The sequence below is a fragment of the Furipterus horrens genome, unplaced genomic scaffold (genome assembly GCF_987537825.1).
Source record: "Furipterus horrens unplaced genomic scaffold, mFurHor1.1.pri manual_scaffold_11, whole genome shotgun sequence".
Taxonomy (NCBI): Eukaryota; Metazoa; Chordata; class Mammalia; order Chiroptera; family Furipteridae; genus Furipterus; species Furipterus horrens.
In genome coordinates this window covers 67,149,670-67,203,684 of record NW_028327181.1, presented here as the reverse complement: position 1 = coordinate 67,203,684, position 54,015 = coordinate 67,149,670, and the positions used below count along the sequence as shown (strand labels likewise).

General features: G+C 48.9%; 2 protein-coding genes across 2 annotated transcripts; one reads left to right on the top strand and one right to left on the bottom strand.

Annotated features, from left to right (window-relative positions):
* The first annotated feature begins 27,809 nt into the window (after window positions 1–27,809).
* Window positions 27,810–32,019, top strand: LOC149998113 (sperm acrosome membrane-associated protein 3-like). The gene is made up of 4 exons (XM_090291927.1): window positions 27,810–28,195; window positions 29,013–29,171; window positions 29,610–29,688; window positions 31,853–32,019. Exons 1-4 carry the CDS (start codon window positions 28,009–28,011, stop codon window positions 31,917–31,919), a joined length of 492 nt encoding a protein of 163 aa, XP_090148053.1. The 5' UTR covers window positions 27,810–28,008; the 3' UTR covers window positions 31,920–32,019.
* Window positions 32,020–38,085: 6,066 nt separating this feature from the next.
* Window positions 38,086–52,174, bottom strand: LOC149998112 (acid-sensing ion channel 2). Its single transcript, XM_090291710.1, has 7 exons — window positions 52,029–52,174; window positions 49,818–49,874; window positions 48,297–48,450; window positions 45,810–45,901; window positions 42,427–42,506; window positions 40,807–40,875; window positions 38,086–39,001 (listed from the first exon to the last, which is right to left on the bottom strand). The coding sequence occupies exons 1-7, from the start codon at window positions 52,132–52,134 to the stop codon at window positions 38,900–38,902; spliced, it is 660 nt and encodes a 219-aa protein (XP_090147836.1). The 5' UTR covers window positions 52,135–52,174; the 3' UTR covers window positions 38,086–38,899.
* Between the last annotated feature and the right edge of the window lie 1,841 nt (window positions 52,175–54,015).

Here is a 54,015-nt window from a genome sequence, read left to right as displayed (position 1 = left end):
AAAGTACTCAGTGTCAGTGGGTACATTTATGGCTCCCGGAGCCTAACATCATGGGGTATGAAGTAAATGAGTCTTTCTAAATGGCAATTCTAACCTAGTCACTCCCTTGGTTAAAGCCTTTATGTAGCCTCCATTATGCTCAGGATGAAGCATCAACTCCCTAATATAACCTATAAAATCCTCCATGATCTGATGCCCTGCCAACCTGCCCAACCTTTACGTCTTACACTTCAGCCCTCCCCAGTCACCTGCAACTGGAGTAGAAGAAATCAAACCTCCCTTTATCTATCCCAACCCAGCCCAGGGTTAGGGGTGGAAATAGGGATCCAAGAGATGGATGAGGGAGACAGGAGAGGTGGGGAGAGTCTTGAAGGGCTAACAGAAGGCAGTCAGGTAGACAGGGTGGGTGGGAGTGTGCGGAGAGGAAGCTCCCTGCCCCAAGGTAACGTATGAAGGAACCTCGTATGTTTGGTTAGAATCTTAGATGAGAAGGAACAGTGATGGGTGAGGGGATGGCAAAGAATCAAGGAAAGCCAAGGACGGCACATAAATCATATTAAGAACTTTATTCTAAACCCTGGCTGGATAGCTCAGCTAGTTACAGCGTTGTTCCCACATACCAAGGTTTGCGGGCTTAATCCCAAGTCAGGGGGCACCCACCAATGAATGCAGCAATAAGTGGAACAAGAAATCGACGTGTGTCTCTCTCTCTTTCTCTCTCTCTCTCCCTTGCTTCCTAAAATCAATACACATATACACCGGACAAGCAATGCATTCCTCCAGGCCCCAGCCCCGGAGAGCCTCCCTTTCAAGAGCTCTCTGAAACGAAGCTAAGGCTACTTTGGGTCAATGACCAACACTTGGAGGGCTAATTTTTTTAGCATGCACAGCAACATCTACCTTACAATGTTAATCATGCCACTTCACATTTCTAGAACATTTTGTGCTTTTTCAGACAGTTTTCAAAATAATTATCTCAGTTGTTTATCACAGGATTTTTCATTATAAAATGCATTTGCATATTTTATTTACCTCTAATTCTTTTCCCGCTGCTAAAACAATAACACTTTGAAAAAAATGAGCATAAGGATGACAGGAATTCACTCCACTCTTATCAAGCTTGCTTTCTATTGTTTTGCCATTTTATTTTGAAATCATGGATTTTATCTTTCTGGCTATGTTTTTTTCACATGTTTCCATGATTCTCAAAATCCCAATTCTGTTCTTTCTCTTCTTTTTTTGCACTTGCCCTCTTCATCTCATCAGTACCGAGGGTCCTGGCCCCCACAGTCCGTTGTGCTGGCACATTGAGAAACTCACGTTTTTGACTCATTGTCACCTCATTTCTCTCTGAGGCAGGTGCTGTTTATTCCGCATTGAAGCTTTATATTGGCTTTAACTAGAGAGTTGTTATGCAAGACAACATCACAATCGCGCAGCCTGATCCTTCGCCCCTGGCATCTTAAAGATTCTTTTCCACTCCTTAGTCTCAAATCACTGCCCTCTCCTTCTGCATAATGCATCGCTGATTTGCCTTTCTGTATCCTTTTTTTTTTTTTTTTTTTTTTTTTTTTTTTATTTATTTTGGTTTTTCAATTACAGTTATCCCCTTTTCCCCCAATTTCTCTCCCCCACCCAGCCCACCCCCTCTCCCGCAATCATATCCCTCCCCGTTGTCTATGTCCATGAGTCTTTTATACAGGCTCTTTAATTAAACCCTTCCCTTACTTATCCCCCTTCTCTCCCTCTCCCCTCCCCCCTATTGACTTCTATTCTGCTCTTTGTTCTATTTAGTTCCTTTGTTTGTGTTGTTCTTTAGTTTCCTGTATTAGGTGATATCATATGGTATTTTTCTTTCTTTGCCTGGCTTATTTCACTAAGCATAATTCTCTCTAGTTCCATCCATATTGTTGCAAATGGTAGGAGTTCCTTCTTTCTTTCTGCTACATAGTATTCCATTGTGTAAATGTACCACAGTTTTTTGATCCACTCATCTACAGATGGGCACTTAGGTTGTTTCCAGCACTTAGCTATTGTAAACAGTGCTGCTATGAACATAGGAGTGCATAAGTTCTTTTGAATTGGTGTTTCAAGATTCTTCGGGTATAATCCTAGTAGTGGAGTCGCTGGTTCAAAAGGCAGTTCCATTTTTAATCTTTTGAGGTAATTCCATACTGTTCTCCATAGTGGCTGCACCAGTCTGCATTCCCACCAACAGTGCAGTAGGGTTCCCGTTTCTCCACATCCTCGCCAGCACTTGTTGCTTGTTGATTTGTTGATGATGGCCATTCTGACTGGTGTAAGGTGGTATCTCATTGTGGTTTTTATTTGCATCTCCCTGATGGCTAATGATGTTGAGCATTTTTTCATGTGTCTATGGACCTTCTGTATGTCCTCTTCGGAGAAGTGTTTGTTCAGGTCCCTTGCCCATTTTTTAATTGGGTTGTTTGTTTTCTTGATGTTGAGTCGTATCAGCTCTTTATATATTTTGGAAATCAGTCCCCTGTCTGTGATGTCATTGGCAAATATGTTTTCCCATATGGTTGGTTTCCTTTTCATTTTGCTGATGTTTTCTTTTGCTGAGCAGAAACTCTTCAGTTTGATGTAATCCCATTTATTTATTTTTTCCTTTATTTCTCTTGCTTTAGGAGATGTATCCGTGAAGAGATTGTTACGTGAGATATCTGATATTTTCTTGCCTATGTTTTCCTCTAGGACTTTTATGGTGTCACGGCTTACATTTAAGTCTTTGATCCATCTTGAGTTTATTCTCGTGTGTGGTGTAAGTTGGTGGTCTAGTTTCATTTTTTTGCAGGTCCCTATCCAGTTCTCCCAGCACCATTTGTTAAAGAGGCTCTTCTCACTCCATTTTATGTTCCTTCCTCCTTTATCAAAGATTAGTTGACCATAGAGGCCTGGGTTTATTTCTGGACTCTCTATTCTGTTCCACTGATCTGTATGTCTGTTCTTATGCCAGTACCATACTGTTTTGATTACAGTGGCTTTGTAGTATTGTTTGATATCTGGTGTTGTGATTCCTCCTGCTGTGTTCTTCTGTCTCAAGATTGCTTTTGCTATTCGGGGTCTTTTTTGGTTCCATATGAATTTATGGAGTATTTGTTCTAGGTCTGTGAAATATGTCATTGGTATTTTAATAGGGATTGCATTGAATTTGTAAATTGCTTTGGGTAGTATGGCCATTTTGATGATGTTGATTCTTCCCATCCAAGAACATGGTATTTGCTTCCATTTATTTGTTTCTTCCTTAATTTCTTTCTTCAATGTTATATAATTTTCAGAGTACAGGTCTTTTATCTCTTTGGTTAAGTTTACTCCTAGGTACTTTATTTTTCTTGTTGCTATAGTAAATGGTATTTTCTTTTTTGTCTCTGTCTCTGCTATTTTATTGTTGGTGTACAGAAATGCCTTGGATTTCTGTATATTTATTTTGTACCCTGCGATTTTGCCAAATTCACTTATTATATTGAGTAGTCTTTTAGTGGAGTTTATAGGATTTTCTAGGTATACTATCATATCATCTGCATATAATGAAAGTTTCACTTCCTCTTTCCCAATTTGGATTCCTTTTATTTCTTTTTCTTGTCTGATTGCTGTGGCTAGGACTTCCAACACTATGTTGAAAAGGAGTGGAGAGAGTGGACAACCTTGTCTCGTTCCTGAGTTCAGGGGGAATGCTTTCAGTTTTTGTCCATTGAGTATGATGTTGGCCTCAGGCTTCTCATATATAGCCTTAATTATGTTAAGATATGCTCCCTTTATTCCCATTTTGCTGAGTGTTTTCATCATAAATGGGTGTTGAACTTTATCAAATGCTTTTTCTGCATCTATTGATATGATTATGTGATTTTTGTCTTTCATTCTGTTTAGGTGATGTATTATATTTATTGATTTGCGAATATTAAACCATCCTTGCATCCCTGGAATGAAGCCCACTTGATCATGATGTATGATCTTTTTGATGTGTTGCTGGATCCTGTTTGCCAATATTTTATTGAGGATTTTAGCATCGATGTTCATCAGTGATATTGGCCTGTAGTTTTCTTTCTTTGTTGTGTCTTGACCTGGTTTGGGGATTAGGATAATACTGGCTTCATAGAAAGAGTTTGGGATTTTCCCTTCTTCTTGGATTTTTTGGAACAGTTTGAGGAGGATAGGAGTTAGTTCTTCCCTGAATGTTTTGTAGAATTCGCCTGTGAAGCCATCTGGTCCAGGGCTTTTGTGTGCCGGGAGATTTTGGATTACTGTTTCAATTTCCTTCTTTGTTATTGGTCTGTTGAGACTTTCCACTTCTTCTTGATTCAGTTTTGGAAGGTTGTATGTTTCTAGAAATTTGTCCATTTCTTCTAGATTGTCAAATTTCTTGTCATACAGTTGTCTGAAGTAATTTCTAACTATCATTTGTATTTCTGAGGTATCAGTCGTGATTTCTCCTCTTTCATTTCTGATTTTGTTTATTTGTGTCTTCTCTCTTTTTTTCTTGATTAGACTGGCTAGAGGCTTGTCGATTTTGTTGATTTTTTCGAAGAACCAGCTCCTAGTTTCGTTGATCTTTTGGATTGTTTGTTTAGTCTCTATGTCATTTAGTTCTGCTCTGATCTTGATGATTTCATTCCTTCTTCTTGCCCTAGGCTTTGTTTGTTGTTGTTGTTCTAGTTCTTGTAGCTTTATGGTTAGGTTTTTTATTTGAGATTCTTCTAGCCTTTTCAGATATGCCTGTATTGCTATAAACTTCCCTCTCAGGACTGCTTTTGCTGTGTCCCACAGGTTTTGGGTTGTTGTGTGCTCATTATCATTAGTTTCTAGAAATTTCTTGATTGCTTCTTTGATGTCATTGTTAACCCATTCATTATTTAATAGCATGTTATTCAATCTCCATGAGTTTGGGTGTCTTTGATTTTTTCCTCTGAGGTTGATTTCTAGTTTCAAGGCATTGTGATCTGAAAAGATGCTTGATATGATTTCAATTTTCTTGAATTTGTTGAGGCTTGTTTTGTGACCTATCATGTGGTCTATCTTTGAAAATGTCCCATGTGCACTTGAAAAGAATGTATATTTTGCTTCTTTGGGGTGAAAAGTTCTATATATATCAGTTAGATCCATGTGGTTTAGTGTGTTGTTCAATGCCTGTATATCCTTGGTGTTTCTTTGCTTTGATGATCTGTCTATTGTTGATAATGGAGTGTTGAAGTCCCCTACTATGAGTGTGTTGTTGTTGATATCCTTTTTGTGGTCTTCTAGTATTTGCTTTATGTATTTGGGTGCTCCTATGTTGGGTGCATATATGTTTATCAAAGTCATATCTTCTTGATGGATTGTTCCTTTAAGTATTATGAAATGTCCTTCTTTGTCTCTTTTTATTGTCCTTGCTTTAAAATCCATTTTGTCTGATATGAGAACTGCTACCCCGGCTTTTTTTTCCGGTCCGTTTGCTTGGAATATTTTTTTATATCCCTTTACTTTCAGTCTGTGTAAATCTTTTGTTTTGAGGTGTGTTTCTTGTAGACAGCAAATATGTGGGTCCTGTTTTCTGATCCATTCCGTTACCCTATGTCTTTTAATTGGAGCATTTAATCCATTTACATTTAAGGTTATTATTGACGTGTATTTATTCATTTCCCTTTGTACCTCTGTTCCTCTCCTCTCTTGTTTTTTCCTTCTTTTTTCTTAGAACAGTCCCTTTAGCATCTCTTGCAATGCTGGTTTGGTGGAGATGTATTCTTTCAGTCTTCCTTTGTCTGAGAAACTCCTTATTTCTCCTTCTATTTTGAATGAGAGCCTTGCTGGGTAGAGTATTCTTGGTTGTAGGCCTTTGTTTTTCATTGCTTGAAATATTTTTGACCATTCCCTTCTGGCTTGTAATGTTTCTGTTGAGAAATCAGTTGATAGCCTTATCGGAGCTCCCTTATATGTTATTTGCTGCTTTTCTCTTGCTGCTTTTAGGATTCTCTCTTTGTCTTGGAATGTTGCCATTTTAACTATGATGTGCCTTGGAGTGGGTTTTTGGGGGTTCCTCTTGATTGGAACTCTCAGTGCTTCTTGGACTTGCATAGCTTTTCCTCTCATCAGGTTCGGAAAATTTTCTGTCACTATTTCTCCTATCAGATTTTCAATTCCATGTTCCTTTTCTTCTTCCTCTCGTATTCCGATGATCCTTAAATTATTTTTCCTAATGCTATCCTGTAATTCCCTTACATCTTGTTCATATTTTTTCAATCGTTTTTCATTTTGCTGTATTGTCTGGGAGTTTTTCTCTACATTATCTTCTAACTCACTAATCCGATCTTCTGCTTCGTTTAGTCTGCTTTTGACTGATTCTACTGTGTTTTTCAGTTCAGAGATTGTATTCTTAAGTTCTTCCTGGTTCTTGTTAACGATTTCTATGTCTTTTTTTATGCTGGTGTAGTTCTCTGCAAGTTCCCTGTAATTTTCTTGGAGCTGCTGGTAACTTCCTTGAAGGTTGTCATAGTTGATTTTAAGGATGTCGAGTATATTGAGCTTCTTTACCACCATTGTTTTGAATTCCATGTCTGACATTTGGGCTATGTCTATTTCGTCTATCTCTCTTTCTGAGGATTCCTCTTTTCTTTTCATTGAGGGGTTATTTTTGCGTCTTACCATGTTGGATTCTTTTTGTTATTATTTATTTATTTATTTATTTATTTATTTATTTATTTATTTATTGGGGGGGTAGTCTGCTTTGACTTCCCTCCTTTGTGGTGTAATATTCTTTATCGAAGGTCTGGGAGTTTCAGTGGTGCAGTCTCTTTGATATCCTGAGCCTGATGGTCTTGAGTTACCCTTTATGTCGTTTGTTTATGCTGTTCGGTTATATTTCAGATGTTCTTTGATAGGATCTTCCTTCTGGCTACTTGGTTGAGAGTCACTCTATCCGCTTTGTCTTGAGTTCTTTTGTGGATATGCTGTTAAAGACATAAACACACAGCCCAGGCAGGAGACCCACACCCTCAGAAAGTATCCCCCACTCTATCCTGCTATCGTTAGCCAACTAGCCCGTATTAATATAAATGTAAAGAGATTTGAGCTTTTATACTATAAGAAGAATAGATACGAGTTGTTTTTGGGGAGGAAAAATATAATTTTTGATAGAGGGGTTGATAGATTAATAATAGTTGAGACTGTGCAAGCCAGTTAGTAATATTTACATTGTATGTTAAGAAAAATAGAAGAAAAGGATAGAAAAATACTTAGTATAGTAAGAAAGTGGGATTGTATTGTATTTGGGTTTATATAGTAATTATATTGTATTATTTAAAGTAATAGGGGGGCTAAGCTAGACACACAAACGAATAAACCACTATTAAAGAGAAAGGATGAGAAGGAGAGGTTATATGCAACACGTTAGAGATAAAGTTTGTTATTATTGGAAGAGGTGGAGGAAAAACACCCCCCCAAAAAATCCCCAAGAAAATAGAAGAAAGAGAGAAAGAGAAGAAAATAAAAAATTTACCACAACCCCCCCCAAAAAAACCCCAAAGGTAAGCAAGAAAGGAACAAAGAAAGATAGAAAAGAAAGAATACAGAAGAAAGAAAGAAAAAGAGAGAAAAAAAATTGAACCAAAAAAAAAAAAAATATATATATATATATATACCCCCCAAAACCCCCCCAAAAAAACCCCCAAAGGTAACCAAGAAAGGAACAAAGAAAGATAGAAAAGAAAGAATACAGAAGAAAGAAAGAAAAAAGAGAGAGAAAAAAAAATTGAACCAAAAAAAAAAAAAAATATATATATATATACACCCCAAAACCCCCCCAAAAAAAACCCCAGGAAAAGAATAAAGAAAGAAGGAAAGAAAAGAAATTATTAAGAAGAAAGAAAGAACAAGGGAGAAAAAATTTGGAAAGAAAAAAAAAACGATGTTTTTACTCCGTTTTAGCCTTGGTGTGTTGCCTTCTTTTTCTGGGTCCGCAGCTGGTCTAGTGTGGGAGGTCAGAGGTTCTTGTTCTTTTGCCGGACTGGTGTGCGCACCCGGTTGCCGGCACTGCGCGCTACCTTGCTGCCCGCTGTAGCCAGTTGAGGTGCCCTTGCGCGCAAGCCCCTGCGCGCTCGGACGGCCCGAGAGTTTGCCCCGCGGTTGGAGCCCACTGCTGCCGGGCCGCGGTGGTTCCCCGTTCGTGCCAAGGTGTCTCTGTCCGCGCGGGCGGCCCGAGCGCTTTCCTCGGGATTGGCTCCCGCCTTCGCTGGGCCGCGGCGGTTCCCCGTTCGCGCCGAGGTGTCCCTGCCCGCGCGGGCGGCCCGAGCGCTTTCCCCGGGATTGGCTCCCGCCTTCGCTGGGCCGCGGCGGTTCCCCGTTCGCGCCGAGGTGTCCCTGCCCGCGCGGGTGGCCCGAGCGCTTTCCCCGGGATTGGCTCCCGCCTTCGCTGGGCCCCGCGGCGGTTCCCCGTTTGCGCCGAGGTGACCCTGCCCGCACAGGCGGCCCGAGAGCTCCCACTGACCCCAGGCTGAGGTGTTTTCGCGCTCGCGCGCTGCCCCGTGCCCTCAGTCCCGCTGAGCCGAGCTCCGGGAGTTGGTCTCTCGCCTCTTAGGGCAGGGCCAGGGACACTTGCGCTCAGTGGAATCGAGCGTCCGTGGGTCGCCGCCTCTCGCTGTTCCCGTGCTGCAGCCGCCCCGTTCCCTCACCCGTCTGGGTGGGCACAAACAGAGCCTGCGCTAGTGGTCTGCTTTCCGGCCTAGGGCCCTGCGCCCACGGGAGCTGTCTAGGGGTGTCTGTGCACAGTCCTCTGTGTGTTCAGTGGGCCCTCCCTGTGCCCGTTGGGGCACTGATCTTATGTCCGTTGGGGAGTGTCCGAGGGACGCCTGGACTCACACGGCCCCGCGCGCCTGGGCCAGTGAATGAGAGCACTTCCCTATGTGCGCCCCCGCGACCCAAGGGTAGGGTTGAGGAGTGGATTAGCGCGCCCCTGCGCCTGGGCTCCTCCAGAACGGCCTACCACACCCAAACTTTCCTCCCCTCTCCACCGTCCACTAGAGAAAAATATAAAGGAGAATTATGTTCTCACTTGCCCGGCAGCACGCTGTCTCCTGTCCTTCAGCGCCAATGCCACTTGGTCGAGTCCCGTCTCTGCCAGCGGGCAGAGATCCGCTCTCCGCCTGACTCCTCTCTGGGGTAGCCTGTGGTCGCCAAAAATCCTTTGTGTGCTTCCCGCCACAGCTCGGGCAGCCGCCCCAGTCAGGAATCCCGTTTCGTCCCCTTTTTCTCCGCTATCCTCACTAAACAGGTTGTTCCCAGATGGATTTTCTCTAATCCAGCAGTGCCTTGGCTCAACTCCCGCCAATGTCCAGCTGCTCACTGAGATGTTCTGTCTGCAATTAGACCAAACTGCAGACGGGTCTCCGGAGCCTAAAACCGCAACCTCTCCTCACTCCTCCGCCATCTTACCTCCTTCTTCGCCTTTCTGTATCCTTGATCTTTGTCTTCTGCTATCTGTGTTCATCCTCTCTTTAAATACGTGTCAATCACCTACCGTGAACCAAACTTTGCTGGGCTCTGGAGATTTAAACACTCATGACCTGGTGCTTGACCTTGAAGGGCCCACAGTCTGCAGCGATGGGTCTCAAACCGGATGGCACATTTAAATCATCATCTGGGGAGTTTTAAAAATATATATGAATGCCAAAGTCCTAATACTGGAGATTCTGATTTATTTGGTCTTGAGTGGGCCCCAGGCATTGTTATTTTTTTTTTAAAGAGAGTCTAATGTTTAGCCAGGGATGAGAACCACTCACTGAAAAAGATATGTAAAAAAGTAATTTTAATACAATGCAAAGGCAGAAGTAGCACAGGGGCTGGAAGGGAGTGGAAGAGAAGCTCCATCCTGCCCTAAAGGACCTTTGCTCAGAGCCTGCCCACCCTTCCATTTCCAGTAGGATAGGAGAAATGAAAACCTGTCTATTTTAATCTCTACAGGTATTGGTGAGAGAACTTGGGGTTTTCACAAGACACGTTGAAGCCCTGAAATGACTTCTTGTGCCTTGTGGCTGTGGGCAGGCTTGCCTCTGGAAAGTGGGCTGTGGCTGGAGCATGGTTCTCAGGTGTGGGTGTTCTGGGCTCTGTCAGCCTCCCTTCTCCAGCCACAGAGGACAAACCCATGGGCAGAGTCATCCTTTGGTCCTGCACACGGGTCTCTGTGTCAGGCTCACCCCTGAGTTCTAAGCCGCTGAGCTGAAGAAGTCTGAGAAACCCCGGAAGTGTCCGTGAGAGGGACTGATGAGCTCCTCTGCTATACCTGTTGCTGCTACTGGCATGCTTTCAAACTGATGATTTGTTTCCTAAAAATGTGTTCCTCCCTTTGCTTTCCTCCATTTTTTGAATTAATTTTTTCATCATGAACTATTTCAAAGATGAGACAAGAATAGAAGAGACCATAATAAATATCTATTTACCCACCATTAAGCTTCATCCCATCTTAGCATTGTCATCTTTGCATCAGATCTCACGTGCAGAAGTAAAACGTTGCTGATGTAACTGAAGCCCCTGTGCATTCCACTCCCACTGCCTCTCTTCTCCTCTCCTCTGAGGCCACCCTTGCCACGAATCCAGTGTTTATCATTCCTATGTATGGTTTTATGCTTCTACCACATTTTTGTGTGTCCATTGATACAAAGGGCCTTATTCAGTAGGGTATGAAATTTAATATATAAATTGTAGCCTACTCCACTTATCAATGGATAGTCCACTGAATAATTCTACCACCATAAATTTCTTCATTTTCCTCTTAAGAAATAGTTAGGTTATTTCCTTTTTTCTCCCTTATTACACAGAAAGAGGTGTGAGGAACTCCTGTACTTCATTCCTGGGGCACACGCCAGGGAGTTTCTTGAGGGCAAGTATTAGCAACTACGGCCCATGGGTCAAATCTGGTCACTGCCTGCTTTTTTGTATGGGGCCATACATTAACAATGGTTTTTTAATGTTTTTAATTTAAATTTTAAACAATTGTAGCAAAATATACATAGCATAACATTTAGCATTTTAATTATTTTAAAGTGTATAGCTTAGTGGCATTGAGCACATTCACATTTTATGCACCAGCCACCACCGTACATCTCCAGAAGCAGCGGTGACGGGCCCGGAAGGCCCCTGCTGCAGGGACCCCTGGCTCTGCCCCAGCCACTTCCACCCTCCCAGGCCCTGCCCCCAGAGCTTAATCAGCAGATCCATTTCCATGTCCGATCCTGCCTATTAGATCTTTCCTACAATAATCTTGTCCTTTACAACTTGGTAGCATCTGTACTTTTGTTCTTGGAACCCAGTTAAAATGAGTGGTTTAATAAAAACTATCTTGGGAAGTCACCAGGGAGGCAGAGGCTTCCTCTCATCCCTAGAGGGCAGAATGGTGGAGGCGAGGAGTGAACTGGGTGTCTGTAGGGGGTTTGTCTTGCATTCATTTGTTCTATAAGCACTTATTAAGCACCTCTTTATACTAGCATCTGGGTTAAGCACTGAAAAGAGAGTGAGAAACAAATTGGGGCCACATAGCCACATAGCCATAGCAGTTGGTGGGGTCTTGCCCCAGGGGGCGGATTTTCCAGGTTGACTTGTGTACACCTCGCTGTGACTGGCTGCTTGGACCTGTGCCCTCACCCCAGCCAGAGCAGCTGTCCTGACATTTGCTGCTGTCACCTTGAGCTTGTTTCACTTTCAAGCTTAGCACCTTGAGCCTTTAGGGCTACCTCCTCCAGAGGCCAGCCCCAGAGCTGAGACTCTCACCCCCAAACCCTGTCTGAGCTCTGACCCTCTGACCTGCCTTGTTCTCAACCCTTTGCCTTAGACTCAGAGGAAATGGCTGCTTTTTCAGTCCGAGTGTTGAATTCTTTTTGATAATGTAACTAGATTAAAGAATTCCATTGCGTTGTATGCATTGGCTTCCTCTGATGAGGAGACTGGGTGATAACTGAAGCCACCTTCGCTTGGGGAAGAATAAGTTTCCACTTCTTATTTAGAATGCTTAAGGAACTGAAAGTCAGTAGCTACTTCTTACCTCTCTTTCTCGTGTGGGAGCCACTTCCCCTTCTGTCTCCCCTGTCTTCCCACCTGTCTGTCTCTCTGGCCAAGCCCTGACCTCGCCACACTCCCAGCAGTAGGAATACACAGGTCTGCCCGATGGTCTATCCGTGAGCTCTGTGCATGTTTGCAGGTCTCTGTCTTGAGCAGTGTGGGTTCTGAGCTCTGTTGCAGTCCTGCTTGTGAGAGGCTGGTGGTCTGGATGTGAGGTGCAGGGCGGACTGAGGCTCTGATCATTCCTCAGGAGCTGCATCTTTTTGTATTTTGAGTGATTGGTTTTAGATATTCAGCCGTAGGACTTGGCATTTCAGAATGTTAGGTCTCTGCATAGTTTAACTTATCTACATCCTAGTTGACCTTTAATCAATAAAAGATGGTCTTGGCTTCACCACTGGGTGTGTTCTGTTTTAAAAGTCTGCTTCCTACACGGAGGCTTGGGAAGGATGATGCCTGCTTTGCTTTAAACAATCAAGCGCCATCATATTAACCTCCTCCAACTTGCACGTCCTTAGGGTGTGGTGGAGGGAGTGAGAAGATATGGAGGTTACAAAAACAAAACAAAACAAAACAAAAACAAGTTTATATGCTTCATCCTTCAGATCCTCATCTTAGCCAATGTCCACCATTAGCTTTCCTGTATGTAAAATGGACTTGTGTGTGTGATTGTGAGTGTGTACATGAGTGTTTGTGTGTGTGTGTGTGTGTGTGTGTGTGAAGGTAGGAGGGCTGTGGAGGCCACCAAATATTTATCAGTGAACTGTAAGGGGGGATTGGCAATATTTGTGATCTCATGGAAATCTTAAATGAGAATACATGGTGTGCACCCTCTTCATGATAAGGCCCTGCCTTTCCATCTTCATCTCCCATCACTCTCCCAGCCCCCACTCCCTTCGCTCAGCCCCAGAACAAACCTGAGAGGCGGGCAGTTTCACCCCAGGTTCACAGGAAAAGAAACTGAAAGAAGTAACCTACCCAAGGTACAGAAACAGTGACCTGAAACCAAGTCTGACTCAAGTTCTCTGACTGCAAAGCGCAAGATTCATCCCTGCCTCCTACAAGTTTCCAAAAATGGGATTCTCTGGCTCCTCTCTCAATAAACTGATGTGGGTCTTGTCCCAAAGTGTCAGTACCCTTTTCTGTGGGAGTCACTGGACCTTCAGCTTTGGCGGAGCTTGAGGGCTTACCACCAGGAGTGCTCTCCTGGCACACAAAAATATAAATAGAAGAGACTTCCTTCCAAGAGGGAGGCATAGGTAGACATGCTTTGCCTCCCTCCCCAACCATAAGAAGGAACACATCTACCTCAAAACTAGAAACAACCAGAACTACCAGAAAATCAAACTGCATGGAAGTCCAACAAAGAAATATATAGAGAAGTAATACTCATCCAGACAGGTAGGAGAGACAGAGCCACGGTGGAGAGGCTGCGGTGTGATGACGGCGGTGGCAGTGGCAGTGGAGGTGGTGGCAGCAGCAGCAAGGCAGTGACTGTGGCAGACTGGCAGAAAGCACAGTCACACATTAAAGAAGTCAGAAGGGACACCTGGGGAGTGCTCCCAACCCCAGACCAGAACGCACAGCTCATGGTTCCAGCACCAGGGAAAATTAAGCCTCATTGCTTCTGACTGTGCAAACCCGTGGGGGGTGGGGTAGAAGAAGAAACAGCTGCTCTCTTAGTAGAGTCCGCTTGTTTAAAGGGCCCCCACAGTCTTAGAATGTCTGCAGATCCACCCACTCTGGGAACCACAAGCAGGACAACAGCTAGAGAGGCACTAGCCCCATACAGGAAGCAGAAGAAGTGCCTGGAAAAGGGGTGAGTGCTGAGCAAGCGGCATTGTTCCCTCTCAGATCCCTCCCCAACATACAGCGCCACAATGTGGTGAAATGCGTTGCCCGTACTGACAAATACCTAAGACTCTGCCCCTTACAATGTAACAAGGGCAACAGCTCTACCTAAGACACAGGCAAACACAGAAGGCTGTCAAGTTGAGGAGACAGAGAAGAGGGAGCAGATCAAGGTTCCAGTGGGAGAACTAAGCGACAAGGAGATAGCCAACCTAACAGATGAGGAGATAGCCAACCTAACAGATGTAGAGTTCAAAACACTGGTGATACGAATGCTCACAGACTTGACAGATATGCTTAAGTATGGCAAACGCATAAGGGAAGATATGAAGGCTTTGCTAAATAAGTGAAGGACAATCCACATGAAACCCATGGTGAGGATAAGGAAGCTGGGAGTCAAATCAACAATTTGGAACATAGGAAGAAATAAACAGTCAACCAGTACAGAATGAAGAAGCAAGAATTGAAAAAAAACAAGGAGAGGCTAGGAACCTCTGGAAAACTTTAAATGTGCCAACATCTGAATCATAGGGGTGTCAGAAAGAGAAGAGGAAGAGCAAGAAATTGAAAACTTATGTAAAAAAATAATGAAGGAAAACTTCCCTAATTTGGTGAAAGAAATAGACATACAAGTACAGGAAGCACAGAGAGTCCCATACAAGCTAGACCCAAAGATGACCACACCAAAACACATCATTGTTAAAATGCCAAAGATTAAAAATAAAGAGAGAAACTTAAGAGGAGCAAAAGAAAAGAAGAGCATTACCTACAAACGGGTGCCTATAAGACTATCAGCTGATTTCTCAAAAGGAACTTTTCGGGCAAGAAGGGACTGGCAAGCAGTATTCAATGTGATGAAAAGCAATGTCCTACAACCAAGAAAACTATCCAACAAAGCTATCATTTAGAATGGAAGGGCAGATAAAGATCTTCCCAGACAAGGTAAGGCTAAAGGAGTTCATCACCACCAAGCCAATACTATATGAAATGTTAAAGGGACTTATTTAAGAAAAAGAGGATCAAAACTATGAACATTAAAATGACAACAAACTCACAACTATCAACAGCAGAATCTAAAAAATAAAAACAAAAACAAACTAAGCAAACAACTAGAATAGGAACAGAATCATAGGTATGGGGACCATTTGGAGGGTTATCAGTTGGGATAGGGAAGGGGGAGAAATGAGGAAATGGTGCAGGGGTTAAAAAGCATAATTAGTAGGTATAAAATACACAGGAGGATGTTAAGAATAGTATAGGAAAGGGTGAAGCCAAAGAACTTACATGCATGAACGAACTAAGGGAGGTGGTATTTCTGGAGGGAAGGGAGGTACTGGTTGGAGGGGAGCAAAGGGAAAAAGAATTGGGACAACTATAACAGCATAATCAATAAATAATATTTAAAAATATAAATAGCATACATCAGACCTAAGAGACTATCAGGACTGTGCCCCATGATGCTCAAACTGTGTCCCATCTCATTGTACCATGTAAATGACGGTATAATTTTAGGATAAATGGTTAGAAACCTACCTTCATGTCACTGCTCCTTAAAAAGTCTATTATTAATATTATTAGTGGCTTAAGTCATTTTTATTCGCATCTTTTCTGTCAGTGAAACAGGTTATTCTGAATTTTAAGAATATATGTTTTTCTGCATTAGATTCAATAACACTATTCTTATTATAATAAACATGGCCTGTAGGCATCTTTATTTGCCCTGCTTGATTCTCAGCGTTGGGGTGTGGAGGCTGATGGGGAAGGTGGGAAGACTGCTTACCACTGGTGCATCCAACACCCTCATTTTATGAATGTGAGGATGAAGATCCCCAAAGGGAAAGAAAATTGCTCCAGGGCTTACAGCAAGTCAGAGTCAGGGACTACATCTAACTTTCTAAAACGTAACTTCATATCAATACACTCATCTTGTAATCAACAAAGCTGACCTAAGAGGAGTCCTCTGGTGTTGCTTATGGGCCCAGAGCACAAACTGACAGACTGTTATCCTGGAAACTGCGTGGGCCTCCCTGTGATGAACATTAAGAGACTCACACCAAGTTCCATGGGTGTGTTCAAGGCTCTGAATGCCTAAGTGTCCCACTGTGAAATGAGGACACTTATGGACCCCCTAGAAGGTCTGGCTTTCATGCTGTGTGCCCTCTGGCACCTTCCCCTCACCCATCTGAGGGATACCCTCTCCACGCTGTGATCAGGGACCCCAGCAAAGTTCTCCAGAAATGCTGGTGGGCTTGGAGGGAAGACTTCCTTTTCTTAGCACCCAAAAATCAATTCCCTCCCAAACTGCAAGGGAAGAGCTGAACTCCAAGTTCATGGTGCTCGATGGGCCTGTGGGTGGTTTTGTCCCCCAAAGGACATTTAGCAATGTCTGAAGACATTTCTGATGACCACAGCTGGGCACAGGAGTGCTACTGGCCATTAGTGAGTAGAAGTCAGGGGTGCTGCTAAAACTCCTACGATGCACAGGACAGGCCCCTAAGACAAATAATTATTCTGCCTAAAATCAATAGTGCTGATGTCAAAACACCCTTACATACAGCATGAACCCGTCTGTGTCTGGTTCCCTCTCTGCTCCCACTTTCTGTGGTATTGGACCAGCGATCTTACCTCAGGACTATCCTCTGTTTCCTGACCTGTGAAACGAGCCACTGTGGTTTGGCTTGATGATCTACAGGGCCGCTCCCAACACTATCATCCTCCAGCTTTGCTTCCTGCTGATTTTTCTTATGGCATTTCGAGTCCCCATCAACAAAAGAGAGAACCCTCACCTGCACTTCTGTAGCTACCATGTAATATGGGAAAAATTATTCCCACTTCACCATTCCTATGCTGGCATGAAGAGAAAAAGGGAATAGCCTTACACATAGTTGGTGCTTAATAAATGTTTGTCTGTATTTTTTAGAAACCCAGAGTAATGGATCAGCAGGGGAAAAGTTCCAGGAAACTGTGATTTACTGAGCAGTGTCCTCACTCAGCAGCTACCAGGGCAGAGGGACCTTTGAGACAAGAGAATCACATTGTTTTTGGAACTTTCCAAGGGGAACGCATGGGTCTTGGGCTTTGCAGGCAGCCTGTCTAGTGAGGTGGAAAGAACTTGGGCTTTGAAGATACACAGGCCTGTATTTGGGCCTCTGATCCATCCTAAAGAGAAATGTCTCTGTCAGGAAGATGAAACAAAAACAAAAACAAAGGCTTCTTGTGGAAGAATCATGTCAACATCCCTGTCATTACGGGGCAGGAGTTCCAGTGCTTTGATGCCAGGTCTGCCCTGGTTTCAAACCCCCTCCTCTGCCATTCCTCCTTAGTGACCTAACAGTGCAAACCGAGGAGGAGCCTTGTGAATTTCAAGTGAGAGAAAGCATCCAGTAAGTGCTTCATAAATGTTAGCTTTCATTACTCTCATGTGCTAAGAGCCACAGATGGGTCCTAGGCCATGTTGCCTGCCCCTCACACCCCAGCCCTGAGAACCAAACAGGGCCAATACAGATGTTTACAGGTCTTATTTATTTTAATAAGAGTAGCGTTACTGAGTCTTATGGAGAAAAATGTATATTCTTAAAACTCTGAATAACTTGTTTTATACTGCCAGGAATGATGTGAATAAAAATGACGTATTAAGCCACTAAAACATTAATAATATACTTTTTGAGGACCAGCAACATGGAGGCAAGTTGCTAACCATTTGTCCTAAAATTATACCGTGATCCATATGGCAAAATGAGAAGGGCCACAGTTTGAGCATCACCGGGCTTGGACCTAGTAGTCTCTCAGGTCTGATGTACGCTATTTACATATTTGTGCGCGAGGACAGCGCCCCCTGGCGGTCAGTCCTCAAGCTCCGCCAAAGCTGAAGGTCCAGTGACTCCCGCAGAAAAGGGTAGTGACACTTTGGGACAAGACCCACGTCGGTTTATTGAGAGAGTAGCCAGAGAATCCCATTTTCGGAACCTTGTAGGAGGCAGGGATGAATCTTGCGCTTTGCAGTCAGAGAACTTGAGTCAGACTTGGTTTCAAATCACTGCTTCTGTACCTTGGGTAGGTTACTTCTTTCAGTTTCTTTTCCTGTCATCGTCGGCGGCCGTCCATCTTTTCCTGTGAACCTCAGGTGAAACTGCCCGCCTCTCAGGTTTGTTCTGGGACTGAGCGAAGCGGGTGGGGGCTGGGAGAGTGATGGGAGATGAAGCTGGAAAGGCAGGGCCTGATCATGAAGAGGGTGCTCACCATGCTGAAGAGTTTGAACTCGACTCCAAGGACAAGGAAGCCAGTGAAAGCTTCTAGGCAAAAGTGACATGTAGGCATGTATTTGGGCTTCTGATTCATCTTAAGGAGAAATGTCTGTCAGGAAAACAAAACAAAAACAAAAGCTTCTCTGGAAGAATCTCTTCAACAGCTCTGTCAATATGTGGCGTTGGAAAGAGACCTGGCAGCGATGTAGACAATGCCGTGAAGGAACCAGAGATGCTGGGGGCGGTGACAGAGCTGGGAGACATGGGAAAGTGATTTTGAAAGTAGAATTAACAACACATAGTGGGTATTGGGAGGGGAGGGGAGAGTGTGCAGTCAGAAATGGCAACTTGCCTATGGATAGCAAGTTAAGGTGCCTTCCCAGAAGCCTTCCTACCTGATTCTCACAATAACTCTATGAGCTATATACCATAATTATCATTCTCATTTTATATGTAAGGAGACCGATAGGGAGGTTAAGCGAAAGGATATATAGATAGTAGGTGGCAAAAGCAGAGGGCTACACACAGGTCTTTGTTTCACGATTCTGCCTCTATTTTTTAGATCACACTGCCCATGGAGATTCAGGGTGCAGTCACTGCGCAGGGCGAGGCAGTCTGGGACCAGGAAGCCAGCATGCCGGGCCCCTAGGCCAACTGTGTGTTGCTAGGAGTTGCTGATGATTAGTCTCCAGGTTGCTAGGAGACCTGGGTTGCTAAGTATCTCAGTTGATTGAACAATAGGTCTTGGGTTGTTAGAAGCCCTAAGTTACTCAATGTTTCAATTTATTAAAGGTGTCGTGATTCTCAAAGTTATTAGAGACCTCAATTATCAAGGGCCCTGGACTCCCAGGGCCCTGAAGCATCAGGTTTTTAGCCCACCTGAGTGCTAAGGGTCTCAGGATTATAGAGGCCTTGGGAAGCTTTTGCAGCTGTCGGTTGACTGGAAGCCTCGCTTCTGATCACCTCCAGCGTGTGATCAGTGTTGCTGAGGCCGGGGACTCGGGTTTTTCTTTGGTCTCACAGCTTCCCAAAGTCGTGGTTCAGGCCCCACAATTCAGCTCCTTTCAAGCTTGTCCGATAGTGTGACTGAAGCTCTGTGTCTCTCAGCCATTTCGTCATAGGTGACCTCATGCAGCAACGCTGACCTGATGCGCGGCCCTCCGGGTTCTGGTCCCTTGCACCGCGGCTCAGAGGCCTTGGGAGCAGATGTGTGTTACGGCTCCACACCGGCCAGGTGTCGAAGCACATTTGTGTTATGTTTATGTTCTAATCACTTACCCTCTAGCCAGTCAGTTTTAAATAATCTTAAATTAAACTTTGTGAAATATTCCAGAGTTGATTGACCCTCCTTTCCAATTATTTTATTAGATTGTTCAGAACCATAAAATGAGCCTGTGCATTTTTCCTTTTTAAAAAACCCCTTATTTTCATATAATTATAGTAAAGAGGGATCCCATGTACCCTTCATCCAGTTTCCTCCCGTGGGTACATCATGCGTAATTGGAGTAGAATATCAAATCAGGACATCAACATGGTTACAATGTCATTTTATAATGTGTGTGTGTTTGTGTGTCCCCCATCCCGCAAAATCACCTCCCTCATCAGTGTGTTTTAAATGTATTCACCTAACCTTTATTCAGTGCCTTTCATGTGCCTTACCCATTAAAGGCTCAAGGAAATACAAAGATAAATACAGCATACTCCTTGTTCTGGAGGAACCCACAGGCAGGGCTACAGTCCCGTACACAATAAATTATAATATAACATGTGACAGGGATGAACTCAAGGTGCTGGGACAACAAGGAAGATTGGAGGGTTCAGGAGGTCAAGAGAGTGGAATTAACAGTTTTTGCCAAAGCTGCAGTACTGGGGTGATTCTGAAGGATGAAATGGAGTTATCTGGGGCCCACTGAGGAGAGATTTTGGGCAGATAATTTGGGCAAGAGTTGGTATTTCAGAACTGCAGGAGCCTAGGGGATGCTATCCATGGGGAAAGGTGCTGCAAGCTGAGGCTGGAGGAGTGGGGAGGGGACAGACTGTGGAGGACCTTCTGGCTGCTGAGCTGAATCGGATGAACCAGTCCTGCAGGTGACAGAGACCCAGTGGTTGCAGCCCAGATAAGATACTCGGAGAGTACCAACCACAGCGCTGGGGACAGAGGTGGGAGAACCACTCTGGACATCTGCAGGATGTCAGGGTGGAAGGAGCAGAGATGGACAAGCACTTTTTCTGAGATGAATGCTTTTATTCACCCATCCCCCCTTTTTTAAGGGCTATATTGATTTCCAAGAACAAATCCCTTGGATGTAAGTCCAAGAAAGTGAGTGTTGGCAGTATAATTTCCTGCTTGTCCAGATCTCTTGTGACTTCAGCAGGAGCTGAGACAGCACCCACGTGGATAAAAGGAGACCCCTGGCCGGTTAAAGCAAACTCATGCTTTTCCTTTGCGTTATCCTTCAGGCCCTTTTACTCAGAGCCTTGTTTGTGACGATCCAAGTGCCGTTCTTAAAAGTTTGGTTACTTGGTCTCCTCTCCCCTAAAATAAGAATAATTAAAAACTGCCTTTATCGAGTGGAGTGTCCACTCGGTGCCTGGTTCTGTGTGAGAGGCTGGGCATGTTGCTTCATAAATCCCATCAATCACCTTCAGGGGTCAGTTCTCCTCACTTTCCAAGTGATGCGATTGAGGCTCAGCAAGGCCACAGAGCAGGGAGATTGCCACCGCAGAACTCCAGTCCGGGTCTGGCTGCCCTGGACTGTCGCAGCCACAAATCACAAGAGGGGATGGAAAGATGCCAGCCAGCCGTGGCACTAGGGCAAGGAAGGGACTACATGAGCTGAGGAATCTGGTGACGGATAAAAGATTTTTTACCAAGGTCACACAGCATCAACATCAGTCAGAGTTCTCCACAAAAACAGAACTAAAAAGATATGTGTGTGTATAAATATTTACACACACACACACACACACACACACACAGGGAACTATAAAAGGTTTGGCTAGGAGAGTGGAGATTTTATATACGTATTTAAAATTTATGACAAGGCTCATGTGGTTCTGGAGGTGGCCGAATCCCACGGTCTGCAGGGTGAGTGGCTGAGCCGGAGACCCAGAGAACTAAGGTGCAGTTCTGGTCTGAAGGCTGGCAACCAGGACACCAAGGAGGAGCTGCTATTTCAGTGAGTCCACAGGCAGGAAAGGACCATATCTCAGTTTGAACATGGTCAGGCGGGAGGGATCCCCTTTTATTAGTGAGGATCAGTCTTTTTATTCTTTGCAAACCTGTAACTGATTGGTTGAAGCCCACCCACATTAAACAGGGCATCTGTTTTATTCAAGTGAGTGATTTAAATGTTAATCTCATCTAATGTACAGTATAGTGAATGTAGACAGCAATGTTGCATTATAACTGTCAAACTTGCTAAGTGACTAGAACTTAATTATTTCAACCACTAAAATGAATTATGTCACGTGATAGAGGTGCTGTTTAGCCCTGTGATAGCAGTCATATTATAATGAATAAATGTATCAGGTTAGCAGGTTTTGTGTCAAATATATTTCAATTAAAAAATGTCATTCAGAAACGCCATCATAGAAACACCCTAATAATGTTTGGCCAACACCTGGGCACCCTGTGGCCCAGTCAGGTTGACACATAAAATTAACCTTCACAAGGAGGAAGGCAGGATGAAGAAGAAGACACCAGACTGAAAGAATGAGTGTTTGTGAGACAACTGAGTGTACAGTTAGGAACCTGACAGGTTGCAGGCCTTTGGAGACCGATGTCCTGCAATCACAGCCAAGTCCTGTGACCAGTGTTGACAATAGCAGGGACACAACTTGTCCGGAGGAGCTGCATTCTGTGTTCAGTGTACGAAGTGTGGAGCAGATCAGGTGCAGGTCCCTTCTAGGCATCCAGGCTGCGTCCACTTGCAGCTGGAGAAGGACTCGTGTTCATTGTCCACAGGGAGCCTGTCACACTCTTTGGGACCAGAGTCAGTGCCCTGCCAAAGGAGTCCTCTGGCTAAGGTTCCTCTGGACCCCCTGGTGAGGTGATCTTCATGCATTTCTTTATTTCTTCACATGGGATTTTTTTATCTGGTTCTTGCCAAGGGGAAAACAGACATGAGAGACCCATCAGACGTCTCCTAGTCCGGTGGGGATAAAGAAGGGGATACGACGCAGTGTGATGGAGGCCAGGATTACCGAGGAGCGTTGGGTACTGTGCCAGGATGAGGGGCTTCCTGACTCAGCCCAAGGAGTCTGGGGATGAAGTCAAGTTTCTGTGAGGCTTTGAGGCCGCTGGAACCTGGGCAGAGGGTTGGAGCAGAAAGGGTACGTTCGACATACATGACAGCACCTGACACATGGCTGCAAATCCATGTCACCCATCAGGGACTATCAAAAATTCAGTCAGGACAGTGGTTCTCAGCCGTAGTAGCACTTTGGGATCACCTGGAAGTGTGAAAAAGCAACAACTGATGCCTACACCCACCCTCGGAGATTTTGATGTCACTGGCCAGGGGTGGGGCCCAGGCAGATGTATTTTTTTTTCCTAAAGTGCTGCCAGGACTGAGAACCAGGAGTGGAAGAGAAGCTGCTGGAGCACTTGAACCTGAAGGGCGTCAGAAAAGATCTCTGCTAAGACATGGCCCTGAATCCAAGCTGGCTTTGGGGCAGCAGGAAGGACTCCTGCAGAGCTCAGCAGAGAAATAAAGACCTGCCTTTCCCCAGCTGGGGCTTCGTCAGCCCTCTTAACTGTTCCTTCTGAGCTGCTGTTCCTCATTCCCCATTTGAAACTGAAGGTCCAGTGGGAAATAACAAAACATGCAGTAAAATAAAATAAGCTGAAAGATTACTCAATAAAAAGAAGCAATAAAATGGTAAAAGCAGGCCGATGCAGTACGAACTCCAAAACTCAACCAGACAGAATCACCGCCAAGGGCTGGACAATAAAAACAACAGTGAAATGGATTGGTCTAAGTGGCCAGCATTTTATACACTGAGACAGTGAAGGAGGATTGTTCCCATTTTACAGAGGAGCAAAACAAGGCTTGGGGAGACTAAGTACTATGGTTCCAGCGGGCAGGGCAGGGTCTCATCTCCACTTTACAGGTGAGGAAGGAAATGGAGGTTAAGTGGTCAAGACTAAATATCCAGTCAGGCCAGAGGAAGACATTGAACTCAGGTCCAGAGCTCTTTCCCCTGAATAAAGGCCCAGGCCTGGCTGCAGCCTGGAGTCAGCTGGGAGCTTTTAAGAAATACTGATGCCGAATGGACATTTTTCCAGAGAAGACATGCCAATGATCAACAGATGCATGGGGAAATGCTTAGCGTTACTAATCATCAGGGAAATGCAGCCCAAAAGCACAGTGAGATAGCCTGGTTCACAAATATCTGCGGACCCCAAAAGACAACAAGGATTGGCAAGGATGTGGGACATGGATCTCCTGCACACTGTTGGTGGGAATGCAAAATGGTGCGGCCACGGTGGCAGAGAGAGTGAGGTTCCTCAAGCCACCAAAAACAGAGCTACCAGGTGAACCAGCAGTGCCACTTCTGGGTATTTATCCAAACGAGTTGAAACCAGGATCTGGCGGAGATATTTGCACTCCCATGTTCGATGCAGCATTATTCCCAATAACCAAGAAGTGGAAACAATCTAATGTCCATGGTCAGATAAGTGGATAAAGAAGTTGTGCATTCCATACACACAATGGTTACTAGTCACCTTAAAGAAGAGGAAATGCTGCAGTATGGGACAACGTGGGTGAGCCTCGAGGACGTTGTGCTAAGGGAATACGCCATGACAGAATGGCAGATACTGCATGATCTCACTCACACGAGGTATCCACAATGGTCACATTCATAGCCTCAAGGGGTGGGGTGGTGGGGAAGTGGGGAGCTCCTAATCCATGAGCATGAAGTTCCAGTTAAGCAGGCTGAATAAACTCTAAGAGATCTCTGTACCTGTGGTCAGTGGTACCATACTGTACAACGGAACATTGTTGACAGCAGATCTTATGGCAAGTGTTTGAACTACAATGAGATTGACTAAAAAGGAGAGAAAGCAAGAAACTCTGACTTGCTGGGGCAGCCCTCAGCTCTCACCTGGTCGTTCTGGGGTGGGGTCCCGGCAGAAAGGGGGCACAGGGTGCAACTTGCACGTCTGTGGCCGCGTGGTGCTCTCGGTAGTCAGCGTGGTTACGGACTGGGCGCTCTGAGTCCTGGGCGCTCTGCCTTAGGGATTAAGCGTCTTCGGAGATGTTTCTGGAATGGTTATTCCTCCAGGAGCCCTGAGGAACCTGAGAGGTTAAGTCATGTTTCCTGGGCCCCCGGCTGGCAGGCAGCAGCATCTATGCTCCTGCCCAGGTCGGCCTGACCCCAAATCCCAGGCTCCAACTGCTGGGACACATGGCTTCCCAGCAGGGACCCCTGGGGACACAGACTGGTGGTCACTCCCTTTGCTTTTCACTTCCTGTCCTAATTTAGGGTCGACAGCACCATCTTTGTCCCAGGCTTGTCCATGCTGAACAGTCATCATCCAGATGGAGAAAGGGGGGTGGTGTGTGGACAGATTTCAAGAACTTTCTCTCCATGGAAGAGGTTTGAGGAGACACAGGCAGCCTGGGAAGGCAGTGGGCCCGGCCGGCATTGCTGGGGAGTCTCCTGAGGGATCAGTTGGGAGGAGAAGGGTCATACTTCAAGGTATTGTGTGTGTGTGTGTGTGTGTGTGTGTGTGTAGAGGTGAGCAAGGGACATTGTGCTTAGATGACACTCATATGTCCCCGAGGCTCTGAGATTGAGGGGCTCAGGGGAACTGGTCATAGCTCAGTGGGTGAGAGATGGTTCTAGAAATGAGCTCATAGAACTAGGAAGTTCCAGAAGGTTCTACATCTGGTTAGAGCCTGCTCTCCCCCATTATTCTCAGAAGGCTGGTGTTTGAGGCCCCAGCAGGATCACGGACACTGGCCTGTGGGTGGTTCTGGCCAGAAAGGGGCACAGAGAAAGAAGGGTAGCAGTTGGAGATGATGGGCGTCCTGGGCTGGGAGCGGGTGAGTTCAGAGAGAGCAGCCTTGCTGGCAGGTGTCTGGTCTCCGAACCACCACACCTCACTCCTGAGGCCGCTAGACCTGCTCTGAGATGCTCAGGATAAAATTGCATTTAGTCACTTTGCTAAAGATTCAAAATGAGTCACTGTATAGCAGTCACCTTGGTTTCTTCATCTATAAAATGGGGATCATAAGTGTATTTCCCTTGGATTGTTGAGGGTATTTGATGAGATTAACCCAGCAAACATCTAGCAGAGGCTTGGCACAGTGTCCGCCAGGTTTGAAGAACTCAGGTTAATTGTCTTCCTCCCCTCCCTTCCCTGTACTTTGATGGGAAGGGCACATACTTCTGTGGTCACAACTTCAGTATATTTCTGTTTAAGTAGCATCCATCGAACAGTTACTGCGTACCAGCAACTGCCAGACTCCTAGGATATAAAGAAAAATAAGGCAGCCATTATTCTTTGCAAGGCTACCTGGTGCTGGGAAAGACTAACATATATTACAGTCCAGTGTGGCTTTGGAGGGGCAGAAGCATAGGGTGCTTAGGGTGAAGTAGGAGGGAGAGTCAGCTGTGCAAAGGAAAGGAGAGAATTCCTGTCCTAGATGGTAGGGTCATCACGAGGTGAACAGGATGGCATTATTGGATCTTAAGGTGTAAGTGAGGGAGGGGTCTAAAGGCCTAAATCACGGGGATCCCTGTGGTCGCGCTAAGGAGCAAGATGAAGGGAGTCTTCAAAGGCTGTCACAGGCCTTTTTGTTTAAAATTTTCATTCCGGGAAATAGGTGTAGAATACTCTGGAACAAGAGTCAGGGCTGGGTGGAAGCAGACCGTCCTCATAGCATGATGTGGTCTGAACTGGGGCAAGACGGTGCTCTCGGAGGGAAAGGGGGATCCACAGCACTTAGGGGCCGACTGGCTGGAGGTGTGAAGGGTGCAGCAATGGAGGGAAAGAGTGAAGAACCGCATCCATATTTCTGGTTTGAAAAAACATCGTGGACTGCAAACCAAGAGTCTTTTACCCAAGAAAGGGAAGAGTTTAGTGGGAATGTGAGTTCCGGTTGAGATGGACTTAGGCTGAGGAGACTGGGGATCCAAGTGGAGACACGCAGGGGCAGCTGTGTGAAGGTCTGCCGCTCGAAAGTCATCCTATAAAGTCACCGGCCTGCAGACTCAGTTTCTGAAGAGTGGTGGGGTGAAGCTAAACTTTGCTGGGTTGAAAAAAACAAATGGGAGGTGAGAAATTGGTAATTTTCCCCTAGAAGTTTAGATGAGAAGAGGAGGAGAGACAGGTTAGTGTAGACAATGACAAGACTCAAGGGAAGGTGTTTTGCTAGCTGGGGCCCTAAGCCCATCTATGTGCTCAGAGGAAGGAGGAGCTGGTGAGGGGGAGGTGATGAGGTCGCTGAGAAAGGAGGTGGCCCAGGGAACAAGGCTCAGCAACGGGAACCAGTGAAACCCAGAGCGTGGAGCACATGTGGGCCTCACTGAGGGTAGAGGTGCCTCATCCTCACAGTAGAGGTTGCAGATGCAGATGCACGAGGCCACTGATGCATCTGTAAGTGCGATGGGCAAAGGTAGGAGGAAGAAAATCTCAGGTGCTTTTCTCCCTGAGGCAGGGGAGGTCTTTTGGGAGCACTGGGCTGGGGCAGTTCAGGGTGGGTGGCTCAAGGACAGCAATGGGGGTCTTGAATATCCTTTGTGGGACACGGGAGAGAGAAAGCTGACCAAAGACAAACATTGCTGCTGGTGCAATTACTTCACAACAGAAATAACAACTAACCTATTTTTAGTGCCAAGAGCCAAGTTCTCTGTGTGCCTTTCTTTTTCATTCATTTCTTCAACATTCTCATGAGGCAGATTTTATTAGTGTCCTCATTTTATGGATGAAGAATCTGGGATGCAGGAAGTGTCCAAAGTCAGAGATGTCATAAATCATAAGGGTGAGCTTCAAACTCAAGTCTTACCGCAGGGCCGCATCCATGGCCCTCTGTGCCATCCTTGATGAGTAGGAGCTCTAGTAGGTGGAGGTCATGCATTTGCAGGGACACCCATTCTTGAGGCTGTGCCCACTGTTTTTTTGTTTTTTGTTTTTTACCCCCTGAAAGTGGAGGGCGAGTGTGCTGGAGGTCACAAGAGCTGTGGAAAGGTTTGGCAGAGGAGGTGGTCAGGAAGAGAGTGGAAGGTTGACAAATCGGGGAAATGTGGGGTGATGATGGATGCAGGAGTGACAAGGCCACAGGAGTCGTGGCTGAGTCAGAGTGCAGGTGGACGTCATAACTAGATGCGATGTCCTTCGTGATATCAGGGACTGACCTCCAGAGCCAGTGAACAGACATGTGGAGGGCAAACCAAATGGGCTGAGCTTCAAGGGAGGAGAGGCTTTAGCAAGGTGATGGTATAGAAGGGGCGGTGGGCGTGATTTGGCCCCTTCCTAGTTATGAAGACTGGGTCTCAGGATGCAGTACTGCCTGGCATGTAGTATGGCGCTGGCATGTAGCATGGTGCTGGCATGTAGTATGGAGCTCCAAGTGTGTTTGTCTTCTCCCCCATGTCCCCACCGCTTCCCTCAGCGTCTGGGACAAGGTGGAATGAAGCAGTGTGGTGGAAGGGAGAGGTGCTGGCCCCAGGACCCCTTGGATGTGGCTGAGGCTCCATCAGGGGGCAGGATGGCAGGGTTGGAGCCTCCCCCCATTTTTCAGGTACACTCAGGCCTGGTGTCTCTCCTTCTCCTAAGGGGTGGACTGCATGAGGTGACGGCTGTGGCTGTTGAGCTGCCTGCCATCCCAGAGCCCAGCTCTGAGCCAGTGTGGTTGCCAGCATGGGAGCTGGGGGCCAGGCTCCCAGAAGGCAGCTGTGCCCACCCGGGATCCTGTGGTTGGCCTTGACCTCTCTGCTAAGCTGTCTGCTCACCCCAGGCCAAGCCAAGATCTACGGTCGCTGTGAGCTGTTTAGAGTGCTAAAAAATTTTGGCCTGGAGGGATACCGGGGCTACAGCCTGGCTGACTGTGAGTACCCCTCTTCCTGGCTGGCCCATTCCCACAGGCACCGTCCCCTTCCTCCTTTCCCTCCTCCCCGTCTCTCAAGGCGTGTGGCCTCAGAAGCTTTCTGATCCTGGGTTCTCAATAGTAAAACAAGGTTTATATGGGATCACAGGCAGAGAACACCCAGCACCGAGTGAAATATATAGCAGGCAGGCAACAAGCAGCCGGAAGAGAATCCCCTTTCATTTCCTAAACAGCTAAAGTTGGGATTCAAAGGAACAGAACAGTTTATACCCCAGTCCTAATCTTCGCCTGATGATCAGGCCTTCCCATTGATGTTCGGGGCAAACTGTGTAAACCATACTACCAAACTTTTCCACGGTGGCAGTTTGGGGAAGCCATGAGGTACAGCCACTCAGGGACTCTGTTTCCTCTAGTTCTAGCCCCCTCGCAGGTCCCACCTGCATACTCCTAGTCTCGCCTCCGAAGACTGAGTTCTCACTTGCTCGCTCATTCATTCCACAGTCAGCTCTTTGGCCTCGAACTGTGCAGGGCAGTGAGACAAGGGGAAGACCGCTGGCGTAGGGGCAGGAGGCCTGAGGTCCGGGCTTGAGGCTTGCCATTTGGTAGCTTCATGTAACCTTGAGAAGTCAGTTTGTCCCTCTGGGCCTCGGTGGATTAGTCTGTCAAGTAGGAGGGAGGGCACCTGCCCTGATCACCTGCCAGCAGGAGTTGGGGCTCAAAGGCACTAATGTGTGGGACCCGCACCATGAACACTCTGCTCTGGGTTGGCCTTGACTATCACGTGTGACCCACAGGTCTGTGTCTCCACCCTATGCAGGGATCTGTCTAGCTTACTTTGCAAGTGGCTTCCATACAGATGCTGTGGACCATGAACCTGATGGAAGTACTAACAATGGAATCTTCCAGATCAATAGCCGGAAGTGGTGCAAAAGTCTCACTGAAAATGCCACCAACATGTGCCGGATGTACTGCATTGGTAGGCTGGCCTGAGCCTGGGGCTGGCCGGGCCTGGCCTCTGCACCGGCCTTTGCTTCTTTCCCGTTTTGTTTGCTCCTCTTGCCTTTTTCTCTGGGTGGGGATTTCCTTACATCCTGCTGGTCCTACCAAGGAGAGAGGGAAAGGGCAATGATCAGGGTGGGCCCTCCATCAATCAGTTTGGAGTCCCAGGGGGGTGGCTATTCTGAGAGCTACAGGAATGGAGCGGGAATTGCTTCTGATAAGAGATGAAAGTGGTAAAAGCAAGACCTGTGCTTCCGGAGAGGTCAAGAGACAGAGCTGGGCTTAGGATGGAAGTGTGTGTGTGTGTGTGTGTGTGTGTGTGTGTGTGGGTGCACATCACAGAGAGAAATACACACACACATATTCTTCATGTATGACCTGCTCCCTCACGGTGTTTCTCTGCCTCACACCCTAGACTTACTGGATCCTAACCTCAAGGATTCTGTTATCTGTGCCATGAAGATAAGTCAGGGGAACCAGGGCCTGAGCAGCTGGTGAGTAACTGGGCTGGAGCCCCGCAGGGGAGGTGGCCAGGACTGATGGGCAGCAGAGGAACTCACCTTTTCTGAGAGCCCGCTGTGTCCCTGCCACCCTCCCGTGGCTTCAGTCTCATCCTCACACCTTCCGGGGGCAGAGGTGTCTACCACTGAAGAGCTTACTGACCACACACGAGTGTCAGGGAGGATAAGCCACTCACAAGGGGGCGTGGGGCCCGGCCGGGCTCTCCCAGGCTTTGATCTGTTGGGAAGCCTGCCTCCAGGTCCACGAGGTCTGGGTCCAGCAAACCTTTTGTTAGCGTTTGAACGGTGGCACCTTTGTGCACCTACCTTTTATGTAATGTCCACGGTGTGCACAGACGAAACAGTAAATCCCCTGCTGGAGCAGGGTAGGCACACCAGAGCCTCCCGCGCCAGCCCTCGCCTTCCCCTCATCTTCCCACATAATGGGAAGCCCTGCTCCCAGGCAGGGGGTTGGGGTGAGCATCGATGGGCATCAGACTGGACCTGTGGTCCACAGAGGGTCCTCTCGGCAGAGGCCCAACAGCTCCCCAGCCTCTTCTGGTGGGAGTTTCAGAGTCTCCAGCCTCCTTTACTCTCATTTCTGGATGCGAGACCAGCAGGGGGCAGCCTGTGGGGAAGGTAAGATGCTCCAGGTGGCTGGTGCCACCAGGACCATGACAGATGTGACAGGGACAGGCTGCTGGAGTGACTGGAAGGCAGGAAATGTCTAGGGAAGAAGAGAGGCAGGAGACCCGTGGAGGAGCCTTTACAGGAGCCCGGCTGAGAGCTGTGGGTCCGGACCAGGACAGTTCCCCAGGTGGCAGGCGGCAGAAGGGTTGGGAATGAGGGGCTGTGAGGAGGACCAGGGACGGGAGCTCTGTGGTCAGGGAGGGGGAGGGGGAGGTGACCAGGGCTGTGAATAGAGAGCAGGCCTGAGGTGGGCCTTGAGAGTGGCCATGGCTTTGGAGACCTGCTGGTCTGAGAGCAGATGAAGCCCCGGGAACGGGATGTGGGGTGAGGCAGCTCAGCAGGACATAGTGCACGTGTGTCAGGAAGTGTGACCCTGGCTCAGGGGGAGTCCAAGGGCTCGAGGCCTCGGGGTACCACCCTGGGATGGACGACACTGGTCCCTTTGGGTTCAATCAATGAACAGCTCTCTTTTGTACACTGGTGTGGACTCGACATGTAGACCCCCTCAGAGGCGGCCAAGGTGATAGGAGCTGGTCCCAGGACGTGGAAAGCATGCAGCTTACTCCTTCCACATGCTCACATGGAGGACAGCCCTGTGCTGGGCGCTGGGCTTCAGAGATGGCTGAGACCCCTGTCCTTGCCCTCAGGGGCCCACAGTCTAATGGGACAGACAATGACCCCCGTGGACCACCCTCGTTGATAGGGCAGTAGAGGTCCCTTACGAACGCTCAGGTCATTGGGCTCTTTGACATTGCCAGCAGGGTGGATACTAGTTATCAAATTTGGGACCCCTGGGAACAGGGACCATGCGACCCCAGGACCCCAGGATCTTGCTTGTCTTCCTCACGATGCCAGTGGGACGCTAAACGAGGCAGTGGTCTTGGGTCTGTAAACTCCGGTCACTGGCAGTTGGAAGACATGGGAGAGCTGGGTGTGGGCGCAGTTCTGTGGTTCACCAGGTGTGGCCCTTGGGCAAGTCAGTGTGTGTCGGTCTCAGTTTTCCATCAGAATGCAGGGAACATAGTATCTGCCCCACCTACCTCACGGGGCTGCTGGGGGACAGGCTGTGACCGTGCTGTGTGGAGCGTAAAGGGCCATGCGCACGTAAAGTGGCATTGTTGTCTGCAGAAGCAGCAGGCTGTAGGAAAAGAGCTTTGGACTGGACCCCAGGACTCCAGGCCTTTGCCACTGACCTCTGAGTGAACTTGAGCAAATTACTCTGTAACCCCATTGGGAAAATGAGCAGGCTATGTAGAGCACTATTGTTAAGGACCATTCTGTTCCATTTTAAGTTCTCCTAGGGGGTTCTTTGCTGGGGAACACAGTTCCTTTTTCTCTCTTTTCCTTGCTAACCCCTTTCCTCTGCTCGCTTGTGGTTTAGAGCGCCTGTCTCCTTCCTGTTCTCCTCTGAGCAGGGCCTGAAGGCTGCCGCTGATTGGGTCTCCTCTTCCCCTCTCTGCATCCTCAGGGAGGCCTGGAGGCATCACTGCCAGGGCCGGGACCTCAGCGACTGGGTGGATGGCTGTGACTTCTAGGATCCCATGTGGATGGGCCAGGCCGTGCCCTGCAGGCTGGGAGATGTGGTCTGGGTCCTGGCCCAGGAGGATGACAAGCCAATAAATAAAGAATAGTTTATGTAAGTGTGTTTCTCAGCTCTTACTGTGTTTAGCTTGTTGAGTCCAGAGCATCTCAGGGTTGCTTCCCTGTCCACCTGGGCTGGGTCTCAGGGAGGCTCCAAAATGCCTACCATGGAAGGTGGGCCTCCCTTCCTGGGGGCGGGAGGTGGGGGTTCAGTGCCTCCCTTGAGCACACCCGACAGTTTCCTAGATTCTTTACCTGAATGCAAGTTTGCCAGATTTAGCAAAAGAAGCAAACAACAGAAAACAGTGATAACAAAAACAGGATGCCCGAGTTACAGGTGAATTTTGGATACACTACACAGTTTACTATGCATGTGTCCCATACTTCCATTAAATAATGATTGGCTGTGTATCTGAAATTCACACTTAGCTAGGTGTCCTACATTTTATCTGGCACTCCTTCCTGGGTCTGGAGTTTGCACCTCTGGCTTGTTTGAGAGGGCTCTTACTCTCTGTGGCTCTGGCCCGAGAAGGTGGCCACCATGCCTTGGGCCTCAGGCTGGTGATTCTCACACACTGGTGGCTGCCAAGGGGTGGTGCGCGGTGACTGGGGAGGCCACTGGGGACGTCAGCTAGGGAGCTCCCCTGGCTGCTCCGTGTCATCCAGCAGCAGGACATTCATGTGCCACTGATAGTGACGGTGGCTGTCACATTCTGGGTAAGATCCGCCATATGTATTGTGACCCACTGCTGGGAGGGCGGCGTGTGGGGGGGAGGGCACGGGTGGCTTTCAGGCAGCCACCCGAAGTTCTCCGCCTTCCTCAGTGCGGGGGACGCTCAGAAGCAGCAGCACTGGCTCCCGTTAACCTGGGGCTCAGCGTCCTGGGCCCTAGGGGTGGACTCAGTGTGAAGAAGAAAGGTGGCAGGAGACTCAGGATCATTGTAGATTCTTCTGGAAGGGCCTCAGAGAACCCTGCAAGTATTGAACTGCTGACTGAGGCATGGCTGGTGACCCCCCAGGGAGAAGAGGGGCTCTGAGGTGGACCAATTCTCCTCGTTAACCTGCCATCTCCTCATGCCCTGGTCATACCTGAGGGGTGGCTGAGCATCCACAGCGTCCTTCCACTGCTGGTCCACTGTCAGGCCACTCCCGTCCCCACCTGTGTCCCACCCTGGCGTTTGGCTCTGCATTTAGCGGAGCTCTTGCCTGCCAGGCAGGGGGATGATAGCCCTTGAGGGCTGCTCACACAAGGGGACAGTGATGGGGGACTAGCTCCTCGCTGGAGTTGGGGATGGGTTGATCAATGACTCATTAGGTCATAGGTAGGGGGATACTCGTTTCTTTTTCATATTAAGGCAGACTTGTGTGCCTGCCGTGTGCTATGCCTTATCTAAGTTCGACCCTGAAACAATAACCTTGATGGAGGTGCGTCATTATCCCCACTTTACAGGTAATGAAACAGAGACTCAGAGGAGATAAGTGTGCGCTCAGGTCAAAATAACCCCATGTGTGCTCTTAGTCACTGGGACGTGGCTGTTTGGGCCACACACAGTCTTCTCTCTATCTCGCTTGGTGAGATCCTCAGGGCCCACCATCGCTGTATGATTTGTACCCTCTGTTTCAACTTCATGTTGGACTTCTGTTTTCTGCAACCTCCTGATCACTCCACTGGGTCCCACTGGCCCAGGAACAGGTGAAATGAGGTCTTTGGAATCACAAGGAGAGTTGTACTTGGAGGCTCTGGGCTGGCATGATTGCCTCAGGGTCCCTAAGTGGGGCTGGGCAGGGGTCAGGCCTGGACCTGAGCTGGCTGGGTGACCAGCAGCAGGTGTCAATGGGCAGCATTATCTCCATCATATATATGGGAATTAGGGGCTCTAAGCAGTAAATTAAATATTTGCTCAGACACCTGACACCATTCTCAACTTAGACTGATAGACTGTTAGAGTTGAGACGTACCCAAGAGGTTTTCTGTCCATTTCCCACTCCCTCTCCTTTTGTAGAGGAGGAACCGTAGGCCCGGAGAAATGGACTAAATTGTCCAAAGTTATATGGTCAATTTACAACTGAAATGGATTTGAAATGCAGTTTTTTGACTGTGTCCCAAGACTTTGCCCACTCATCATTCCTACAATGCCTGTGAATGCAGGTCTCACAGAACACTAGGTTGAATTGGTAAGAAACGCTCCTCTTCATCCCTGTACTCAGGCTGGTGGTTCCCACTGACCTGCTTTATGGTCCCCAGGGCCTCATGGCCCCAGACATGCTCAGCCTCCTAGCTTTTGGGAAACACAAAGGCAGGCACAGGCTGACTCCATGCAGCAGGAATCTCAAACAAGTGGGGGAAGCCATTCACCAGACGAATCAACCCTTGGCTGGGGAAGGATCTTCCTAGACACTGGGAGCTCAGAGTAAGGAACCTGCAGGACTCTAGCTGTGATACTCCCCTCAGCAGGGGGACCTGGCCCTGGCCCTTGAGCCTTCGGCACCTGCCTGTCCCTCAGAGATCATTTTGGACACTCCCTTTTGACTCCTATGTTTGGGGCCCCTGGACCTACATGCAGTCTGTGAACTGTGCCTTGTCCATGACTCCTGTCTCCCAGGCTTTGCATATGATGCTCTCTCACTCTCCTTCCAACGCAAAACTTCGATTCATTTCTCCTAGTCATCTGTTTACTTGTCAGTATTCCCTGCTCAGTTGATCAATTCCTTGAGGGCAGGTGCCTGGCACGTAATAGGCAGATGATCAATAGGAGTGGAATGAATGGCAAACCTGTATTCTTCATGTCTCTCCTCTTCCTTCCTGGCCCTGCTGCCTTCCCAACTATGCCAGGATACTGGATCTGTGCAGCTTCGAGTTTTGCCTGACTATGCCTGGATCTGGGCTGGTGACGCTCCCCTGTGGAAGCAAATCCTTGTCCTCTGGAGCCTCCCTTGCTTCTCTGTAACAGGGAAGCATGTTCACTGGTGCTTACTGGAGGCTCTTACCTCTGCTCTGAGTTCAGTGGGTGAAAAGCTCCCAGGTCTGTCCTTGGGCCTCTAGACTCAGGCAGACTGAAGTGGGCTGTACCTGAGGGAAGAGCCATCTACCAACCAAGGGCACACCTGTGGGCAGGGCCTGTCTCTGGCTTCCTTTTTCCCAGCTCACCAAGCACCTTTCCCTAGATGTCCTCTGCAGACCCTTTCTCACTAGGTGAGCTCATGGTTAAGACTCTTCCAAAAAGAGCTACAAGTTGGAAAGGGGAAGATAAAAGAACTCTGGCCTCTCTCTGCCAAAACGGCAAAGTCACAGCACATCAGCAGTCAGCTTTGTCTTGGATGGCTGCTCATAGAAATGCTTTGTCCTTTTTCTTTCCCCAAACTGCAGAGAGGTCATGTGCCATTATTTTATTGATTGATTGATTGAGCTCACCCTTGGAGGTCACTGATAATCCAAACTTGTGGTTTGGGCTTGTGATTGTTCCAGACTCCTGGCCTTTGTGTCATCATTTGGGTCAGTCTCGAAAATGTGACTTATCCGCATGTCTCCGCTCCAGGTCTTCACTAAGAAAGTGATTACACACATGGTTATTTGTTTGAAATGATGACAATGAAGAAACCCCCCCACTCCCAGGAGTTTAGGAGAGAGCTATGTCTTTGGTTAACAGCCAATCAATAGTAATCGGTAGTTGGTTATTGATTTGCTCTCTTGAATTTCCTGCCTTTTCTTCCTTTGAACACGTTAGGTTTGTAGACCTGCTCCAAGATGAACAAAGCCAGACTCCCCATATCGGAAGGAGCATGTGCATATGTGAGCCTGGAAGCAATGGACACCCGAGAGGATAGTCTGCTCCATCGCAAATGGATCTATGTTGTTTGTTTGTTTTTGAAAAGGAAGCCAGAAATCCAATGAAGCAGTTTGAATTGCAGCTTAATCTATAGATTTTAAAAAATTTATGAAACTCTTAAACTGAAACAAGGCAGAGCATCCCACCTTCCCCAACCTCATGAAATAGACATTTCATTTGGTTCCTGTCCCTGGAGGGAGCATCTGAGGACACTCCCTGCTCTTTGCAGCCCATGTTGTGAGAAGTGAGTTTGTCTCAGGAGAGGGACTTCCATGCCCTGGCAACAAAATCTGGAAAAATGATCGCTCTCAGTCCTTCTTGCTTTAAGTGGGTTTACAAGTGGGTTTGTGAGCTCGGGAGCATGGGGCTATACCTTTGACGCTGCCCCTGATTTACTGGGTGATCCTAGGCAAGTCTCTTCTCTCCCCTTTTGGGGCTGTTCATTTGGAAAACGAGGACAGTACGCTAGACGATCCAAAAGGCCTGTGGTAGGAGAATAATGGCTCCCAAAGATGTCTATGCCCTAGTCCTGGAACCTGTGAATATGTTATTTTACATGGTATAACAGACTTTGAAGATGCGATGATGTTAATGACCTTGAGATGGGGAGGTCATCCTGGATTATTGGATGGGCCCCATCTAATCACAAGGGTCCTTCACAAATGGAAGAGGGAAGCAGGAGAGGACCTGAGCTAGAGGGAGATGTGACTACAGGATGTGCTATGTGATGTGAGAAGGACTTGATCTGCCATTGCTGGTTTTGGCCAAAGAGGAAGAAGCCATGAGCCAAGGGGTGTGGGTGGCCTCTAGAACCTGGAAAAGGTGAGGAAAGGATCTTTCCTTTAGAGCTTCCAGCAGGAACTCAGCCCTCCTGACTACTCGATTTTAGCCCAGTGAGACCGGTGCCATATTTATGGCCTCCAGAACTGTAAGAGAATATATGAGTCTATGTGTTGTTTTAAGCCACTAAATTAGTCATCATTTGTTATGGAGGCAATAGAAAATGAACATTGGGCCCCTTCCTGCAACTTTACACTGTTTTTAAGAATTTAAACCCAGATTTGCCAACAGCCTTGGACAACCTCAGCTGAGAGGAGACATCACAGGGATGCTCTGTCCCAACTACCTCCCGGTGGTCCCAGGGTTGCTGGCTCCCAGCCACTGATTATGCATGAGTGTGGCTGGTTGGCTTGTCCTACCGGGCAGTGGAGGAGTGCTGTCGTAGCACTCTGAGTCTGAAGGGGCTTCTGGGGGTTATCTATGAAGACACAGAAAGATTTTGGGTTATCTTCATTCTCAAATGGAAGGAATTGAGCCCAGAAAGGTGTAGGGTCTCATCCATTGTCAGGCAGCTCCTGAGAGGAGGTATGGGTCTGGGCTCTTAACTCCTGATGTGGGGCTCTTCCCAATTGGCCACAATGGGGTTATACCTTTCTCTTGTGTTAGTGGGTTGGGCAGGAGAGAGAGGGAGAGGGAGAGGGAGAGAGATTGATTGGGTGGCAGAGCAGGGATCAGAGCTCCAGACCTCTGGTCGAGCCAGTGCTTTTGTGCATCTGTGCGTGAGTGGAGCGTGCTCTTCCCAGCTTTGGGGGAGACTTTGAGTTGGAAGTGGTGGGGGTTAGGAACTGTCTCTATGAAATTAGCATGATGCTTTGAGGACAGGGATTCTGCCTGAACAGCAAGCTCTCTTTTGCCACAGGGGGGGGCTTGAAAGAGCAGGCGTCCCGCCACCAAAGGCACCTCCTACCTTCTTTCCCATCCAGACATCCTTGCAGGTGATTTGGGGAGCAAGGCAGAATGCAAATGTGACCTCTGCAGGGACAAGCAGTTCTGTTTGGTGGGCTGAAGCGGTGAGGTGCAGAGTGGGTGCTGAAACACTGGTGTGTGGGAGGGAGGCCATGCTGGGGCCTGTGTCCAGCCCAAGTCCACTGACAGGGTCAGGAGGAGTCAGGACGGAGCTGGAAGAAGAGTAGGGGGGCATGAAGGTTTCCTTTATGGCTTCTAGGTCTGGGCAGGTTCTCTGCCTCCCCCTCTTCATGCCATGTCTGGGCAGTACCATTCAGACCATGGCTGCAACCTGTCAGTGGGTTGTGAAGTCATTTACAGGATTGCGATCAACTGTTTATAAAGACTGAGAAGAGAAAATAGCATGAGCACATTTTGTAAAGGTAAGTGTTGTTGCCTAAAACTCTATAATAATCTGCGGCTTTTGACCCAGGAGACCGGGGTCTCTCTGAAGCTCTCGGGGAGAGAGAGACGCGCAGGGCGAAGAAGGCAGAAACCACCCAGCTGCTTCCAGAGGACCAGCTTTTAATATGACTGTGAGTGGAAGCATGAATAAATAAATGCCAGGGAAGTGGAAAAACCAAACCAAACCTCAGAACATCAAACCCAAATCAGAACACAAAACAGGTCTCTGACAGACAATAAAAGCCCCCTAAGGAAACAGAGTCAGACTGTACAAGCCATGTCACAGGGAGGCAGAACGACATGGGCACCGAGGATGAGTGCCGGGGCCACACAGGCCCCTGCAGGCGCTGGGATGGGACAGGGGGTGGCCCCCAGCACCCCATCAGCCGGCTCGGGGGAGGGGATGGGGTTTGTAGGCAGGTTAAGAACCTTCACAAACTACACAAAGACCAGACGTAGTTGACAGTTCTGCAGTTTCCCCTTGGCTGTGCAGTTGTGATTCCCGCATGGTCTCCTGGTGACTTGGGGCTGGAACCTGGTCCCACTGTATGGCCGCAGAGTGGCCCCAGGAAACCGCACGGAGGACTGTCTTGTCCAGAGACAGACGTGGAGGTGACGCCGTGAGAAGTCTGGGCATGCAAGCGCTTTATACATCTGGCAGTGAGATGTGATGGCAGGTTGGTTCCTGGACAGTCCAGAGGGTGACTCTCTTCTCCTAAGAGGGATGCACGGCGGGGCCCCGAAGACGCATCACATCAGACGTGGCCACGGCGAGATTTTGACAGAACGTTTGCTATGTGTGCATAGGGGGCTCTTGCTTCTTTCTGTCATTGGGGCCATCCCGCCCGAGCCTGCCACCTCCTGTCCTGGGTCCCGGGCCTCAAGGTCCGTCTGTGGGGTGCCAGTGGTCCAGGCTGTCAGCAGGCGATCTCCTCCAGGGTCCCCAGGGCCGTCTGCAGGGGCACATTCACAGTGTGGCTGATGGTTTCAGAGTGGTTTGGCATTGTCTCACACGTGCTCTGCGGGGAAGGGGAAGGTGGTGGTTTATGTTCCAAAGTTCCTCAGGTGCCCCCAGCAGCCTTGGGGACTGTCCTCTCCTGTGGGCCCGTCCAGGGCACTGCTCAGACACCCCATGCACAGGTTTGCCATCTCAGGCACGAGGCCGAAGGGTCTCACTGCCTTCAGAATCCTCACCATTGCCTACCTCCATGCACCCTGGGGTGGGGAGAGGGCTCTCTGGTGATGGTATTTCGGAGCTGGCTTGATCTTCTCTCCTAGAGGTCCCCTGATGTGCCACCGGAAGCTACATCTGAGTGATGTCTAGCTTTGGGGCTGGATAGCCCATCCTACCCTTGACCTTGGGGTCTCCTTTGGGGCCTGCCTGGGTGAGGAGGTGCAGCCTGCAGCTAGGCCTAGGGGAGCGGGTGCCCACCGTTGAGACCAAGCTACCAGGCAGAGGCCTCTGATGGCCAGAACCAGAGCCGGTCATAGCTGCCCAAAGAACCTTGAAGGTTAGGCTGGCCACAGGGAAATGCTGTCCCAAGTCCCCGAGCAGGGAATGGCTGAGACAGCTGTGAGTCTTCAAGGAGTTTCCCAGGCTGTCCTGGGCCGCTGCAGGTGGGAGGCTGGGAGGGATGGGAGCAAAGACTGGCCAGGAGGCTGTGCCAAGAATTTGGAGAGATTTGATGAGGAGGATACTGGGGGAGGGGGAGGGATGGAGCCTCTGCCTGAGACATTCTGCAGGCAGGAGGAAAGGCAGGCAGGGGAGGGAGCCTGCACTTGCTGAGCACTCACTATAAAGCAGGCAGCCCTGATGGCTTTACAGGCCGGTCTCACTTCATCTGCATGTCATTCATCTGCATGTCACCCTCATCCCACCCTTCCCATCCCCAGGTCCCTGTGATGAGGCAGATGCTCAGGGAGATAAGTACTTGTCCCCAGGCACATAGCTAAGAAGCTGGGACCTGGGATCCAGGCACGTCAGCTTAGTCCAGAGCCCAGGCACCTTCCACTCTGCCCCTCCTCCACAGCAGCTGTCCTTGCTCAAACAGGGGCCGAGGAGCCTGGGAGCATCAATGCGAGAGGTTGGCCCGGGTGATGGGCAGGAAGTGGTGTCTGAAACAGAACTGGGAGCCAGTGGTGCCTGCACCAGATAGCTGAGCCCCGAGCCTGGGAGGGACTGAGTTTGGGAAGGAGCGTGGACAGGAACACGGGGCTGCCTCTCCAGCTCTAGGAAAGCAAAGTAGAGCAGGACAGGGCTTAGGGGAGCTTTGGGTCCAGTTCTGACATCAACAGAGGTGTGGCCTTGACCTCTGGACCCCAACTACCTCAAATACAAAATGGAGATAAAAATGGACCTTTCCCTAGGCTGACTGTATGGCTAAAATGACAGAATGCTCTTAAGGCACATAGCACACGTCTGACCATGTGCAGGCACACAGTAGTAGCCAGTGGTAATGGGTCTTCTGCTGCTCCAAGCTTCCCAGGGCCCTATACCCCATGTCCCCTTCAAGTGGAGTAGAGCACTAGGGAACAGATCTCCATAGAGCACCTCTGGTTCTCTCACAGCCATAACATGGAAGTAGCCTTCTGTCCTGGGAGAAGCTGGGTTAGACCCAGCAGGACCAATCTTTGGAAGCATCTCCTGGAATCCACTGCATCCATATCTTACTGCCAGGCTTTGGGACAAGAGAGGCCCAAGGTTTAGTCTTGGATCTGGGAGCTGACAGGGTGCGCCCCTCCTGCTCTGACCCCAGCACCTGGTTTCACGTCGCCCGTACAAACCAGAGGGGCAAACAGCAGACAGGCCACAGGCTGCTCTTACCATGTTCTCGTCGTGGCTCCCGTCATCCTCCTCTTTGCCAAGCAGGTCTAATAGTTTCTCTTTGATCAGCTGCAAGAAAGGCGGGAAGGGAGGGGTCAGGCTGAGAGGCTGGTGCAAAGGTAGAGAGGCCTCCCTCCATCCGGCCCAGCTGGGGACCCCCAGCAGCCACAGTGGCCTGGGCTGCAGCTGGCTGGACCGTGGCAGGAGCCCCGCCTGGCAGCCAGCACGAGGAGCCACTGCCTGATCTTTGGGCTGCAATGGGGTTTTGGTGCAAGAGCAGGCACTGTATCGCATTGTGGACCCCCTTCCCCTGTGGATGCAGAGTGTGGGTAAGGGGTGTGTGCTGGCATGGCTGGTCCCCATCTGCCCTCAGGAGCAGCCAGGGAGCCCCTTTCTGAGACTGGGCCTGGGGGACAAGATTCTAATGACTTCCAGGCCTGTCAATGGCACAGCTCACAAGATCAGGTCATACCTAAGGTTGTAACATTTTATTTCTAGAAGTGAAGGGTAGTTATTAAATATGCTATCTGGTGTGATTCAATTTCCATAACTTTGTGCAGCTTCTCACAAACATAATAAACAAAGCAGATAAAATCTGGCCACAAGACGTGGTTTGGGTTTGGGGAACAAGGTTATCATGTTGAAAGGAAGGGTGTAGACTCCAGAGAGCCCTGGCCACGAGGCCCTCCAGCCCCACAGCGAGCGGCCTCTGGCCATGGCCGAGCCTGCGGTGGTCCTGGGGCCTGCATGGGGCCTGGGTGTGCCCGAGGCCTTCTGCAGCCCCTGGAGCAGCTGGGTCTGTGGAGCTGACGAGCGCCGAGCACTCCCAATGCCAGAGGCTGCCGTTGCTGTCTCAGGAGCTTTCAGGTGCTTCGTCCCACCTGCCCCTCGAGGGAGACATGTGCTTAGACTGCCGGCAGCCAGAAGCCGCAGGTGTGCCCTTGCTCTTCTCAGGACTGAGCAGGCTTGCTGGGAAATGCCCCTCACCGCAATCTGCCTGAATGTGAAGGTACCACTCAGGTGACCGGCCAGCCAGAGGGCAGGAGTGTGTGCGTGTGCATGGTATATGTGTGTGCATATGGTGTGTGCGTGTCTGTGAGTAGTATGTGGTGTGTATTTGAGTAGTATAAGTGTGTGTGGTGTGGGAGGTGCATGTATGTGGTGTGTATTTGTGAGTAGCACATGTAAATGTGGTATAAGTGTGTGTTTGCGGTATTTGTTAGCATGTGTGTGATAGAAGTGTGTGTGGTGCGTGTGCATGTGGTGTGAAAGTGTGGGTACAGACACACCTATGTGTGGGTCTCCACGTCCAGCCTAGCAGGGGAGGGGCTCAGAGCTGGCTTCAGCCCAGTCTTGGCTCCTTCTCACCCCTTCTCCGTCCTCCCTGCTGGTGTAGACAGCCCCCTGCTTTTCCCTCTCTAGGACTGGGGCTTCGTCTCCCTCCCAACCATCCCTCCCCCAGGCCTAGGATGTGGTGACAGACAATACTCATGGACAGGGAGGAGAAAGCAGGCTCTCGGGGACAGAAGCTGTCCTCTCCCCAAGCTTTTGTACCGTTCAGTGGGGTAGGATAAGGGACCCGCATATGGTCACTTCCCCGTGAGTAATCCCAACACTTACCTCATAAATATAATCAAAGAGCTCTAGTATTGTGAGGATACTAGCACCAATAAACAATCCCATCTGGCCACCAATATCACCTGGAGAGAGACAGGAGAGACCAAAGGTTTGGCTTTACTCGCAGCACTTCCAGGAGGGGTGCACAGACTAAGAACTCAAAACCAGATCTTCTGAATCATTCCCCCTCTGGGGAGTCAGGGCTTGCAACTGAAGGCCAGGCCTTTGACAAGTCCCTCCCTCAGGGCACAGCTCTGAGAGCTGATGGCTTGCAGCACCCAGTGAGGATGGGAACTAACCTGAATGCTTATTGGAGGGCTCTAGAATAGACCTCATAGGCTAACAGGCTTGCCAATTATATTCAAAACCACACTGATTGGGCCTTGTTTTGCCTCTGGGCTGGGAATAGAGATAACACATGTGTGGTCCTTGCCTTGGTCAAGGGTACAGTCTATCCTGAGACACATGTGTCAGGTGTCCCAGGTAGGGAGTCTCAGGAGCAGTGTCCTAAGAGGCCACCCCCCTGCTTTCAATCATGACACCAGGGCCACCTTGGGGCACTTCTCACCCTTGGGATAAGGCCATTGGGAGCATCTTCTATCTCCCTAACACAAAGGTAAATGTTCAATTTGGTCTCTTTCTAGAGCAGAGGTTCTTACCCTGGGGTGGATGGGCCCCCTTGACCGAAGTTACTCCAGACTGGACTTTAGATCCCCCTGCATCAAAACTGCTGGGAGAGTTGTATTCAGTGTAGATGCCTGGACCTACCCTAGGCCAACAGAATCAGAATCTCTGGGGGTGGGGTCTGTAAGTCAGGATTTATGAGTTCCCCAGGTGGTCCTCTGGCCCACCAAACTCCTCTGGGAGCTTCAGATCTTTGGAGACCTTCTGCAATGGACTGAAAACGCTATGTATGTGCACCTGGGAGTTTGCAGTGGAGGGTTTGTATTTGAGAAGCTGTTTTCCAATTCTCCAAGGGGTTGTGATCCCCAAGAAGCCCTAGGTCTTTGCCCCACTGTTCTCTAGGGGCTCTGAGCTTAGAGTAGTCACCAGCTTGCTGTGTGGCTTTGAAAAGTCCTGACCTCTCAGCAGCTTTGCTTTCAAAGGACCCTAAATGGTGGAGGTCATTGGGAGGGGGCTTGGGGGAGATGGGTTGCATAGTGCTTTCCAGCTGTGATCTCTGAGGCTGGGCTGGGGAGAACGCTGGCAATGGGGGACAGGGGGGTTTCTGCTGGAGGTGGGCATACAGTCCTCCTAGAGATTCCAGGCGGAGCTCTCGGTCTGAGAACCTTCTGATGGGTTACAGCTGCCCACTCCTACCCTGATTATAACTGGGAAGAGCCCACCAACCAGTCCTGAACAAGCCGAGGTCGTGGGGAGGGGGCTCTTCCTGGCGGGCCTTGGTGCTGAGCTCAGAAAGGCTCCCCTTCATTCCCGTCCTTCCTCCCAGCTCTTCTCACGCCCTCCGCGGAGGTTTCCTGGGGCATGTGCACTTATGTACATGCATGTCAGGTGCGATGTGTGTGCGTGTATGGGTGTGACGCGTGCCTGAGTGTGGGGTGTGTGCCAGCGTGCTGTGTGGGTGCAGTTTGTATGGAAATAGGCAATACAGCTGGTGGTTGATGGCTTTTTGTAGGCGTCTCTCTAGGTGCAGGGCAGGTGCACGGGCTGTGTGTGAACGTGGCTTTGTGGGGGTGGGCACAGCGCGTCTGAGTGTGTGGGGCATGAGTGGGTGTGTGCAGGTGTGAGTGTGTCAGGGCGCAGGGGCAGGTGAAGGTACTGAGTGTGTGAGCCTGCGGGCACACAGCACGCGTGCGGGTGGGCCTGTGCGGGTGCTCGCTTGTGTGTGCGGGACAGCACGGTGTGTGTGGTGCTGGGGGGCAGTGTGCCCGGAGGGGCGGCTGTGGGCTGCGTGGCAGGGGGAGAAGGCCTGGTTGGGCCCGGCGGCTGAGGGTTCACAAGCCACAGACGGCAGCAGCTTTTCTCGGCGGGCTATCCTGGGTGGGAGCAGGGTGCTGGGAGTGCTCACCCTCGTATGTGATGCAGAACTGAACTGTCCCTCCTGACAGATTCAGAGCTCAGGCCCTCCCTGCTCTGTGTGTGTGTGCGTGTGCGTGTGCGTGTGTGTATGACAGTGAGCTTATGTGGGGAGAGGGAGGAGAGGTGGGAGGAGGCGCGTCTTGAGTCCGCTTTAGGAAGTAAAGGTGGTGAGAGTGGGTGAGGGGCCTATATCTCTGGTGCATGACCGCTACCTCAGGCCCAGGGCACACATCTCTAGGCTTAGCCCCTTTGGCCATAAGGGCCCCAGAGGCCCGAGTGACAGCCACCTTAATCCAGCTGGGACCCAGTTGTGGCCCAGCCTCCAGCTTCCTGTGCGATGTGCAGAAAGGCCCAGATGGCGCCTTGAAACACCAGCTGGGGCCTGGGTCTCTGGCATGGAGACCGTCTAGGTACCAGAAACGACTATTCACAGACCTTCTGGGAGCTGGGGCTTTCTTACATTTAACCAGTACAACCAGCACAAGGAGTGGGTTTTATGAGACCCAGTTCACAGAGGAGGGACCTGAGGGCCAGCGAGGAGAAGCCACTTGCCTACGTTCTCACAGCTGGTCTTTCCTTTATACTTGCAGGTAGGAGGTGCCTGTTCCCCGCCCCCTCCCCTCGCCATTCTCACTGGCTTCAGCTCACGGAGGCAACAACGGCTATTTTTCATTGCAGATCCTTTCTGGAGAGCTAGTAGGAGTTGGGAGGAGGGCCCAAGGGGCAAGTCTTCTAACTGGCAGTCCTCAGGGGTCTTGTGAATTTTGTGCTGGGCTGGGGCAGGGTTAACATGACCTCCCTGCCTCCATTATGTGCCTACAGGGCCAGGAGAGCTGATGTGAACTTGCGTGGGTGGCCGTCAGGTTAGTAGATATCTGGGAACAAGCGGGGGTCACCTGGCCTTCTCAATGCAGCAACATTGCTTTCCAGGTGGGGCTCAACTGGGGGCCAGCCACCGCTCAGCCTACCCTGCACCTGATAGCTCCCTGTTCCTGCCACGGCCCCGAGGCTCTGATCCAACCCAGGGGCGGGAGACCGTGGAATCCAAGAGGGCAGCTCGGGAAAGGCCTTGAAACATCTTTAGCCTACCCGCCTCAATGTGTTGATAGGGAAACTGAGGCTGAGACTGCAGCACTAACTGGCCGAAAATCTGCGCCACCCTGGAGCTCCTCCCGTTCTGGCACAGGAGTAGGGCAGGGAGAGAGGAAACCGTTAGTGAGTATAAAGGTTTGCCTTGTCAGGAGGCAGATCTCCACCTGCCTGCCTGCCGCCCACCTGCCATCCCCCCTCCCTCTCACCTCCTAGGAGATGTGGACATCGCTTGTGCACTAGACACGTCAACTTACCAAGTAAGGCAGCAACTTCATACGCCTTCTTTTGTTCAATTGTCTCGTAATTGAGAGCCTCAAAAAATATATCCAGAACAAGGATGTTCTCTCTGCAGAGAGAATGTTCAGTGTCATACATAGGTAGAACCATCAGCACCCCCAGGGATCACCTGACACAGCTCCCCTTGGACAGAGGGAGAAACGGAGGCCCCGGGAGGTGAAACAACTGGCTCGAAGAGCGAGCTGGTTAGTGGCAGAGCTGGGACTTGGGACCAGGAGCCCCGACGCCCAGCCCAGGGCTCTTCCCAGGACCGGAGGCACATGTCAGCGGCCCCGTTGCCCTTTAGCTCCCTCCCCCCACTCTTTGCAAGCTTTGCAGGAGTGCTGCCCACTCTGCAGGTTCTTGGACCTCCTAAGGCTCTGCCTGGGTCCTTACCTGCAGGTGAGCTCAGGACTCTCTTCTATTATGTATGTATGTATGTATTTATTTAAGAAATTGAGTTTATTGGGGTGACATTGGTTCACAACACCATACAGGTTTCAGGTGTACAACTCAACAACACATCATCTGCACACTGCACCGTGTGCGCATGGCCTGAGACAAAGTCTCTTTCCGTCCCCATGCATCCCTCCTTTGCCCACCTGCACCTACCCCTGCGGCTCTCAGTAGCCCAACACCCCTACCCTCTGACAGCGGTCAGTCTGTTCTATGTGTCCATCCATCTATTTTGTTCATCAGCTTATTTTGTTCATTAGATTCCACATAGGAGTGAGATCACATTTAGCTCTTGACGAGGCTTGCCTGCCCCAGCTGACCTCCCCTGCCCACTCCGGAGAGACCCCCGAGCTCCTACTGGGATTTACAACAAGCTTCTCCTAGTGGGAGGCCCTGCCCTGGCATTGCCAAGTCAGCTGCCAGAACCAGAGTGGCTTTTTAGGGTGCAAACTGGTATCTGGCTGGGGTGAGGGGTTTTGGTAGAAGCACGGTGGTTCCCTTTTGTTCCTTCAGGCAGATGTGTTAATGAGACACATCTTGGCAGGAGGAGTCATGACTGCCTGCAAATGTCTGCTAAGCAGCAGGACCTGGCACCTCCTGCAACCCCCACTCCTTCCGTGTTGCTGACAATGCCCTTAATGCCTCCGTCCTCATCCCGCTGAACAGAAGTAGTTAGGTTTGTAGACACCAGCGCCAGGCTGGGCTTTGGTGACTGTGCTGGCAGGAGGGAGCAGCTGGGGAGAGGGGAGCAGATCCTCCTCCCTCCACCAGGGTTCTCTGAGGCCCCACTCCAAGTGCCACCATCTCTTGCCTGGTTTACGGCAACTGCCTCCTAACAGGCTCCCTTCTGCCCATTTGGCTTCCCATCCATCCTCTAAACTGCTGCCTGAAGGATCTTTCTAAAACTGCTAAACTACTTCAAATTAAATAAAATTACAGTTCAGTTCCCGAGTCACTCAAGCTACATTTAAAATGCTCAGTAGCCACACGTGGCTAGTGGTTACCATGTTGAAATCACAGACATAGAACATTTCATCGCGGAAAGTTCTGTTGAAGAGCAGTGATCTACAGTACAAATCTGAGCCTGTCACCCACCTACTTGAAGCTCTCCCGTGGCTCCCTATTTTCTTAGATAAAATCCACTTCCTGCCCACCCCCCCACCCTCCCATCCAGACCTCCACCTCACATGCAGTGGGGACCTGCTGCTCACACACAGCCCCCTGGCCCAGCTTCTGCTCGCAGTTCTTTTGTCTGTCCCGTACTGGTTCCCTCTCTAGAGTCTGCCTGTGACACTCCCATCTCCCATGTCTTTCATTCATTTATTCTGTTAAAAGATTTTGTTTGAGCATCAACCCTGTGCCAGACACTCCACAGCAGAGACCCGAACAGAAAGGTTCCTGCCTTGAGGGAGCTTTCAGTCTAGGGAGGGAGGCAGGTAATACACACACACACACACAAATATAGAATTACACAGGGTGTGAACGTTATAAAGACAAACACATGTGCTTCGGGGGAAACATAATAGGAGGGGGACTAATTTAGCTGTTGGAGGACATTTAAATGAAGACCTGCATAATGAAGGGCCGGTTAGGTGAAGAATGAGAGGAAAAGCATTTGGGGAAAGGGGACAGAATGTGCAACGCCTGCCTGGAAAACGCCTAGGCATCGTTTAAAAAAATAATCTCTGAAGCTTTCCTTGACCGCATCCTCATGCAAGGTGCAGTTGTCCATCTCCTTGTGTCCTTACTGCCTGCTCAGCCTTGGTAGCATTCTGTTGTATACCTGTCACCCCACAAAACTATAAGTTCCCTAAAGGCAGGGGCTGCACCTTAATCATCGTTGTCTTCCTATCGAGAGCTGAGCAGAGCGCCTGGCCCAGAGTCGATGCTCAGTTAATACCCGCTATGTGGAACTAACTGCTTACCTTTGCCTTCTTCCTCGATTGCCCCTATTTCCTCCTGATCCATATGCCCCCCACTCCCCCGCCCACATGCCCCCCGGAGCTTACGAGATATACTTTTCGGATTTGTTAAATTTCTTCTCGAGGTACTTGGCTGATGTTTTGCTGGGGATCTTCACCATGGAGAGCTCTTTGTTGTAGCGTGTCAGGTTGCAGGGTGTCCTGCAGAGACAGTAATTACTGTCCTTTTCTGCCAGCAGACCTGGGGGGGGAGAGGCAGGCAGGGCTTAGCCGGGGCGGGGACCGGGGCCTCGGGGCCCAGCGCAGCCTGTCCGGCAGCAGAGAGGTGATCCGGGAAGCGGTACCCTTCTGCGTAAGTGAGGGGTCGTGGGCTGAGGAGAGAGGAGGAGCTGGGCTTTTGCTTTAGGCTGAGGGTGTGAGCGCTTATTTAAAAAGTGCCCGCTCTTTCTAGGTTGCTCTCGGCCCTGTTTCCTTCTGCTTCTTTTACTGTGATGTCGCCCTTTAAAAAGTCCTGAAAGGCGTCACTTTTGGAGAATGGGCCCTTCCGCTTCCCAGGGCCTCCCGCTCTGCTCCTAGCCTCAGTGTTCTCATCCACAAAATGGGCTGCCTGTCAAAGGCGAGTGTGGGAGACCATTGTATGTGGCCCCCGGCTCTGCGGGGTTCCCTCTGGGGCTGCCTCCCAGCCAGCGCTCAGCTCACCTCCTGCGCCTGCTGGGTTAGGATGCAAGGATTCACACTTCTCCTTAGAGGCAGAATCTCCCTCTCCTCTCTTCTTCCACTTGGGACACGGGTCCTTGAAGACATCATTTCGCTCCCTTCCTCTTTCCTCTATCTATCTCAGTGTTTCCGGCTACCCATGAATTTTGTGGTATCTTCGCTCCAAGGACAGACTGAGTCTTTACACACGTTGAAAGTAATTTCCTGTCCTCTCAGCCAGGTCCTCCCTCCCTGATATGTGAGTCCAGAGCTGCCCCCACTTAGAATTTGAGTCTGTATGATTTAAAAGTCCTCTCTGCTTGTCTTGATTACAAACCATTTCCTACATCTGGAGAAAGGCAGGCATGTGGCGTGGGTCTAGCTTTGGGCGTATAGCTTGGTGGAATCTCTCTCACCTGGTTTTCCAGGTGGGGTGGTGCTGGCGGTGGTGGAGAAAACCAGCAGAGTTATTTCAACCCGGAAACACCAAGCAGGAGGAGGGGAGTGCTCAGCACCTTCTATTTGCACACGTGGAATGCATACGTGGAATGCACACGCAAGGGCCCTGACCTCTTTCCTTTCCCCCACCTTCCTGGGCTCAACGGCTTTGGAACAACCTTGGCCTCCTTACATGAAACCCCAGAGTGTGTGGGGGGAAAGACTGTCAAGCTCCCCCTGAGGCCCACTCCTCTCTCCCCACCTCTCCGCCTCCTTTCTCTCTCCCAGCGCCCTTTCTGGCCCTCATCCACCCGCATCAGTTCCTGCCCCACCTGCTCTCCACCTCCCTCTCCTGCAGCCTGCAGCCAAGCCGCTCTGTCCAGCCTCTTCCCTCCCCCCACCCTGTCCGGTCCCCCTCCCACCCCGTCTCTCTCCCACACCTTCCCCGTCACTCCACGTGTCCCCAGTACTGACCGAGGGCAGGCTCTGCGCACTCCTTGTGCTGCTCAGGGGTACAGAAAGGGGCATCCCCTGCAAAGGAGAAACACAGGGAGAGGTACTCGGGCAGCACCCCTCCCCTCCTGGGGCTGAGCCTGGGGCTGGGGCTGGGGCTGGGGGGAGGGAGTGTATTTCGTTACTGGCAGGGCGGCAGTCTGCTAGTGGGCAGTCAGAAGGGAGCCCTTGACCAGGGCAGCCTGGGGACATCGGGGGTTCTCATCTGCTCCATGACCTTGGGCCTGGTGATAACAGGACCTTCCCAGATTGCTTGGGCTGGTCATGGGTGAGAAACCCTGAAAGTCAGGGGAGCTACTGAGTCCTGGGTGGGGTCATCTCCTTAGCACACAGGGCCACCCTCCGATGAAGGAAATACATACTGTATCCTGCCTTCCCAGGGTACCGGAGTGGCAGTGAGGGAGGAGGGCTTTGAACCCAGGCCAGCCTGAGCCCAGGATGGGGGCTCCTCCCGCCACACCGCAGTGCTCTCTGTGAGAAGGGCTGCTCTGTACGTGCCTCTCTGCTGTGCCCTGGATTCCACATCAGGAACTGAGATGCCAGTAAGTGTCATGGGTGGAATGACTGAAGTACCCACTGCTTACTGTTCACGCAGGCTCCATGAGGGAAACCTTCCTGGCTGGTGACCCAGTCTGGGCAGCAGGTGGGCACCATTATGGCTCAGTTGTCATTCCTGGCATATCTTTGTAGAAATGCAGGACCTATTACTTTCTCTTTTACCAAGTGCTAAAGTGAACATCTGCCACAATGTCTTTTCTTTTATTTAAAAAAAAATATTTTATTTATTTATTTTTAGAGGGAGAGGAAAGGAGTTTGGAGAAAAAGAGGGAGAGAAATATCTATGTGAGAGAGAAACATCGATCGGTTGCCTTTTGTACGCACCCCAACCAGGGACTGACCCGGGCATGTGCTCCGACCAGGAATGGATCTGGGACCTTTCGCTCTGTGGGATGATACTCAGCCTGCGGAGCCAGGCCAGTCAGGGCCCGATGCCTGTTTCTTACCATTTCCCCAAACACTTTTTTAAGAGTTGAGGAGCTGTTATGCTTCCTTCTTTCCAATAATAATAATCTAATTGATACATTTTCCTTTTGCCCTGTTTTCTAGGCAGCTCAGAGGCTATTTTAAAGATCAATAATTATAATCTTAGACTACTGAACAAATTACTGATTACTAATAAAAAAATACAAAATTTAGGTGTGAGGATGTTCATTTCAACATTGGTTCTATCAGAAAACAATTGATGATGAACTAAATGTCCAATATAAGGATTTTTAAAAATATACTTAAATAAAGCATGCTATAAACATGAAATAGTAGCTGTTAAATATGATAACAAACTTCCTGGAATGCAGTAGGTCTACAGTCAACGGGAGTTTTGGTTTCTCTTCTCCTATGCTAATATATAACAACCGCTGACTTTTGAAGTTTAAAAGGCATTTTTATGTCTTAGCCTAATTTTATACTCACAACAACTAATGTTTTTGTTTTAAAGATAATGAAGGTGAGAACAGAGAGGTTTAGGAACTTGGGCCAGGACACACAGCAGGTGAGTGGTAGAACCTGAATTAGAAGCCAAGGCCCCTGCCTCCAGCCCCATTCACCCTTCCATGATGCAACACAAACTCTTCCTGCCCTAATCAGCCCCCACCCGCTCTGCAAGTCTGCCTGTGACATGCCGACTACCTCTAATGAGACGGCCACATGCACTGTTAGTCTGACAACAGAGATGTCTGCACACGCACATTTACTTGTTGGCTGATGGACTTGGCCTCATCTGAAAGAGTGCTGGACATTTGGATGCAAGAAGGGAAACATCTGGATGAAAGCAACATATATCTGGATATGTGAACATGTAGCACACCAAGGTGCAGCAATTGCAAGCATCCAGGTATCTGGACACAACGGACAATTATCAAACATATTGAGCAATGGGAGGAACATTTTCCAAACATGTGGACGCATATGGACACCAGGATGCTGCCTTGGTTGCTAGAGTGGATGTTTCTAGCTGCCCTCTAAATGTTTGGGCACCAAATAAGCCTTCCCAGAATGACACCCCTTTGGATGCTTGTGGAGTGGGCGAAGTGTTTCCCATCAGGGTGAGAAATGCAAAGAAGGTCCCGGGTGGTCCCCAGCGGGTCCTGCGACCACCCATCCCCTGGTGCTGACCTGGCATGTGGACCATGCGGCAGTTGCAATTCTCCACGATGTAGCGGGTCTCACAGTCAATCCTACAGGCGGTGATACTGTAAACAGGAAAGAAGTCGAGTCCCATCTCTGAGGATCGGCACTCACCCCACGGCGGGGGCAGGTATGTGAGCTGCAAAACAGGAAGGAGGAAGGGGGCAGCGGTCAGCCTCCATGGATTCAGGGGCTCATTCCTCCACTTAAGCAAATCAACAAACAATTATTGAGCATCTACTGCATCACAATCCAAATTCTGCTGACCTCACGTGCCTTCCACATCTGGCTCTAACACCAGTTTTCCTATCTTCTCTCTTATAACCTTCCCTTACACATGCCACGTGTCTCACCGCTTCCACACTGTCATCTCCCAGCCCTCGGAAGGACCCAGTTAAATTCTACCCTCTTCACTTGGGACCCCAGGCCTAGACCTGAAGGATGGAACCTGGAGGAAGATTAAGGGTGAAATGGCCTTGGGCATAAACGGTGCTATTTAGGATCCTTGGCCCTGACTAGAGCAGATCTCCAGTGTCATGCTGTGGACAAACTCTTCTGGGGAGCATGTCACTTATTCTCAGAGGTCCCATGACCATAAAATGTCCTGACACCTATGGCACTTGCCTGCCAGGGATGAGGAGGGTGATGGATGAGGGAAGTAATGGTTGTTGAGCGCTTACTCTGTGTTAAGCCCCAAGCCAAATCCTTCACATACCTGTCATTTTTAAAAAATTTAAGAATAAAAAATACAATAAAATGCACACATTTTCAGTGCACACTTTGACAAATTCTGAAAAATGTGTACACCTTATGTAGATGTACCACTTCATTCAAGATAAAAGACATTTTTAAGTCACCCTAGAAAGTTTCTTCCTGTCCCTTTCCAGTTAGCCCCCACCTGCCTAGACAAACACTGTTGGGAATTCTATCGCCATTGGTTGGCTTTGCCTGTCCCCAAATTTCATAGAGATGAAAACTTACACTGTGTGCTCTGTTGTGTCTGGCTTCTTTTGCTCAACAAAATGTCCATCACACAAAGTAAACTTCACAACAAAGGTATTGCATGAGATAAAGAAGGTTATTTCACAATGATAAAAGGATCAAGAGGATATAAAAATGTGAAAGATGCATTGCCTAATGATAAGTTTCAAAAATACAGGAAGCAAAAATGGACAGGACACAGAGAGAAATAAATACACATGCAGAGTTAGAGATTTTAACACTGCTCTCTCAGTAACTGATGAATAAGGAGACAAAAAGCGACAATATAGAAGATTTGAGCAACACTATCAAACAACGTGACCTAACTGCCTTTTAAAAAACAGTATACGAACAGTTACGGGATACATGAAGTCTTTGGGTGTCTGTGGACCATCCACCACGATACACCAGGAAACAAATCTCAATAAGTTAAAAAACAAAAGTGTAGGGAGTATGTTTTCTGACCAAAGCATAACTAAGTTAGAAATCAATAGCAATGAGGAGAAAGGAAACAGAAGTTACCAATGTCAGAAATGAGAGGATATCGCTCCTGATCCTACAGACACTGTAAAAATAGTAAGAGACTATTCTATACAACTCTTTGTTAATAAATTAAAGACCTTAGATGAAACAGATAATTTCCTTGAAAAAAAAAAATACAATAAAACGTGCACAAGGAAGAAATAGAGGAGCATAAATCTTATGTTTATCTTTTCCTATTCTTTTTTGTCCATTCTTTTAATCTGTCAGAATACTTACATATTTAAGGTAATGTCTTGTAAACAACTGATTTGCATGTTGCTGCTTTATCCTGTCTGACAAGATGGGAGGGTTTAATCCAGTTTCATTTAACATGATTCTTCACACCAACGAGCTGAAGCCCATTCTCTTGCTTTGCTTCCTCTTTGTCCCCACTGCTCTGTCCTCCTTTGTCTTTCCTGAATTCTTCTGTGTTAATTTAATATTGTTTTAACAGTTCCTTCCATTTCCTCTA

Bases quoted from the DNA above. Each gene is read 5' to 3' on its own strand.
- LOC149998113 (XM_090291927.1), top strand. From the start codon at position 28,009: ATGGGAGCTGGGGGCCAGGCTCCCAGAAGGCAGCTGTGCCCACCCGGG. The intron at 28,196-29,012 runs GTGAGTACCCCT...CACCCTATGCAG, and splicing joins GGGCTACAGCCTGGCTGACT to GGATCTGTCTAGCTTACTTT. The intron at 29,172-29,609 runs GTAGGCTGGCCT...CTCACACCCTAG, and splicing joins GTGCCGGATGTACTGCATTG to ACTTACTGGATCCTAACCTC.
- LOC149998112 (XM_090291710.1), bottom strand. From the start codon at position 52,134: ATGGGACTCGACTTCTTTCCTGTTTACAGTATCACCGCCTGTAGGATT. The intron at 49,875-52,028 runs GTCAGCACCAGG...TCTCCTTTGCAG, and splicing joins CCGCATGGTCCACATGCCAG to GGGATGCCCCTTTCTGTACC. The intron at 42,507-45,809 runs GTAAGTTGACGT...GTCTCTCTCCAG, and splicing joins TGAAGTTGCTGCCTTACTTG to GTGATATTGGTGGCCAGATG.